A 72,089-nucleotide genomic window follows, 5' to 3' on the forward strand; every position below is an offset into this window, starting at 1 on the left:
GTCAGATTGCATACTCTGCAGAGTTAGAAATACAGAGAGAAACAGTGAGAGACAGTAAGAGAAAGAAATACTATGAGAATACACAGAGACACATGCACATCTGCATTCACACTGTCTGTTTGCATGTCTGTTTTCCAGTAATTCTGTAATGATTGGTCCCATAAAAACTGAAAATGACACTTACAGTCGCAGCATCACATTCTGAGGATCTGGCTCTGAGATTTAGATTGGCATATGTGTTTTCAGCAGGGTCAGACTGGACATTCTGTAGAATCTGAGAGAGAGACAGAGAGGAGAGAGAGAGAAATAGGGAGAGAGAGAGAGAGAGAGAGAGAGAGAAACAGGGAGAGAGAGAGAGAGAAAGAGAAAGAGAGAGACTTTTGACTTTTATTTTCTCCCTTATTCAACAATACCCCCCCAAAAAAAACCCCAAAACGAAACTGTTTCTGACTCTAGCACCTAACCACAGACAAACCACCCAAACTCCACTGTCAGTTTAGTAGGCTCACCTGTGTATCGTTCTGTGTACACACCATGGGCTTAGTTTTCTTGCTGTTGTGAAAATAATGGAAGAGAGCTAAGAGTATATTGCAATTTTAATGTAAAGTGAATAAAGAACATAATATGTAAAAAATTATATTGGCCTGTACTTTAAAAGTGTTACAAGCGAATGAAAATAATCATAATCACAATAATAACCATAAGTAATATTATCAATAAATGAAGCAAAAATGAAAAAAAAAAGAATTCACCTCCTCCACACAATGACAGCGACTATCAATGCCAAAAGCAAAGACAACATGACTCCTAGAGCAATGAACAGAGCAGTTCTGTGTTTCCCTGTAACAGTGTTCAAGAAAATGATCAGTAATATAAACAAACAAAGTGTTTAACAGGTTTCTATGGTTATACAGTTAATAAAGCTCATGGATGAGGGTAAATTTTAGACTTTTGAATTTGCTGTTTGAGGGAGGCTGTTGTAATTCAGGATACACTATACCAGGGGTCACCGACCTTTTTGAAACTGAGAGCTACTTCAAGGGTACTGGGTAATGCAAAGGGCTACCAGTTTGATAATTCACTTCTGAAAGAACAAAGTCGCACGTTGACCTTTAATTTTATATTATTATTAATGATATTCTACGTGAAGACACTGATCACGTTAATGATTCATCATAATAATTATTCAGAGTGATTCAACAAGGTAGGAAACAGACTTAAATAAACACAACACAATTAAATAAAATTTTAGACTGAGCTCGTTGGTGATAAGTGCTATTTGTAGAACTGGCCTGCGGGCGACTGATGTGGTCCCTGTGGGCGACCTGGTGCCCGCGGGCACCATCTTGGTGACCCCTGCACTATACTGTACTGTACTATCCTACACTGCCCTCATTTGTTGGACCCAAAGAATTGATGGAAGTCCTCAACTACTTTAGCTCTTCAGATAAGCGATACAAAACATTTTTTCAAATTTTTGGTCGAAGATGAGGCCAGAATGAATGGATCTCATTAGCATTATAAGCTAAATGAAAATATGCCTTTGTGAATGCCACATAAATTTCAGATTGTTAACGTTATGGTTTTTGCTTTGTGTTTTCTGTAATGTCCAGCAGCACACTGGGAGACAGAGGAACACAATAATAATTTCAATGAGTATTTGTTTGATCTGCCTGATGTTGTACCGAAGCAAATACACTTGTGTACTCACATTTCACCTCCAGGAGTAAGTCACTGGAGTTTCTGTGTCCAATCTCATTCTCAGCTCTACAGAAGTACTGTCCATTGTCCTCAGAGCTGATATTAGTGATGCTGTAATTCTGTCCTGATCCCATCAGAGAAGTTTCAGCTCCATTCTTCTTATACCAGGTGTATGTGTGAACTGATGGGTTGGCATCACTGCTGCAGGTCAGACTCACTGAACTGCCCTCCACTATTTCACCAGAGGAACTGACTGATACTCTCACATTCTTTGGAGAATCTGTGAAAGAAAATGGGTGATCAGGGGATAGGGAAGCAAATTAAATTGTATATATTATGTAAATTTTATACATTTTACACACACGCACACACACACACACACGTATATGTGTGTGTATACGTGTGCATGTACATATATACACTATTACCGGTATATATTACAATTATAAGAAATAACACAGAGGAAATTTAATTAGACAAAAGTCTTAGTTTTCTTATATTTGTCCTTAAAAAAATAATAATAAGAGCGCACAGTTTACTTACATGCAACTGAAAATAAGAATACTGTGTTACTTAGCAGTTTAAGATACATTTGAAGTGAGTGGAATGTGAAGTGTAGTTTACTGAAATCAGAATTACTATCATCTGCATGTTGCTACACTGATCAGTGCATCATTTATATCTGACCAAATCCTGACTATGCATAGAAAAACGTAGATTCCTCATTTACCATGTGAACAGATGCGTATGTGGTAAAAGCAGGGTCTTGATAATTATCTACTGAATGTGGCAACGCAGCAAATAGTCATGAATTCTGGGATGGACATTATGTGTGATGTACTCTAATTAAATGTCCGTTAGCCACTGACGTTTTTTTTTTTTTTTTTAATACTTTGCAGCATTTTACTGGGAACAGATGTGTATGTGGTAAAAGCACAATCTAGATAAGTTCCAGGATAGAAGTTATGTGTTGGAAAGTTGGAAAGTGTTTAAAAATGTAATGAAAGAGAGTGGAATGTGAAGTTCATATGCACTGTAATCAGAACTGATATCATTTGCATGATGCTGAATTGATCATTGTATCAATATGTTTGACCAAGTTATGACTATGCATAGAAAAAAATTCCTATGTACGGGACAAAATCATAGTCCAGATAGTTATTTAACGCTTAAAATCGTCACAAGTTCCAGGATAGAAGCTTTGTGTGATATGTCGTAATTAAATGTCAGTTAGCCACTTACATTTGATTGTCAGAGTCGATGCAGGTGAAGGTAGATCTTCATGACCTGTGACAGCACAGGAGTAGTTGCCTGCAGCCTCAGTGCTGACTGAGTCCAGGTGTAGAATGTTGCTTGCTGTACGGTTGATAGGCTGTCTGTTTCTGTACCAGATGTATATAGGGTTGTTACTCAGAGTGCAGGTGGTGCTACATGTCAGTGTTACTCTCTCTCCCTCTGTCACTGTCTGAGGTGTAATCTTCATTTCCAGATCTGAAAAGGATAACAACACCCAGAGTCTAATGTTCTGACTTTGTGAAGTAGTATAAAGATGAAACTTTTATTTAAGGTAATATTTATTACCTGTGACGTTGAGGATAAATGGAGTCTTGCTGTGAAACTTCTTTCCAGGAATATCTGTCATAATTCTAAAGGAGTACTTTACTTTAGAATCACTCTTCTTCACGTTTGTTATCCTCAGAGTGTGGACATTCTTCTCTTTACTGATATATTTCACACGATCCTTATACTTGCTTTTCTCCAACAGATCATCAGGATCTGGACTCTTCCATTCATTAAACCAGAATATTTTAATGATCTGACCATGACCATCATACATGTAAGAGCAGGCTATGTCAACTGACGATCCCTCTAAGGCACAGATGCTGTCTTGTGCATAAGTTGTAGTCAATTGCGATGCATTGACAGTATCTGAAACAAAACATTTACCTCGTTTATCTGTAGTCTTATAGTAATTCAAAGAACACAATGAATTCCAAGCAATGTTAGAAGACTGAAACAAGTCTTGAGATTAATAGTGGAATTGTTTGGACAACAATTCTAACTTTATTCAGCAGATTCAAAGCTTTTAACCAGAAAACTCTGGCATAAATTAGGACATCACCAACCCCATCCTCAAAAAAGGACTAGCAAAATATAAAGAAGAGTTTTAAAAAAGTCATACCTTTAGTTGCACGCAGCAACATGATTAATAACACACTTCTCAGGCACATTGTCATGCTCTATCTGTAAGCCATTTTGAAATATGTTGATGTCATTTTCACTATAAAAATAACCTCACTTTTCAAGTTCAGGTTGGTGTCAAAGACAGATGAGTCAAGAACAGCCTTTTACTCTGTCTGTAAAGTATAATCAGCAGCTTAATAAGAGCCAGTTTAAATAATTATTGCCGTTTCATTTCAGTCAGAAGATAAGAACAGAAGTGCTTGTATGTACCTGGAACTGAATTAAGTACACTTCAGTTAAACACATTTTCCTCCGGTTATATCAGGAATATTTTCATTTATTTATCTTAACTGTTCCGCTAAATGTACTCATTTTCATTGATAAAATCAATTTGAATTGTATCATAAATGAAATATATTGCACTTTTCCTGGAAATACACCTATATGTTTTAATAGAATAAATTCTTTAAGATTGCTATAAAACTTACGTTATGAAGGTCAGAGTTTTTAGATGAACTGATGAACTCAATGTGAAGATTCAGAGGCTGTGGTTACAGCCTAAATCTAGCACAGGAAGCGATAACTTCCCTTCTCAAAGCACTGAGTGTTTGAATTAATTTTTCTGCTCCCGTGTCTAACAATTATTTTTTTCTTAATTTTTTTTGTTACACTGGTTTTTGCATGAGCTCATTTGATTAAAATGTATATATATATATATATCTTTAAATATTGTAGACATTTTTATTTTGTTGAATAACGACATGACTGGAAATGTTACTAAAAAGTTGACTTTCTTTTATGGACTGAGTCATGGATTTGTTATAATATGTGAAATGGTTCTGCTTTTGTACTACTCTGGGCTCTTTTCTCTGGTGGTATTAAAGTGATAGTTCCTCCAGTTTTCAATTTTCCGTGACTCTTTATTCAACTTCAGTTGTGTTCTGTCCTTCCTTGTTGCAATGAGGCTTTTTAAAGGTTATATCACAATACCATTGTGAGGCTGTGGCAGACAAAGACCCAATCGCAGACCCACAGGGTAGAATTAGGTTAAAATTTCTTTATTCAAAAATCAGGTGGCAATCTCAAAACAGTGTCCAGGCCAAGGTCTTAATCCAAAAAATCCAGAGGGCAAACAAATCCAAATCGTAAGGCAAAAGAGTGGTAAGAAACAGGGTACAAACACGGTCAAAGCCAGAGACCCACAGGGCAACCAAATCCAAAACTTTAGGCAAAAAACAGGTCCAGGCAACACGGTCAAACTCTTATAATTCACAGAACGCAAAGCACACAGACTGGCAGAAAGAACTAAAGGTCACAACCTGACAAGGAACAGGTACAAACACAGGACTTAAATACACAGAACAGTTGACAGAAAAGACAGGCTATTGGTGGAAACAAACTAGGTAATAATAGGGATCAGGTGGGGGGCGGGAACAGGAGTACACAGGGGCAAACAGAAGCACATGGCAAAATCAAAACAAACAAAAGCACAAGGCATAACAATGCACAGAGTGACCAGCAGGGCGGCCAAACTCCCCAATCCTGACAACCATGTTGACAAATTGATAATGCTTTTACATAATTGAAATGCAATAGGCTTATGGCAGTTTACATACAAGTCATTTAACATCTTCCGATATACAGAGGGCTTTAGAACATGGATTCTAAGACCTCAACACCAAGAGGCAACACACAAAAGTCGATAAAAAATCAAGTTCAGTTGAATTATGCTCTCCAGTGCTATTTGACAAAACAGGAGCCACTATTCTTGACAAATAGCAGCCTATGTTGTCCCATAAGGACATTTCTATGGTTATATTAACGAAAAACTAACTTTTAACAATTACTTTTAACCATTACTTTTGTTGTGATTATGTCTGAAGTAGCTGTGTTTTTCTCCCTTCATCCTCTGTAACATGTCCATCTGGGAAGTGTCAGGACCTTGGACAGCTCCTTTAGCTCCATTAGGGAAGCACATCAGCATACTGGGGAAGTCACACTAGTCACACACATCATTGTGTCATTCTGAGACTCTTAAGATCTTAAAGCTCTGTAGCATTCACTGTATTTCCACCATGGCTGATCTATTTCTCTCATGTATTGAGATGATTCATCAGATGTCTTGTATGGGTTCATTCTGGAAAACATGCATAGTGCGCCCCACAGACGATTACTGTAACTCCTCTGAATGGCCTGAATACACAGGTTTTTCCAACACACACACACACACACACACACACACACACACACACACATTTACACATGAAAATATAGCAAAAGATGCACAATTTAAGGCACCTATGATCTAAAGTTTAAAAGTTACACCCAGTCCATTTGACTGAGAATGTAACATGAATAAAACTTTTATTTCGTATGATTCTTACCTCATAGAAAAACTCTGAGCACAAGTGAATTCCGTACACAAATGATTTCTGTGAGAACACTGAATTTAAGTTTAAGATGAATAGAAAATGGGGAAGTACTCTTATCTAATTTCTTTTATCTGTAGTGCAGTATGCAGAGAAAGAGGAAGGTGAAGTTTAAATTTCAAATTTCAGATGAACCACAAAATGAATAATTAAAGAAGTCATTCCAGTGGCACAAAAAAGCAATGTTACAAACAGTATATCTTTGTACCAAATATATACCCATAATATATATACCAAATAGTACATATTTTGGAATTCAATCTGCAAGACAATCTTTTTCAAGTGTCTTATTTATTTTCAACAAGTTAGTGAGGAAAACTACCCTAGATTTGAAAAATTAAAAATCTGTTGCATAACGCAAAACAAGTCTGAAGCAGTCTTTAGCTGCTGAAAGCACTGAAAATATCATAGCATTTTAAGATATAGTTGTTTCTGCCTCAATGTAATCATGAAACACCAGTAACCAGAGACTTTGTCTGAGGTTGCTGTTAGTATGATAATCACCTGAATAATCTTTAACGCATGAATGACACTGTCAGCCACTCTCTAACTCATTAACTAAGCCGCTTATCCTAATTAGGTGCTGGAGCCCATCCCAGTGCTCATAGGGCTGAAGGCAGGGAAAGACACTGGACCGGTCTCCAGTCCATCGCAGGGCAGACACACAGACAAACACACATTCATACCCAGGGGCGATTCTCCAGTTCACCTAACCTGCATGTCTTTGGACTGTGGGAGGAAACCCACGCAGACACGGGGAGAACATGCAAACTCCACGCAGAAAGGACCCTGGCCGCCCAGCTGGGAAATGAACCTGAGACCTTCTTGCTGTGAGGCGACAGCGCTACCCACTGTGCCACCGTGCCGCCCCACCGTCATCCATCTTATGATAATTTTTTTTTTTTTTAAATGATGTGAGATGCCTTCTTATCTTCAAATACTACTCGATACAACTTGCACTATGGTTGCATATGTGTGACTGTGATGTTTGCAACAGTATATGATGGCTACTGATTAGAGATCTGTGAAATGAGTTACTCAATGCTTATAAGATGTGTGGATCCTTTCATTAGAGAAAAATGTGTAAAGTCCAGTTTGATCTGCATTAAGCAGTATTAGAGTAAGGGTTCATCTGGTTTTCATATTGTTTTATTTAATTTTTTAGCTTGAATACTCCTTATTGATGTCTGGATGTAAAATATTTCATTTCTTTTTCTTATTTTTAGTGGAGATTCTTATGGTGGAAAATGTGTCTGCCAATTAAATGTCCATCCTCTGGTGTTTTACAGCATAATGCAAATAATGCAGAATCCACTTCTACGAATTTGAATTGAACACTAATGTGGCTTCAGTTACAAAAGCAACTGAGTTCAGATGCATTTTGTTGAAAATGTTACACAGGGCCTCCACTTAACCATTTAGATAGAAATGTTCAAAGTTCATAGAAAGTCCGCCCAATCACACTGCACCAAAATGCTGCTGTTTATGTACTTTAAGTGTTTTCAGATAGTTTTGGTGTTGTACTCTGCAATATCAATACTTGATATATAGCACGTGTAACGGTCTTGATTCTTCAGTTATCTCTAACTCTGCGTTGTGTATTTTTTTCCTTTTAATAATCTCTCCAAGCCGATAATTTGTGATCATTGATGTTTATTCGTAGTCTCCCCTGACTGACAACAATAATAACACTTTCAGTATCTTCACTCTCCAGCAACACCGAAACCACACGAAAACACCCTCTGTTATCGGTTAAAAGACTGGGAAAACACAGTATACAGAAACTAATAATACTATATGTACACTATATAATCTTATATATGTATAAAAATAAAAACGTATGCAACAAATAAAATGTACCTGACAACAATAATAACACTTTCAGTATCTTCACTCTCCAGCAACACCGAAACCACACGAAAACACTATAAGAAAAGAAATGTTAGCTGCGTTGCCCAGCGACAGCCGGTCAAACAGCTGATATGAATCTGCTAATCGCTATAAACAACTATATAAAAACGTTATATTTCCAGAACGTGTTCTTCAGTAGTACATAAAATATTATTAATAATAAATAAAATAACTTAGATATGATTTTGGAACATAAGATTGAATAAATTAATGAGTGATTAAACTTTTCAACCTACCCCTCTGTTATCGGTTAAAAGACTGGGAAGAAGGGGCGGAGTTTTACTTCCCAAGTCTGTATAGGCACGAGGGGCGGGGTCTCAGGCTCAAATAGATAAACAGTACATGGCAATTGGAATACTACATTGATCTGCTACACACGTTTGTGATTTGTCTCTGTAATTCACGGATTCAGTTGCAGCCAAGCAGTTGTGATTGTAGTACTCTCTTGTTTTGATACAAAGCATTGTTCACACTGATGCTAAAGACTCCAGTGCAGTGACATTAGATAGTAACAGATGAGCTTGTAAATGATCAGTTCTGCTGTAGCAAAGATCTTGTTCACTTTTTAATAAATCAACTTCAAAACCGCCCCCCCATACATACATACATACATACATACATACGTGCGTACATACATATATAGACAAATACACCTTATGGTTGTAATGAGCGTTCAATCATCTGCTGCATGCCATCCGGTCTGATTAGAACAGTGCATTGCTATATCTAAGGAATTCAAAGCATGTACTGTAACATCATCACTCCTTTATCCATTGGCATACAGTGTCAGCATAGATTAGTTGTTTGGTATATGATCAGTTTAAATAGGCTATTGCAATGCAATGTGAAAAAACACACTCACAATGAAAGCTTTCCTGTAAAAAGTTAATAAACTGTATTTTGCAACATTTTTTTGTTCGTTCTGCACACACAGGATACAGGGTGTTGTTCATCTGTGTTGAGCATCAATTATCAGTAATTTACTTGTTGGCTGGATAGCGCAATCTTCTCGCGCTTAACATTTCTAAATTTTGAAGAACCACACACGGCGGGGACTTCAGCGCGGGCGCCCCAGTCACACCACACGCAGCACTCTATGCAAAAAAGTGTGGCAAGCGCACAGACACTCACTCCCTTCCAGGCTGTTGTGCTGCTTGGCTGTCTGTCTGCTCAATGGTTTCCTCCAGACAGTAAGCTGCTAAAACTTCCAAATAAATAAAGTAGCTAAACTTGTTGCTAGATGCTTTCTGAAAACAAAAAATAAGTTGCCTGGGTAGTCTAAAAAGTTGCTAAATCTAGCAACAAAATTGCTAAATCGGCATCTCTGATGCGCTAGGCCACAAATGTCTATAAGCTGCAGCAACGACACCGTTGCTATGGCGAGCACACCTACAGCCACTGTGCCATTTGTGAGTACCTTTGGCTCCAATACCTTCACACTCGGCCCAAACAAAAGAAGGTATCAAAATAAAGGATGCTTGATCGACCACATCAAATTTTATCAAGCACCTTTAAACGCACCCTGATAACCCAGTGAGTCACTTGGTAAAGTGAAAGACGTGAAAGTAAACGTTAGCGCCTATGGACGATTAGCAAACATGTTATCTCAGCATCATCTATCTAACATTAGCTTGTTACTAGCTTTCTAGCTAAGGGAGGTTAACTTGATTAGATTAGCGTTCGCTGAATATTTTGAAAATGTTCTGAAGAGGGGTGCCTGTCTGGTAGAAACCATTGAGCAGCTAGCCAGCCAAGCAGCACAACAGCCTAATTAAGTTGCTGGCTGCAATTGTTTAGTAAACTGGCATATACGACATACCTTGTTATTAGCTTGTACATACAATTGCTCATCAGTTAGGTAGCATGTTAACTAACTAGCACTGCTCATTGTTCAGAATGTTTAGTTTTAGTAACAAGAAAATAAAGAAAATGTAATTGTTCAGTGGTGTGTAATTGTTCAATAATTCAAAGTGTTGTGTTTAAAATAAAATGTATCATAAATGCGTTGTGTTTATATTTCTTTTACAAATAACATGAGATAACAAACAAACAAATCTAAACTAACAAATTTCAAATGATATTCTTCGCCGAGATGGCCAGGCAATGTGAGTAATGTCATTGCGTATTCTCAACGATGTCCCAACATCACAACGTCATCGTTTAGTAACTTTTAGCAACAAATCAACCTGCCTTTAGCAACTTCCCTGGCAACACTGGCGTGTATGTATAAAGTTATGCACGATAATAAGAAAAAAAAGGGGGGGGGGGGGGGGCAGACAGTTCCTTACTGTTAATGCGCCAAAAAATAAATACATAAATAAAATAATAATAAAAATTAATCAAAAAAAGATTGTTCACGACCCCCAAATCTCGAGTCCGCGTCGAGTCTAAAGTCTTTTGAGGACGAGTCCCAAGTAAAGTCACTGTGTGTGACACATTAGTGCGACTCGAGGCGCAGGTCGCAAAGTCTGACACACACACACTGTGTTGGTCGGACCACAATTAAAAGTCAGTCTTTGAAATTAGTTGCCAAGAAAGGAGTAGATGATGGTGTGCAATGACTTCAGATCAGTTTTTGCTTTACTGACATGACTAATAATTTTCACAGTTTTCACGAGAGCGATGAAGTTATAGGCTACAAGCGAACTCAAAGACGTAAAGAAAATAGGTTTCCCTCCACCCCGGCAGGCGGCACACACGAGAAATTGTACGATACCTATTATGATGTGAATTCAGTGACGAAGAAGTCAAAGTAAACAGGAAATAACCTCATCCGAATCAGTAAGTACTGAAACAGATTGTTTATGGGCTGTATATCGAAGCGATATATTCTGTATCATATTAGTAAATCTTGTCAGCTCAAAGTGCAATATTCTGTTCATCATATTCATTCTTCGTTATTCTTAACGGTGAGGCCACAAGAGTTGTCGAGATGTGTGGTTACCCAAACCTGAGCTTGTTAAACCATAGCTAAAGCTACGGTAATAATGAACTACTCGAAGTTGGCAGGTTGTAGAGATAATTTATATTTATCTATTATCAAATTTAAGAGTACAGTGTGACAGTTCAGTGGTACATATTTTGCGACATGCTAATGAAATGGTTCATTAGAATATGTTTAAATGACTTACTTGATGATACTTTCTTCGTTACAGAACTAATACCAGGTTCATCTACGAGAACTCTTTTGTATGTCAAGAGAGGCACACTGAAATCACAGCTCAATGTTTGACAATAAAGCTCCACATGGACACGTCAATGGTAAATGGCTCTATATCGTTTAAGACCAATTAAAATCCGACGTGACGTACCTTTGGTGTCAGTCTCCCCCGATATCTTGTGAAGTATACACTGAGTGTATGAGGATACTACAAAGCAAAAGAATGCCAAACACAAATGCTAATTGCTGGATTATTGATTTTGAGGAAATACATAAGAATACCTCTGTTTCTTTATTGTAGAGGATGGATCTGTGACGGTGACATTTCCACTTAAATCAGTATTTCTTTTTGATATGTGTAGTGCTTTTCTGTGTTAAAAACCCACTGTATCATGAAGATTGTAGTACTTCTTGAGAATTATTGACTGTATGTCAGCATGCGGTTTCATTATTTCGTCATTTCATTTTCAGATGGGTAGTCCATTTAAAATCCCTAAGAAGAAACAGTCATCAGATCACACCAGTGCTGAAATGCTGTCACCTCTCTTGTGCCTTCAGAATAGCAGTTCCTATAAGGTATAAGGTCATTTTGGCTGAGGTGTCAATCAAAAGTACAACACACGACTAAATGTGACCTTTACTCAGTATCTCTTGTTATTGTTGCTTTGCTTAGTCTCTGTGAAAGGAATGTTAGGTATATTGACGTAGCATTCTATGAGAATGTACTGAAACTAAACAATGCCTCACATTTTGCCTGCTCTATATCTGTCTTAAAGTACTTTAAGATCATTTCAGGAATATTTTTAAAATGAAAATTTTCCACCACACAGGCACAGTGGAACCAAGGCAGTTTCAGCAGGAAAAACTCCAAAGACTCCAGTTCTCTGAATGGAAAAGCACTATCGAGTCAGGGACAGAAATCTGATACAAAAGCTGAAGGAGAATCGTAAGTGTTGGGTCTGTGGGAAATTCAGTTACGTTCAGGGCCTTTTAAAGAGACAATTTTAGATGTGGTTCCTGAAAAAAATTGCCTACATCTATGCTCTGGTACCTATGTGAACACTTAAGTGCATCAGTGGGGGTGCTAGTGTGTTTTAGTGTTTGATACTTGTTCACTTACAGTTTACTCTTAGTAATTCCATAACCATTTAGCAGACTGATTGCCTTCATAATCCATCTGGCAATGAAAAGAGACCTTGATTAGTATCTGACTGATGTTTCAGATAGATCTGGCCAACCATGTTCTAGTGCTGTTAAGGTGCAGTATTTCACAACAGCCAGCAGATGGTGCACTTCCAGTACTTTTCATATTGTAAATCACGATAGGATTGTTCCATGAGACGTTCGTTCATTTGCTCGGAGTAGACAAGATAATGACTTAAATGTGCTTTAATGTTACCTCTGATCATGGTAAGGCCAAGCAGAGCTGCAAGCTTTTGTTTTTTTTTTCTTCTTTATAATCATTGGTACAAAATTGGTACACATTTTAGCTTCAGTGTAGTCTATTCAGGAGATCACTGAATCCTTGACTCATACAGGTCATGGTGGTTAGTGTTACATACTTTGCAGTTTCTCACAGCAGTAGCAAAGCATCATATTTGAATTTTGTCACCTTAAATGCCCAAGTGATTTCCAAAGATTAGTGCAGCATCATGTCAGATTAGTACATTAATATGAGCTCAAATGACTCCTTGTTATGATGCTGTTCATTTGTATCATATTTGTATCACTGTCCACTTTGTGGCACTGTAAACCCTCTGACATGGAACGTGACACTAATATGTTTTCAGGAAGATATGTGCCGACGATTATTGGCATGTTCTTATCACGGAACACGCTTGAAAGTATTTGGTGGGTCCTCTATTGTTGATGCTATATGTTTGTAATGCCTCTCTTGCATAGGTTGGTCCTGACAAACTCAGTGAGGACAGATAGAGGGCAGAGCTCTGGGACTAATGGGAACCTTGACATCTCAAAGGGAAGCCGGACTTCAGCCAAGCACGCGCCGGCCACAGCAGACGGGCTCAGGGTCACAGAGGACCAGCGTAGAGGTAGAGGATCACGTGACGACAAATCGCTCAGTCCGAGAACATGGCTCGCCCAAAGTTCACCAAAATTAAACAGGACTCCAAGCAAGAACCAGCAAGTTCACAACAGTCAAGCTCCCTCTTCAGAGACAAGATTCTCCAACACACAGAACAGGTAGGACTGAAAGGTCCATAAACGAAGACATTAATGCCTGGAGAAAATGAACGTGAACATTCCTTCCGTTTGAAAAAGATAATTAGATCTGCGAGAGGTTAACCTCTCATTGGCCTTTGTGAGGTATCGATATTCTCAGTGCTAAGGTCAAGAGGTGGAACACATGGTCTTGTGATTGATATGAATTTGTCTCTCAGATGGAGGCCCAAAAGAGCATCAGATACCCTCTGCCAGGCTGAGGCGGAAGAGGACAGTTGTGCCCCTCCCTCTATGAAAAGCAGTCAAGGTGGGTTCAAACTGACCTCCAGATAGAGGTCAGATTCAGCTGTGTAGATTTTTGCAGCGGATTCACGCCCGACTAAGGATGACGAAGAAAACCTGATTTATCGAAAACTTTTTCATGTGTTTTAACTTGTGGAAAAACAGTAACAGCATAATTGACTGGACAATGTATTGATAACGCGACAGTCAACGGTTACATTATTGGTTTTGAGTGTGCAAATAATTTAAAAATTTGTAAAATCTGTAAATGTGTCCCTGTGAGTTCTCTAGGTCAAGAGGAAAGTGTGAGTAGCTGATGTTTGTTGCTGTTATCTTTCTTCCATGTTTTCTTGTGCCCTGTTAAAATGTATCTGTAACAAAATGCAAGTTGCACATTTGTTACTAATAATACTTTGGAGGCACTAAAGAGGCATTGTCTATTCCCAAGTGAAGTTAATAGTCAGAGTGAACTAGCAGTTAAAGCAAAGTGAAATAAACATTGGCCTGAATGCCTGATCTAGATTATCTGAGAGCTAATGAAGGAAAAGTCTGCCCTACTTGGGGCTGAAACTTTTTCCTCTGTGCTGTAATGACTAGTTTTTCCTCTTAAACTTCTCTCACTCTCTCTCTCTCTCTCTCTCACTCTCTCTCTCTCTCTCTCTCTCTCTCTCTCTCTCTCTCTCCTGTGCCATACGCCTTTCGCCCAAAGCGCTGCGTTTTACACTCAGCAGCTGCTTCCATGTGTGATCCTCCCTAGCCATGTTCTGCATTGTGTTGGAAAACCACCACCATTTTCCTGGCCCAATTTTTTGAGATAAATAAACAAATGCTTAACTTTATGAACCTGTTAAAAATGCCCTGCTGTTCCATTTCTTTCTTAACTTTCTCTCTCTCTCTCTCTCTCTTTCTCTCTCTCCCTCTCTGTGTCAGTGCCTCAGGATACTTGAATAACGTTTCTAGGGCTTTAAACCAAATTTAGCCTGTTTTATGGGTAAAGTCACTTCAAAATTGGGTGAAAGGTCAAACTCTAAGAGGACTTCCAGAAAGAAAGGAATATATAGGGTTAATAAACTATACCCTTTTTTTGTGGACAACTTCTATTGTTCTTTAGATTCTGATTGCATGGAGATGCATGGGCCTTGTCTAATGGAGAAGAACAAGACTAGACAGCACCATTGTCCAGAGAGGAGTTCCTTGAAGCCTGGGTCTATTGTACAGGTAAGACATCACTGGTTACACTGAACAGTGACATGCTCTCCTTGTAAGACATTTGGCCTATCATGTGAATACATGTTACAGATCTTTCAGAACTCTCCAGTCTGCATGGGTAGTGGCTGCCTGTTGAACTTAACTTCTTTTTAAATATAGTGATGTCTTAGATAAAGCCTTGAATAAAGTCTGTCCTAAGGAAGAGTTGTCTAGTATTGTTTTGATCCACTCCTGTTTGTTCTGCGAATAGAGAACATTTGGGAACGGGAGAAACGCGGAAGGCCGCGACGAAAAACTCAGAGATAGCGAGGATGACCCGTCCGAACGGAGCGCGGAGGGGGACGTGCCACGCAAGAAACAGAAAAGTCTGGCCGAAAACCCGCAGGCTGCACCCTCTGGAGCCGTGAAAAACGACTCTCAAGCCTCAGCGTCAGCCCCCAAAGAAAAAAGCAAAGAGGGTGAAGCTCTTGGGACGAAGGCACTCCGAAGCCCCAGTGCCTCTGACTGCAGGGACATCGAAAGGATGAGGTCTCTGAGATCCCGGGGCCTCTGCAGTGCAAACAAAAGGCCCAGGCCAAGCTCCTCTGAACCTAGTATGTGCTCGCTCTTTATTTCTCTCTCTCTCTCTCTCTCTCTCTCTCTCTCTCTCTCTCTCTGTCTCTGTCTCTGTCTCTTTTTCTGTATCTCTCTCTCTTTTTCTCTCACTCTTTCTCTCTCTCTCTGTCTCTCTCCAGTCTCACACATTTTTCCATTTGTATGCAACAGAACCTTAAGTTCTTAAACAGATATATGGAGTGAAACATTTGCTAAATAAGCATGACTACAGCCTCACCCAAAATGTCAAATTTAGCGCCTGGTTCTCTCATAAACGCAATAATAAACAACATAAAGTGTGTATTTTTGCAGTAGGGAACCACTCATTACGTAACTGCTTCGTTTTGTTTTTTTTTTTGGTGGAGAAGTAACGGTGCTCTGGTGCAGGGCCTTTGGCTGGGTTTAATGGTTGGCGCTGGAAACTTGGAGCCGTTCACACTGGAACACAGAATCCCATGACTCTGTTCGCTGATGGGTCAGTACCGACTCTAAAGCCTTACTTTGGCATCTGGGTATCCACTGTGAACTCCAGTTTCAAAGCCTGACTGGCGTCTGGGTGCTAACTGTAAAGTGGCCTGCTGGCCCAGTTGAAGTCTGTTGGACAGGACAAAAAGTGCATAGGGTACTTTTACTTAGTGAGTGATGGGGCGATGACAAAAGAGGCCCACATTTGGAATTTTAGGACCTGATAGTGTGTGGGTATTTTCTTTTTTTTCTTGTTTTTTTCTAGTCTCAGAACAGTTAAGATATTTATAACGCCCCAACAGTAGTTGATGCTGTTTTTTTTTTTCTCTCTCTCTCTCTCTTATTTTGCGTAGGTCATTTATGGCTTTTAAATTGCGTAGACTTGTTCCAGTAACATTAAAAAAAAAAAAACAAATTGGCCGGGAGTTTTATGTTTTACGTTTTTCAATGGCTTTGCCCGTTTCGGCATCTGCCTGCGTATGGCCCCTGGTCTGACGACAAAGCGCGTGGGATAATGGTGAATTAAGATGACCCACCCAACACTGATTCCCGTCTGTGCCAAATCTCCCATTAAAGCCCATTAGACCAGTGTCTGTTGGATCTGGGACTGAGTAATTGTCTACCAGGCTCCCCCCTTGAGCTCGGACAGCAGCTCACTGGTGCCTCTTCAGCAGCCAGATAGCTAACTTTCTCTTCTTTACTAGACCATTAGTCATATAAGCACCTCGTAATAGTTTGTGGGACGTGAAACTTTGTTGTAACGTAAGTGCAGAGATTAGAGAAAAGCCTTTACTGAAGAGGGTGAAATGATTGGACAGTGTTCAGTAAGATTTAGGCCATCCTCCTTGGGCCTCGTGCAAGAACCGCTCTAACGAACAGATTTGGTCTTAAATGGCTTGTATGAACAATTTAGGACAATGAACCGCATTCACCAATTTTCTTGTATCTAGAATTTTCTCTTAGGTACAAATGAAATTTTACGAGTGTTTCAGACCGGCTCTATGAGTCATGCACAATTAATATGCTGTTTTACAAAGTTAAAAAAAAAAAGTAGTTGTGTTTTTTGCTAATGGATTTTATGTATTTGTTACTTTGAGAGAATTTTCATTTTGTACATATTTATTGGAACAGGTAGATAATCATGTTAAGTTTATCCTATTTGACCGTGATATTTGACTGTTTTACTCCAGTCTTCGATTTTTGACATGTTTTAAATATTATTATTATGACGGCATTATTAACTTTAAATGAACTATTTAGACTATTGTACATTCCTACAAGACCAACAACTCAAGCTGACAGTGTAACATAATCTATCCTGACCTGTGTTCCGTCTCTGTAACGGAGACTCCCCCCTGCCTTGAGTCCTCCTGTTCCAGTCATGGGCCATCTTGATTTTTTTGTGTGTGTGTGTGTGTGTGCGTGTGTGTACTTTTCTTTTTTTTTTTTTTTTTGTCCAGTTTCACATCAAACCATTTCTTCTTCAGTCCAGTGACAGTACAGACCTCAAGTGACAGCACTGGTCTTTTTTTTTCCCCGTTCCTTGGCTTTAACAGGTTCCATTAATTCCACTATTCACGTTGTTAAAAAATAACATGTCTTCTTTTTCTGATCTTTGAGACCAGGGGGGCTTTCCAAACTAATAAAGTTCTTCTTTTTATTCTTGGATGCCTTTTTTGAATGACACTTCTGCAAAAAATGGGACGAGTTTTGCTTCATATGGTCATTTTTGGGATATCAGTTATGCTATTTCACAGTTCTCAAGAACCTGTTTATTTACAGAAAAGGAGACATTCATTTTGCTTACCTAGGTTGTTTACAACAGTTTCGTGAAATTTTGAGCATTTGGTGAATTCGGTGACAAACTCGTACAAGACCACCTCATAATAAACAGCGTGAGAAAGTTAAGATAAAAATGACAAAAAGGTTTTTGCCTGAGGTCCATGGTGTATGTTGAATTGTAAGAGAGCTATTTTGGCTTGAAAGTGACAGCACAGGCCATTAGTCCAGGACGAAAGGAATATCCTCCTTAAAGTTGTCCTCATGGACACGAGAGACAGAGAGAGAGAGAGAGAGAGGGAGAGAAAATCAAGATTATCTGTGTCCCTGAATTCCCCTGAAAGCGCATTAGAGTAGCAACCTTACCCAGAACCACCCACTGGCACAAGCGTGTCTGTCCTAAACTGGGCGTGGCAGTAAGGAGGCACCTGCCATTGCATGCAAGTCTCTCACCAATGGGCATTCAGCGTGACGATGTTTCAATAATTAACACAGTGCACCTGCGTCACTTTGATTTCATTGGTTACCGAGATGGTTATACCAGCAGCACCCAGTATGCTCACGTAACAGTTTTAATATTGTGAATCAGTGGTCAGAACTACTTTATATTTTTGGACAGTATGATTACATGTTAGCATTTGAAAACACACACACGCACATGCACACACACACACACACACACACACACATACACACACACGCGGACATTCGGACAGTCAGAGCAAGCATTTCGCTGCACGTTGTACTGTGTATATCTATGTGTGTGACAAATAAATTTTGAATTTGACATACAAACACATATGCATGGTGTGATGTGAAAGTGAATCAATATTGGGTCAAAAATCTCAGTCTCGAATTTCCAGATTGGCAGTGTATCACAATAGCAGAGAATACTTTTTTTTTTTTTTTTTTAAAAAAACAGTTTAAATTCACCCTCTACTGACCAGAGTGTTAATAGCACATACATGTAAATTCAACATAAATTTCCTCTGACTTTCAGTTGTGCTGTCCAGTGATGATGAGATGGATGAGGGAAGAGGCAGTGTCAGTACACCTGCCCGTCCAAGCACTCAACAGGATCCTGAGAGAAGCAAAGCACAGAAACAGCTGGAGACAGATGGACAGATGGACTCTGAGGCCGCACAGGTAGGGCAGGCTCTGACCTGGATAGAAGGTCGGCAGGTGACATGACTTTTAAGCTCTGTTCTGATCAGTTTCCTCGGATGAACAAGAGTCTGTGTTGGAACACTGAAGAATCTCCATGAGTACTTGAGACTCTACGCCTATGTCCGCGTCACAATAGCGGAATGTTCTGGAATGGAGCTGAAAAAGTTATAGCTGGACCGTTAAAATAGCTGCTCTCTTAGCTTACATTTCCACCGCTTAAGCTGAATAAGACAAGACATTTTATAGGGATTAAAAGGTAAGCGATGGACAGGTGATTTAATCAACTTAGTAATCATGACTCAGCAGTACTTTGCCATAGCCTGCTTTAGGCGTCAGGTGGTTTTGAGTAAAATGAGAGGCAAGTTGGCCTCACACACACGCACACACACACACACACACACACACGCACACGCACACGTACAGTGCAGCTTAGGTGGAGGTGTATTTGCACTCACAGTGTAAAGGTAGAGTCTGATTCCTTTTCAGTGTTTTATAATCATTAGTTACCTCACAGCCATTGTCTGAGCAGAGCCTCATTTCTACTTGTGGTGAGAAATTTTTGAAATGCCAAGACGTATTAATGTATTTCAGCTCGCCAACAGCATAGTGCTTTTCACAGGGGTGTATTTTAGCGAATGACGATTCAATTTAGGCGAATCATGTCAAATTAAATTCAGTTTAGATTTGATTCAATGAAACGTATTGCTTATTTCAACAAGTCTCATATTTTTTAAATGGAGATTTTTTTTTTAGGAGATGCACTGTGAACTTTTTTGTGAGCTACCCTAACCCTAACCTTAACCCTCTTTCCCTGGCGTCCAATGTAAGCACTGAAATGTGCATTCAAGGTCAAAGATTTTCATGTTCTCAGGTCACACTGTGACTAATATGCTGAGGCCGAATGACATGACCTCTCCATGCATTCAAGCAGGGGGACCTTGAGGAGGAAAGTCAAGACTCCAGAGCTGGAGAGAGAAGATCAGACAACGCATACATGCCGCCCTCCATAATGGAACTGTTGTTCTCTGAGCTGCACGTAGGCCAGATAAAAGCACGGGCCAATGGAACCATTGTGGTAAGTCTGTGCAGACGTGTGTGTGTGTGTGTGTGTGTGTGTGTGCGCATGTGTGTGTTTCCAATCAGATTGCAAGATGCGATAGAGCTTAAATTGTGTCCTATATGACTGGAGGACGCATTGAACCAGTTTTCTGAAGCAGCAAACCTGTTTTTTTTTGGAGACCTCTGCCCTGACTTACTTTTGTTTCCATGCTCCGTTCCAAATCCCCCCCACCCCATTTCTTTTCGTTCGTTGGCGCGCGTTCTCTTGTTTCTGTGTCTGTTAATGAAGGACATGTGTTTTTCCAGGATTTAATTGGCCACTCTCAATATAAAACCCCAAAGCTAAACTCACACATATCAGTCTACAGATGTGATAGAAGCAATGGTTGTTAAAAGAGAGAGCAGGAGGAAGAAAGAAAAAACAAAACATTTCTCTCCCTTTGATTGTGGATTGCCAGAACATTTAAACAGCTAATCCCAAACACTTTCAGAGTGTGAGGAGTGGACGTGCTCTTTGCCTATCATAGCAATAACATCAATGCTTTGTGACCTTGAACTGGCAGGGAATCCCCCCGGCGTTCCACAATAGAACATAAATATGAGTCTCGTAAAAGTTTAAAAAGCAAGAACAAGATGTCAGGGAACTTTTTTTTTTTTTTTTTGTATTCTTCTTTAATGAGCAATTAAGAAATAGTGTAGCACAAATGAAAGTTGTCTGTATTAAATCAGGCCGAATTTAATGAGAAATAGAGGAGAACATGTGGTTAGTAGGTTAGTGTGTCACGGTTGTTTATTGTCCCGCTCTGGCAGCATCTCGGCGGGAGATTCCCGCATTTGTGTCTGTGCAAGCGCATCTGCGAGGACATGATGTTTATCAACATTTCAGACATCGGGATGAATTTATGAAATCCTTATGAGCGAAAGTCGAACTTTTCGGCGTTTTGCGACTGTGTTTTTGGAGCCTCTCCTCATTTTGTCTGAGGTAATGCCAGACGGGTTTTCATACCAGTAAAATCTGTACGTTCTAGCAGAACGACCCTGTAATCAGGAACTTTTATTTACTGTCGCCCTGTGCTATTTACGTGCCGTAATTGTGTCTTATAGTTGAGTTGTTTTTTTTTTTCGGTTTTGTTTTCTAATATAAATTTCTCTGTTCTTTTTCATTGTTCTTTTATAGATCACAGATGAAGGCATCTCCATACCATTGAAAGGTATGTTTTTCTCAGAAATGTTGTCCAGAGAAAAGAGAGCGAGAGAGAGAGAGAGAGAGAGAGAGAGAGATGGAGGTTGGATGGGAGGAAGGGAGAGAGAGGGAGAACGAGGGCACTCATTCTGTTACAGTGCTCAGTGGGATTTTGGAAGTGAAGTCACCGTGTTTCATTTTTACCGCCTCCACCATGAAAACATTTTCCTCAGGGGAATCATCTGGGCGCCGCTCTGCCCCACTGACCCCCACATACAACGTCTTCGTACATTAAATAATCAAGGCTGCTGCATGTGCTCAGTCTTAACGTGGCCTGGCCGACCTTCATCTTTAACTAGTTTTGCGGGGCCTTGTGAATTGTAAAAGGCCTTTTCTTTACAAGGCCGGTGTATGTAATATAGTATTAATGTGCTTTAAAAATCACATCGTTTGAAAATACTTCCATTACGTTGATGTAAACCAAGATACAGATTCAAACTGCTAAGTCCACCAAGCAATCAGTGCACCAAAGTGAACCCCTCTGTTTTCACAGTGAATGTTTGGTCCAATACTAATCCCCCAACTTTATTATTCCCCAGTCAAATTTTCATTGACGTAATATCAATCCGACTCCAAGCCTGTGAGTTTTTTTTTCGCCCCCTGCTGTTTTGGAGTGGGACTGCATCTTGGTTTATCACGCTCAGCCTCGATTGGGTTAGAGCTGTGAAGGGTCCTGCTGAGTCCTCAGATCCGTGGCCCCTCTGTCTCCTCGGCGATGACTCTTTTCAACTGTCTGTGACCCTGAGTGAATGAGCGTTAGTCCCCTGTTCCACCCTCTCTCCATCTCTCCAGCGCACAGCTAAGCAGCTCAGCTTAAGACTCTATTTACAGCGCAAGACGGAGGTGGAGCACATTTGTTCTGCGTGCCTCCTACACCTCCGCCTGACTGGATGTGTTTGATATCAGCTCTGCTGTGTGTGTGTGTGTGTGTGTGTGTGTGAGAAATGCGCTTAGGAGGGCAATGACTGGCCGCTCAGCTATTTCTAACCTCTGACAGCCATTGTTCTATTCACAGTCACTTAATTGAAAATAAAGTGCAGTTGTTCTCAGTGTTTAACAAGACAATGTGAACAGGGATTACATCAGCAGGCTAGCTTCCCAGCGACAGACCGCATGGCTTACGCACCGAGTTAAATGTCTTAGAGTACTATTCTCAAATTCACACAAGAACACATACTTCTCAAGCTTGTGAATCACTTTTTTGAGCTTTGTCTTATTATTGCATTGACTGAAACCAATAAATCGTTGAATCAGTCAAAAGCGATTGTACGCCATGTGAACTAATGTGCAAGAGAGCAACACTACAGCGCAGATACTGTCCAGTGGATTACAGTAATGATAATGCCCACTAGTTTTCTTTTCTGCTATGTACCAAAATGCGAATGGACAGCACTCTAGATGGTTTGGCATACGACGGCCTATAGCAATGTTGAGCTGTCATGGAAGGATTAAAAAGATAACAAGTGCGCTATACATATCATGGAGAACTTAAGTAAGATCCTGATTTAGAACCAGAGAGGTCACAGCCAGATCTCTCTCGCTCTACTTTCTATATCTCACTTTCTCTCTTCTCTCTCTCCTCTCTCTCTCTCTCTCTCTCTCTCGCTCTCTCTCTCTCTCTCTCTGCCCAGATGAACGGAGTGCGACGGAAGTGCCCGTTACGATAGTGCCCTCTCAGCTCCATTGGTATGGTATTTGGGACGGAGGCCTGGCCAAGGCCGGCGCTCTGTTAAGTGCCTGTGATGAGCCTCTACCTTCCCTCCTTTTCCTCAGCGTGTCTGAATCTCAGGCCAAGCTACTACAGACAGAACTCTCACAGATCTGCACCGTAAACCATCCAGGTGAGAGCACAGCTAGAGATGGTCTGAATTTCGACCTCTGGTGTCGGTCTTCTCCAATCCAGTGCTGTTGTCTGACTGGTTTTTATTGGTGTGTACAGCTGTGCCCACTCTTCCATGGCCAGTCAGAGACCACAGCGTTTGGTTAATGTGAAATCCAACAGGACTCTGAGCCTCCAAGAGCAGGTCTGAGGGCTATTGTCGTGCTGACATATTGGTTTTCGTGCAGGGTTTTCCAAATCCAGGCCTGGACTTTATAGCAGTCAACCACGGTGGTCTGCGATGGGCTAAAGATTGCACAAACATATTTCCCATGTAAAAACAGCCTCCATTTTTCATGTTAGAGCAAAAAACAGCCAGACTTTGGCTACCCTGTAGCCCGCAGGAACTCCAGTCTAGCGCTAAATCTTTAACTCTAAGTCCAGCGGTTAGAGTACAGTATGTAAAAGAGATTTGAAGATTAAGACATTTGGATTTTCTGTAAAGCAACCACTTTAACGGGGGCCAAAATATTAAGTTACTGAGGTTCCAGGACTTCCTCTATGATATCACCATCCTTGTTTTTGCTTTATTTTCCAACGCCATTGTGTGCCTTAAGTGACCAATTGAAACTCTGACATCATAGGCCTCTCCACTTGGATTCGGCTGCTCTTTTCAATGTGGTGCTGTGATCCTTTTACCCATAAGACTTTCATATTGTCAAAGGATTCCATTCGCTTTCTGGACAGAAAACTGATTTACAATCAAATGGTTTACGATCAAAGGCAGAAAAGAGTCGGTCAATCATTATTGATTTTAATGATTCTGGAAATGTTTTATCATAATGCTCAGTGTAATATTCAATCTTTTTATTGAACATATCCTGCTTGCTCTCTCTCTCTCTCTCTCTCTCTCTGTCTTTGTCTTTAGTGTAGTGTTATAGGCTGACAGTATCAGTAGGCCGTAAGAAATGAACAGGGATGCCGTTTTTTTTTTTTTTTTTTAATTCCCCCTCACTCCGACAGCTGAATGTTATTGAAAGGGACTGACAACAGGCATTATGTTAGATTGCTGGGAAAAGACGATGAGTCTGTGGATCGCTCCTCGATCCAGTTGAGGATTAATTGAATTAGAGCTTCAGTCACGCTGTGAAGGGCAATGGAAAGAAGAACCATCTGATGCAGACTTTTTGGCTCGATCGAGGCAGAGAAAAAGAACAGGGTTGCCTTCATTTTGGCCATTCTCTCAGTGTTTATACACAGACTTCCCGACTCAGAAGACCGAACTCTAAAAATAAAACCCACAAGATTGAAAGAAAAAAACCTCAGTGTAAATATATAGCTGCCTGAGCTTACTCTCATATCTTCTGTGTGTATTTAGGTCAGGCTTGTCCCTTCCTACTCCTGGTCCTAACCGAACGTTTAGAGGACTCGCAGGCCGCTCGCCTGGTGTCTCTAATGGACCTCATAGGCCTCTGTACTGGAAACTCGGGCCTGGAAAGCCCCCTCTCATGGGCAGAGGGTCTAAATCTAATCCGTCGCCATGGCCGCAGTGCCCATTTGCTCTCTCTCCTGGGTCAGGAACCCTCCAAAACCACCAGTAACCTCCGGCCACACGCTGAAGCCAGGCCGAACCACTCAGGCCTTGTTCCGACAGAGGTAAGACTCAAATCGGGGCAAAAAACCATATCCCTCTCTCTCTCTCTCTCTCTCTCTATCCATCTGTCTCTCCCAGTCTCTTTACAGGAATCTGTTCCTTTCGGAGAGGTCAGGGCACTGGCTCAAGCAGAAAGAATATGGAATCGCTGTAGTAGAAAGGGGGGGCTGTGTGTGTGTCTGTGTGTGTGTGCACTGGAAGAGTGATGGGGTATTAACACAGTTCTCTGATGAAGTGTGACTCCCTGGTGCAGTTTTGATATAGGGCTCTCTTGGTCTCCACTCTTTCCACTCAGTGTAAGTGATACCCTCTGCAGGAGCTTTAGAGATGCCAGAGTTTTACTGCAGATGATTTGGGGTGGTGAGGGTGGGTGCGTGTGGGGGGGGTGGGGGTTGGTGATGGGGTAATTTGCTCTGTGTGTGGGGGTAATTTGTGTGTGGTGGATAGGAGAGCATGGGCAGATGTGTGCATGTTGGATGGAAGTTTGTGCGTGGATGTGTGTGTGCACAGTGTGTGTGTGTGTTTCAGAGGGTTCACCGTCGTGGTGTATTTTGGGGCCAGCTGGCTTGAGCTAAAGTAGGCCGCTTCGTCAGACTTTTTAAGACTAGGCAGACAGGCGACACACTGTTCTTCCTCCTACTGCCTCTTCATTATCTTCATCTCCTGAATCAGAATCTTCTTTATATTTATATGCTCCTGTCTATTTGTTCGGCTTCGTGTTTGACTGCTTTTTTCCTTTCCACGCTCGAAACCAACAGTTTTAATGCGCTTTCTCATTCCGTGTCTCATAACCTTTGGCATGTGGTCAAAGACCCTGCGACAGAAAAAAAAGAAAAGAAAAAAAGTGGTACAGTCAGTGTGGGATGGTGTGATTTAGGTCAAATACCTGATGGTTCTGGTCCAAATCTGATCCCAAACAGGGTAGCCCAGCCAGATTCAGTGCCAGAGGAGCTCAGAGTAAAAATGCAGCTGGAGGCTTCGGCACCAGGTCCAAACCCAGCAGGTCTGGTTCTGCCCAGAGTCTCTGCAAACAGCAGAGTTTGCCACGCAGGTAAACAGCAGATAAATTTTCTGTCAATGTTGAGAGCTGCCTCTGGAACATTCTACCTAGAGATTAAAAATTGAGTTTAGTATGAATATTAGAGGTAGAATTCTATTTTTAAAAAAAAAAAAAAAAAAGGATTTATTGAAATGGTTACCAGATTAATATAAAATTGCAGGGAATGAATAAGAATTTATTAACAGTGTTTTTTTTTTCTTCTGGGGGGGGCGGCAGGTTGATACAGTTCCCTCCACCCCCCGCCAAAGGTGGCATCACTGTGACGACAGAAGACCTCGAGTGTCTCAACAGCGGCGAATTCCTTAACGATGTCATCATTGACTTCTACCTCAAGTGAGTTCTGTGGTCCACCGTCGGAATGACTGGTCCCAGTGTCCGCGTGTCGGGACACCTAAACGAAACCTGCCTCCTTCAAATCAGCTCACATTTTTTCCTGGAAAGTCCAACCGCAAGTTCTAAGTAGAGTGTTCGCTTTCTCCTCAGATATCTGCTCTTGGAAAAAGCAGACAGGAAGATTGCGGAGAGATCCCATGTCTTCAGCAGCTTCTTCTATAAGCAACTTACGCGCAAGGACAACAGCGAGGAGGCGTCCGGCGCTGAGGGCTCGTAAGAGGCTCTTTTCTCTGCTTATGGAGGCTTAATGTCACATGCTGTACGATAGGGTCTCACGTCTGATGAGCGGGGTCACGCACTCCACCTGTTAGACAGACCTAATTTGTTGTCTGGAGTATTTCGAAATGACTGTCTCGACTATATATGTGCGTGTGTGTATGTGTGTATATTTTTTTTAAAATTTGGTTGCCATTACCTGTTGTTAACGGTCTAGATCTTTGGCCAAAAATGACAGTACTTTAAATGGAGCGTAGGTTCATGCATGGTATGCAGTGGAGTCTTTCCATGCAAAGTGGAACTAATTTGCGGTTGCATGGTCATGATCTTGGCCATCGTGTTCTTTTTTAGTGCAGAGGTGAGTGTGTGTGTCTGTCTGTCTGACTGTCATTCTGTCTGTCTGCGTCTCCTTTTCTTCAGAGCTCAGTACAGACGTCACCTGAGAGTGAGAACGTGGACCCGTCATGTGGACATCTTCAGCAAGGACTATGTATTTGTGCCTGTTAATCAAGAGTGAGTAAACAAGACCTCTCCAAACATAAGTACACACACACACACACACACACACAGACCCACACTCAGAACCATGCAGGAACTTGAATAAGAAACAGCGGTTGCGGTTTCCGTTTGCTCTGTAAAACAGAACGAATACCTACATGTGAGAATTCTGCACCCAATTAAGAAAGCAAGATTTATTCTCCCTTTGGAAACTGCAACTCCTTTCGTCGTATTCCAGTTTTTCCTCACTGAGAAAATGAGGGATGAGAAGACTAGAATTAAAGCTCATGGGAGTCTGGACCGCAAGGTTGATGCAGGTTCACTGTTGAGTTTTGTACCTGCGTGATATGTTGCGTCCTCCCAGTTGGTGGTATGTTTTTCGTTTCTGGGCAGCAGCAAGAATGCCGAAGGGACACACATTTGTTTGCACTCATCACGTGACAGGATGGGTTGTTTTTTCACTACTGTTGCATTGTTGTGGACGTAGAGCACTGACCTGAATGTGTGATTAACCCTTGTGAATAAGTTCACGTAGGGAGTTTTAAAATCTAATCTGGGTTGAATAATACATTAGGCCTTTAAGTGTGTAGTACACTTGTTCTTGATGGGGTTGCAATCACAAGCTGTCTGCAATAATAGGAGGCCGGATAGTTTTATTTTAGTCCTCCGCCCCAGTGTGTTATTGGCTGTACCTGTTGTCAGTTTATTGCTGACACACATGCAAACAGCACTCCCTTAAAAGGGCATTCCTTACAAGCCAGCAAAGAGTGAGAAACGTTAATAGTGTTCCAGTATTCCAGAAATCTACGCACGGAGAGACTGAATGTAACAGGGAAAAGTACATTGGATCTCGAGTGTTAAGTGTGACACGGAGCTTTGTGTTCTTATAAAAATAAATGAGGCCACTCCAGGACACACACCGAGAACACAACCCAGCTGCTCCTGGGCCTCATGAACGTTAGTTTTCCAGAACAGTCTGTATTCTCCAGGTCTATGGTACTAAACATTACCCGGTCTAGATTGACTTGCCAGCTGTATACTAAAAAAAATGTATGCCTTTGGCAGTCAGACAGCGTGTATACGAACAAGATCATAAATAACGTGTCGTTACTGTTTATGTACTTTACCCCTCAGGTTCTATTTTATATGTGGCATATTTGGAGTGTGTGTGTGTGTGTGTGTGTGTGTGTGTATGTACGTGACCGCGTATCCACAACCTGACTTCTGGTCATTCTCTTTTGCTCTCTCTCTCTCTCTTTCTCCTCCTCCTCTTCCTCTTTCCTTCCTCCCCAAAGGGCTCATTGGTACCTGGTGGTCATCTGTTTTCCCGGCCTGGAGCAGCCTCAGACCGTTGAGTTAAGAAACCCGCTCTCGGTGGAGGATACTGGGGTCAAGAGAAAACTCCAGCCCCAGGCTAAGTGCCAAGGTATGGAAGCTGCAGGGCCACAGGATCCTGCCAGAAAAGTCTTTGCAGGGGAACAGGAAGCAGGTGTGCTGGACTGACAGTTACACGTGCGATTGCTCAGTAATTACTTTTTTGTTCGAGCGTCTCTCGCATATACCGGGGTTTTCATGGCTCCCGCAGAGTTGCAAATACCTCAAGTCATTTCAGGGCTCCTCGCTGAGGAAGAGGTATTAGCTAAGCTTGACGGTGTCAAAATATTCTTTTGAGCGACGTGGATGTTCCATGTAACTTAGCCAACAGCTAATGCGTTTTTTTTGGGGGTTTTTTTGGCGGGGGAATTTTAACAATGAAATAAGTTTGCTCCACAACAATGCATGTTGTTACAGCAACATCTACATAGCTCCAAAGTTTGTTTCTGGCAAGATGCTTTTTACTGTGGAGACAAATGAAAGAGAGGCCAGAGACTAGCCAGTTAGTAATTGGGAAATCCTGTTGCGTACCTCAGATATTTGTTATTGTTTGTAGATACAAATATCTATGATGCATAATAGGCTTAGTAAACTTTGTATAAATTTCAAAGCAATTATGTATGGATTTAATTAAAAATTAATATAGAACTTATTTTAAATTATTTGCTCATTGTTTTTAATTATGTCTGTCTCAGAAATAGTCTTGGCACAAACTAAAGGGCAAATTATTTCAGATTAACTGCATAAATGTGCAGAGTGTGTCTCTGCTGAAATATTTACAGGCCTGGTTGATAATGTAATGTAGTGTAATCTGAATTAGAATATGATGTGTTGTCTAAGGACGGCGTGTAATGTGTCCACTACACAAAACTTAAAGTGATTTCCGTCCCTTTGACTCACAGGGAGTGCTGATGGATCTAGGTCAAAGGTCAGACACCATGCCCTGGGGTCATACAGTCCTCCGGTAAACACAAACACACTCCTCCACCTACACACACACACACACACACACACACCTTCATTTTATTGCATGCTTATGTGTGAAATGACTGTCAAGAAAATTGGAAAAATCGTGATCTGTTGATTATGGAGTTTGCTAAGTGGATACAACTACATGGCATTTCTTTCCATTAGCGATATTAAAATTTGAAATGGGTCTTGAACTGTTATTAGCTCTGTAACTGTGTAAATCATTTGTGGGTTCTGAAAGCCACAAGTCAAAGTTGATTTTTGTAACTTTTTTTTTATAGTTCAGAAGTAATTTTAGTATTCCAAAAGAGCCCGCTGGCCATAGATCCAGTGTGTGTATAAGGCATGAAAAGACTGGAACAGTGAAGAGAAGACTGGAAGCATAATCTTAAGATTGATTCTAAACGTTTTCTCTTTCTTGATTGGTTGTCAGGACTGCACTCTGCAGGGTTGCCAAAGACAGACAGTGTGCAGAAGGTGAGTATGTGTCACAGTCACCCAATAATTCAGCACTACTGCAAATCAGTTTCATCTTCAAGTGACTGGCAGAGACATCAAAGTGTATCAAGGCATGGTTTGTCCCAAGACAAATGAGACACTAAGGGCTACTCTTAAAGAACAAATACTTCAACAATGTTTTGTATATAAAACTTTTCAGTGAAATTGATGGTCGTTCTGCACACATGGTGGATATCCTCTCTCGCAAAGCTTTTCTTCTCTTGAGGCATTTAGTAAATCCAGTTTAAAATCTGAACTCAAAGCAGCCCTATCCAGGCTGTCATATTGGGACAAGGGGATGAGTGCTGATTTGTTTACAGTTTCTTTTCTATCCTTTCTCTCTCTCTCCATCTTTCTCCCCCCACCCACCCACCCACCCACCAGACCCTGTATTCTTGTCATGGACTCTTTGAAGCTGTCCTACCATGAGCGTATGTACAAGCTGTTACGGGAGTGAGTATCTTCTTTCCTTATTGTAATTGTGTGTATCCGGTTTCTGTGTGTGTGTGTGTGAGAGAGAGAGAGAGAGAGAGAGAGACATAAAGAAAGAGATTGAGAGAGAATCTTTTAATTTTGTATGTGTATAAGACTTAGTCTTGGATGTGTTTACATGCATGTATCTGTGTGTTTGTAGACTCGTGCATGTATGTGGAGAAATATGTCAACTCCACCGTTACTTTGTAGATACCTGCAGGTCGAGTGGGAGGTTCGAAAATCGACTCCCCGCCACTTCACCACAGACAGTATAAAGGGAAGCCTATGCCGTGTTCCACTTCAGGACAACAGCAGTGACTGTGGTCTATACCTACTGCAATATGTGGAGAGCTTTCTACAGGTAAACACACACAAACACATGTACTCACAGTTACAAAAATGTACACACTATAGCCACTTGCAGTTCTACCTACTCTGGAATAGCAGGGAAAAATACATAAATGAATAAATAAAAACAAACAAACAAAAAACAGTGGACTGCAATCATTCAGTCATTCAAGTATTGCTATTGCATCAGTTCATCATTCTGATCCTACATCCTCAGAACCCAGTGGTGCACTTCGACCTCCCCATTCGGCTGGAACACTGGTTTCCACGACAACAAGTCAGACGGAAACGGGAAGAGATTAGGAAGCTGGTCTTACAGCTGTACACAATCCAGGAGGGTGGAGCTGAGACCAGCGGTAGGTAACACCATAGCAACGCAGCATGCACTGTCAAGTTGCTTACCATGGCAATCGAGCTGCTCACCAACAAACTGCTATTAAAAAAAAGAAGAAAAAAGCAATGGCCTTGTTTTTCATGAAAATGAATAAATCTGATATTAATAACAAGCTTTTAATTTATTTTTTGTTCCCAAAATATTACTTTTAAGGTGATGTATATTGTTTTGCAAAACTGTGAATACACGAAAGTGTATGTTTACTTGAATAAAGGTTTGTATTTTGTAGTTGCTGATTTAATTGAGACTGATGTGTACAGCTGATGTATGGGTGTATTTTTACTTACCATTGTTCTTAAATTTTACAGTGAAGAAAATCTCTCTGGAGCCTCTGTCAAAAATGATGTTTGCCTTTGATATACTACCTTAATATAGCAATGAGTATATTCTCCACATTCATTCACTTTTCATTCTAGTAAAACTATTTGCTGGTCAGATGTAACTAACTGAATGTGCTCTGGATTGCTTTCAGCTGCAAACAATAGTGGCATTAGTACAAACAAGAATGTGATGGACTTTTTTTCCTTTTTTTTTTTTTTGCTATAATAATTATTGGCTTCACAAAATGTAGCTGTTTGCTTCATATGAAAAACAAGCCCGTTTTCCAGTGACGACTGAGTAAGCTTACAAAATGACCATTTGTGATTATTAAAACAAAACAGCTCTCTTCTGCTGTTTATGTGTGTTGGCTGGGTCCCAAGTAGGTCTTGCATTTTGTGTTCAAATCCAAGATCTCTCATCCTTGAACATTCAAACTGTGTTCTGTATACCACAGTCGTGACCAGAACAAAATGTTTTTCACTTGTTGACTTCATTAGCATGGTGTCTTTAATGTGACTTAGGAATGTGTAGCTAGCTGTGTGGACAGGGAGTAGTCTAATCTATTGAGAGTGTGTCTGTAATTTTGCGCTTTAAGTCGTAACCACCCAAAATCCCACCCCAAACCCTCCTCTCTTGACTGAAAGAGACCCCTACCTCAAAAGCTTTGTGGGGTGCTAACCCCACGCGCATACTACTCCGGACTCTCTGAGGTTGTGTTTGTGTTGGTTGTTCTTGAGTGTCTTTGTGTCGGTCGCATTTGTTCTGTTTTTGTAAGAATTTCCAATGAAATGTTTGTGTTTTGGGAGAATTTGATCACAGACACCAGAGGGAAGCTTTGGAGATTCGCTTAGAAAGCAGAGGCTACAGAATGATCAGTGCTTCATTTAGAAAAGTGAACTTCCAATTTGTTATCCAAAATGTTCAATGAGGAGGAAAAAAAACCCCAGAACGAGCGATATTCATTTTTTACATGTAAAGAAACAATCCGTTGTCTTTATGCTGCTGCTTACGGTCCATTTCAGTCCAAAATCACAACTTAGCCACCAACGACAGACCCAACAACATTCCAAATAAAAATTCTCCATTTTTACCTTTTACGTGTGTGTCTTTTATTATTATTATTATTTTTTTATTTATTTATTTTTTCATATTAATAACAGTATTTGAGTAGAGCAGATCCAAGACTCGTGACTTGAGGAAAACGCACAAATCCTTACAAGTTTCAAGTGATTTTATTGGTTAATTTGAAAACTAGTAATCTTATTTTTTCAATAGAGAATGTGAGCATGTGGGCAGGCAGCTGGGAATGATTATACTGTGTAAACAAGGACGATGTTGTGTGGGCCTGGAGCGTATGGGAGCCTATGTGGACGTGGACAGGATTTAGAATGGGACTGTCTGCCGTCTACTCGACTCTCATGCTTTAATGTAAATGTGTTGACTGTGGGATTAATCCCAGAGGATATTTAGGGATTCCTCTAGTGGCTTTAAGGGATTAAAACTCATTACCTGTATAAGAATGCCTTCAGTCTCTCTCAATGAGCAGTGTCACAAAGGTCATAGAAAGCGCCGGAAGTTCAATCAGCGATTGAGAACAAACAAGGACGTCGGAGAAAACTTGTCTATGTTTGGCACCGTCTGGTAACTCTGAAGATTGAGACGCTCAGTATCACTGAAAAAATGTCTGCGTCCAAAACATTCCCAGTAACGTTGTCTACGAAGTAAAAACAAAAAATTAAGATAAGGGAAAAGAGTTCTTTACATGTGATTCTGCTGTACTACCTGCTTTTACAGAGAATGAACAGGAAAGGAACCAGAACACTTAATGCTAGTGCTTCTCATATGCTTTTTTTTGAGGACCCATTGAACTACATATTCTAGTTTTGCAGTAACTCTTTACCAAAGTCCAGATAGTTACCTGAGTAGTGGATTTGGGCATGTCACTGTAGACTGAATTCATACAAGAAAGTGTTGGCATCTGAAGACTGGATTTTTTATCAAACTCTGTCTATACTATTGAGGAGGATCTGCACAGCCACCCTTGCGGCAGAGACTGTAATTTGTCCTGTGTGGTCTCCCCTGCAGAGAGCAGAGAGAGAGAGAGTATTGGGGGGCAAAGAGCATAGTGCTAGGATTGCAGTGGGATTTGGGTGCTTTGTTAGGCTTTCCTCTAATCACTGCTGACACTGGGGGTAGTCTAGCTTGGGTGTCTTTGACTGGTGGAGGTGAGGTAACTTTGTGCTATATGGCCATGGATTGGCCTATGGATGGACTAATCTGGGCTAGACGGCAAGATTAAGGCCTAATTATCTCTTCTGACAAAGATGGGATCTGATCATCCTCCTGTTTTCCTATAACCATCACTCACTTTTCCACTGAGAATTATTCTTGGCCTTGCTCCAAATACTGTAGCGAGTGCTGTCTCTTTTCAGACTGGCTTTATGATTTGCTTCATATTGTAAACATGAATTGGACTGAGCTGACTTGTAACTCTAATTAGCTTTTACATTGAATCTTTTAACAAAAAGAAATGCACAATTTAGCTGAATGGAATTGGCCTTGGAAGTTAAATGGTGATTAGTGCTTTAAGACAAAGGCAGTGCTGCTTTATCTGAGTTTCTGGATGAAAGCCTAAACTAAAACAACAGGACTACCCATCTGTTGACCACCTTATCCAATAAATGATGTCTAATGTCCTCTGTTAACTACACTTTATCACGTCAGCCATTCTTCTGAATTGCAGGCTGTTTTCTGGTAAGCGAACGTCATTGGTCTGGAAGACTGATCAGTGTATGTAACAAACTGTTGTTGTTTGGCTGTCAGGTAAGCTGTCTGTCTCAACCGTAAGGCTAAACTAAAACCATGGGATTGTTTATTAGTATACAGTGTACTGTAGACACAGTAATCTGTTACTTGGTGTGGTGATTTGAAGGCCATTGTGTGGTAACTGGACTAAGGCCCATGACTGACTTAAGCATTCATTCTAACCTTAACCTTATCCCATTGATTCCGAACAACATCCTTACCACAAGGTGAAGCACACAACGCTAGAATGATTAAAAGCTTACACAACTCTGCCTTAAAAAGGCCAAGCATACAGGAAATTATTTTATTATCAAGTGTTATATAACAGTTTTTGTTAATTAATCTTAATTAGTAATAATGATAACAGGAGCTGGTCGGTGTCTTTATCGAGACAAAGAAAGCTCTCAGTGCCAACTGTACTTTTATGAAAATAATTTGTCAGTTGGTGCTGTTTGATGACTGTGTATGTTTAAGAGAAAGAACCCATACATATCTCATGTTTATCTTTTACTTATAATTTTCTCATGCTTCATAGAACGCACAAAACATCAGGTTCTAGAAAAGTCTTCAAAGAATTGGGAATGTCACATATGAATATTCTGGAAACAATATTCTCTCCACCTTTTTTTAAAAAACATCTTGGCATATTAAGACTTCAAATTTTAAGGGAAAAATGTATTGCTGTATCTTGGTTGCATGTTCTTCTACCTGACCAGGTGACCTTTATTGCAAAAAAAAAGTTATCAGATTGAGGCTACCTCAGTAAGAGTGAGCCCCACAAACATAAGTGAAGAATGAGTGAAAGCATGAAAAGATGGAGTGAGTGAAACGACAGAAAGAGAAGTGCGACAGATTTGGCAGATGCCAGGATTTGACCTGTCGCATAAACACAGAGCTCCCCCATCCCTTGACAGATCCCCTTTCCCGTCAAGTGAAGGGGATTTCAGCCAAAGTCAGCCGGGTCAAAGTACAGACCACCTGCCACCCACAGACCTGATGCGCCGGGATAGACGAATATCCCCTTTCAATCCCTGTTAGGGAGTCACGCAAAAAAAAAAAAAAAAACAGACAGATACCTGGTAGTGTCAACACGAGCACACTCGCAAACCAGGGAATCAAGTGTGGACATATAGTTTAACCAGTTAAATGCCTTTCATTAGTATCAAGGATGAACCCTTAACACACCCTCTCCCATGAAGGAAAGGATGCCCAGATAATTAGACTAAATCTATTATTTACACAGACACCTTAAATCAACACACTCATATACACCCCAACCATACAAAACAGAAACTGTTTAACCAATCAAATCTCTTCATTTTTGCAGCATTCAGGTATCTAGGATGAACCCTATTACAAATTCCCTCTTATGTCATAAAATCAATGGGTAGATTTACCTGGTTAAATATCTAGTAGGGTGGATTGATGCTATGTAACTGAATTACAGGTCATTACATCTGGCCAAACAGTTCAAATTAATGTTAATTTAGCTGACACTCTTTTTCCAGAGCAACTCTGTTATTAATGTCTATATCAGGTCTCTCACCTCTGAAACACCTGCAGGATGAAGTGTCTTCCTCGAGGACCCATCAACACTGGGCTATCATACTCTGTCTTTGAACCCACAATCTTCTAGTTACTAGCCCAGTTCCTTACCATAACACCACTACTGTATAAACATACATTACTCTCATCCAATCAAATCAAGCTCTGAGCAGGCGCATAGGTTAACAGAACAAACCCTCTCATGGATCCATCTGCCAGACCCTATAGTAGTGGGATGCAGTCAACTGGAATGAACCCGGTGATTGAGGAAGATGGTTTACCAACGTGGCTCGGTAATCCTTCCTACTGTGGCACGCAACTGTCTGGGATGAACTTCCATATGGAGTCGTACCTACAGGCTGAAACCAATACAGACCACACAGACTAGGCTCTGGGGAAGCTTCATCTTCTCAAATGATCACATTACTCACACTTGCTTCGGTTTAGTAATGTGATACTGAACACCCATACTGTATATTTTGGAGTGTGTTATCCTAGCAAGTTACATACAAGCATACTGAGTTTCCCAGTAAGAGATACTGAGTGCTGAAATTTGAGTGACATAAAGTAAGATATCTTAGAGAAGTCATCTGTTACAGACCTCAAAAAATGAAACTCTCCATAATATGGATTATAAGACTCTGGCCAAACGTGATCAGTTACATATGAACAAGGCTCATATCCCGACATTGTTCTGGAGCAGGTGCAACATGGCACCCCTGTCTTTCCCGACCCTTAATCCACCATGTTTGACTTGAAAAAGTGCAACCCTCTTCAAAGGCCATGGTGTGATCAAATAAAAGATAGAAAGTGCACTGAAACCTGAAGAAAAATTGATGTACTGAAGAAAAGATGAGTGTGTGCATATACATAGGTGTAAATCAGGATAAAATACCTGAGCAGGTGTAGTTTTAGTTAATGATCTCCGCAATTGTACCTTACCTTCAATCATATCATTTGCATGCATTAGTGATGGATTTAAATGCACTCAGACTAGATGGGAAACGCCGAGGTGTTCCTTACTGAGCTACAAGGACAAGAGAATTCAATGCCTCGCAGCATCGATCATCCATTATCAGAATCTGGTTGTTGGCATATCCAGACACTTAGTCCAGGTGGACTTGCAATAGGTATCACTGACTTCTGGACTAGCTGCTTCAGGAGGCTTAACAAATAGGATTAGTGCGCTGAAAAAATCTCACAAAGTCCCATCTGCTTACCCCCGCTTGAAATCGTCTTCAATGCTACATGAGTACTTGCCTGTACCAGCAACGCTTCAATGATGAAGTGGAATCAACAAACTTATAATTAGTATAATTCCTTTTTCTTTTTGTTTTTGGAACCATGCAAAACCTTGGCTTGGAAATGCTCGTACATCACGTATTGATGAACTGAAGATAGTTAAAAGATACGAAATTCAAACTTTCTGAGAGTGTGGCAGGGCAAGGATCCACAATGTCAGATCTACCATGGAAATGTATTTTTTGGTTTCTTGTCATTTTGCTTTTGACTGGCCAGTTTCACATAGACACAGGTAAGCACTGTATCTGGAGTCTGAAATGGTCATTTTTTTCAACAGCTGTGTTTATACTTTCATCACCATGCTGTGCTCTCCTCTAGATGCAAGTCAAGGGGTACACAAGGAGGGACTGTCGCAAAGACACAAACATGCAAATTCTCCAGAGAAGACTGGGATTCTGTTGAGTCAGTCAGTTTCCCCTAAAAATTTTAAGGACTTGGACCATAGTTTACAGGTGGGAAAAGGTGCAATTCCTAGAAGAAAACGGGACATACTTTTCCCTAATGGAGTTAAGCTCTGCTCTCAAGAGAATGTGCAACAAGCCATACAAAACCATCTACAATACTTTCACTTGCGAGGTAAGCAGTTGTGAATGATTTTAGAGAGTGGGGTGTTTAAAAATGATGTATGTGTTAAGTGCTGTTTAATAAAATGCAGTTTAGCCTGAGCGAACTGTGCCCATGTGTTTAAGTCGGAGCTCATCTAATGTATTTAAGCGGGAGCCAAGCAGTTCAGACTTAATTACACTTACGGAGTGTGGTATAGAATGTAGAATAGTCAGAGACAGCCATTTCAGTTATAATGCATATGTGAACATATGAATGCCCATTAAATGTGTAGTTTTATGTTTCAGAGCTTTCACCAGAACTGTTATTAAAATAACGCCATGAACCTAAAGTCATGAATTGACAAACAACTTTGCTGGAGGGCTGTCAATGAGACATAGAGGTCTTATTCCTCTGTGCTTAACCTTCCAGCAATTATCATAAACACAGCAAACACGGTAAACATTTTTATCCGGTCTTTCCGAACATTATTTATAATGATGTATAATCCAAATGGTACTGTGTAAGCCCATCAAAGTCCTTCAGTACCTGAAAAAAGTGTTATTGTTCTCATAAGAATTATTCATAAATGAGGAAGAATCCTTTCAGGCCAGTTGTACTCCTATTCAAACCAAACCACAATACGAACTATTACAGTGTCCACACATCAAACTTAGTGGCTTTGGCCAGCTGTCAAGAGTAACTAGCCTGTCATTATGGTTTTCAGTGTACCATAACTTTGTGTCTGCGATCTCTATTTTTTGACAGGTTGATTGATATCAGCATCATAAAGCAGGTTTGAGGTGATTGTAGAGAGCTCGCAAAAGCATGTCAATCAAAAAACACAGATGTTTGAAGTCAAACAGTGACTGCACATATTTCTCCACCTCAGATCTGACGCATTGTGCCGTATTCCAGTCCTTGACAAGAACTAGGCATTCTGCTGAAATAGCTGATCACCAGACATTTATCAGATCAGCCAGGAAAAAATCAGACCCCTATTCATTTTCAAAGTGGGGCCTCTCTTCATCTCCAGGCCTCCAGAGACTATCATGCAGATTTAATCACGGTGAATGGGAACATCGAGCTCTGATGTTGAAAAGTTTTTAAGATTTTGTCACAGAGTTATTTACTTTTCCCATGATGGGGTACACTGAGAAATTCCCCGGGAAAACACATCCACAGCCGTTTGGTCGCAAACAGAAAGAGGGACTGAGTCTGTCTGGAATTACTGACGTGTGTGTGTCAGAAATCTTTCCATTTTGTTAGTTAAAGCTGTTTTTCTTTTTTTCTTTTTTTCTTCTACAGCCATCAGAGGGGAGATTTCTGTATGTCAGTTTCCAGCATAGCATTGACTCATGATTGGGGTTCTGACAGAGTAAATAACTGCTGCTACCTGTCACATTTTCTTAATTCAGTTTCTTAACTCAAAATAAGGATGGAGTTTGGCTATATTGAGGGCTTTTTTTGTGAACATGCCATTCTTGTCAATGCCACTGATCACTGATCTAATGACCAGAGGATTAGTGACATACCAGTTGCAGTTTATGAAATTGACACTTGAGAATACAAGTCAAGAAAGAAAATGGAAAAAAAAGAAAAAAAGAAAAAAGCTATTGAGGAAAATCATAATAATAATGTATAAATTAAAAAAAAATTGTCACTAATATATGATCTACAGTTTTGTGTGTAAGTGAACGTAATGTGAACAACACCTCTGTATTTTTGTCAATCTGTGTGTGTCACTCCAGTGTGTCAAGAGACAGTTTGGGAGGCCTTTAAAATTTTTTGGGATCGTCTGCCTGAGAAGGATGAATACCAGTTCTGGATGAATAAATGCCAAGACGGCAGTGTGGACGTGTTTGACATTGGGACCAACTTCAGCCAGTCAGAGGAGCACATGGCTCTAGTTACAAGGGTGAGTAGGAGAGGTTATTGTGGTTTTTTTTTATCATTTATAAAAAATGTTACCTGTTATGTTTTAAAACTGCACTTGAGAATTCCTATCTTCATTGATTTCAGAGAGTATCTTTGGCTGCATCATCGAGGTGAGTATGCACTAGAATATACTCAAGTGCGCATGCACACACACACACACATACACACAAACACACACACAAACACACACACACACACAGACATACACAGACACAACCGTGTGGTGGAATTACCAGTTCTTTATAACATATAATATGCACTATTTATGCAACTAAAAAAGTCACACATAAAGAAACTCAAACATTATTTTTACAAAATAAGTACCACTGTATTTACACAACTTCCATTTTCTCCTGTACCCTCTGCACCAGTGAGCCCACCAGTACATGGCTGCACTCGTGCAGGTAGGCATGTCCACCTACAACTGGCCAGAGGCTGATGTGCACACACACACACACACACACACACGCGCGCGCGCGCGCGCCTACACACGCAGACGCAGACGCACACGCACACGCACACACGCAGACGCAGACACACACGCACACACATGTACACACACACACACACACACACACACACACACACAACAAAATGTATGTGCATATTTACTACATGCAGCCTAACAGCTTTCAAAGAACTGCAATAGGACTGTTATGCTCTATGTTAGTTTCAGCTTTCACTTGCTTCCAGATACTCAACTGCATGAGCTATGCCTTCTTTTATGCATTGCTAGATTTAGGTTTTGTCTACTTTTACTTACCGTGCATCACATACAGAAGTAGTTGGGCTTTGTTCCAGTTTCTTTGAGAAAAAGATGAGAAAAGAAACTGAACAAATCTTAGATGGCCATTGCTTGCTAACAACAAATGAATTAATCTTTATGTATCATTGTGAATGATGACTGGGATCACTTTTTGGGGACTGACTGTGTTAAAGTGACAGTTTTTTCTCATGCAGAAACGACACCACAGAAACTCCATTAGAAACAGATGTCACCACAACACAGACAGGTTAGTTCTTTTTTTCCTTTCTTAATTTATAGCATTAGTTCAGAATTTTAGCCCAATTTCATCTTTATTTATTACATTTTCATCTTTATTTATTACCTCCAAAATAGGACAGCACTTGTTTTTTCCCCCAAAATATAAATACGTATATGTCATTTACAAAAAGCAAACGTAGTGACATAGGACTAGCTTATTCATACTACTCTCACAATATGTGCTAATCTACCTTACAGACTCTTTGACTGTTAAAGTTGGCACCAATGATTTTGTCTATACATGTGTTTCAAGTGTCAAGGTTGCTTTTAGTTCAGGTTGTTTTTTTTGTTTGTTTTTTTTGCTGTTATCACAAAAATATGCTTGCAATATTAGTGGTCCTGGGGGTTCTTACCATGACTTAAGAATCAAGAGGATTAAGCTAACTTTAGTTTGGACATATAACAAAACCCTCAGACAATATCACCAGGACCATCTTAATCTAACTGGTGAGCTCAGAACATTTACTCTGCCAAAGATGCTGTCTTTACTGATTGCAGATAAGGTAGATTTCAAGGATTTGTCATGGTGAAAATGTAAATTGAAATAGTAGGGCAATAGAGGCTGTCTCGCTGAATGTTTATACAGGATCATAATGCAAGGCCACTGAGGAAGCATGAAATTGAATTAAATTTTGAATCTCTCTTTCACTCCCTGTCTCTTTGTCTCTTTCTCTCTCTCTCTCTCTCTCTCCCTCTCTCTCTCGCTCTCCCTCTGTCTCTGTCTCACCCTCTCTCTTTCTTCTCTTTCTCTCTCTTGCTTTTTCTCTCTCTCTCTCTCGCTCTCTCTCTTCTCTCTATCTCTCTCTCTCCCTCACTCTCTCTCCAGTACGGGTTGTTGATTCATCATTGCCTGAGACTATAACAGACACACGTGTGGACTACTCAACATCAGAGATCACACCAGAGTCTCCAACAGACTTAACCTCACTTACCAGTGTAGGTGCTGAGCTCAAGGTCACAGCAGAGGTCATCTCTGAGCCAGACCTTATTGTGACCTCTGAGAGCTTGTTGGAGATAAGCTCAGGCACACTGGCAGAAGTCACCCCTGAGGTCAAAGAGGAGGTCAATACTCAGAGTACATTGAAGTGGACTGAGGAAACAACTGTAGCAATTGCCAAGGAGATCACAGTCGAGGTCACCCAGGAACCAACTGTTGCCAGGGAGCTGGTAGATGAGATTGTTGTGGATGTAGATCTTGACATAATCTCTGAACCTACCTTGAGTGCCACAACAGAAACCACTGTGAGTCCAACATTGCCATTGGCAGAAGCTCCAGAAGATATTGATGTTGTCAGACCAGTAGAACTTGAAGTTGATGTTGATCAAGAGACTGTTCTTATACAGACTGAACAAACTCCCACAGAAGCTACCATGTTTTATACAACTGTGAGCAATGTAGAGGAATTACCAACGGCAGCTCCAGATGCCAATAAACAAGAAGACACATCTGAAATTCCTGTGCATGTGGAGCTAACTGAAGAGGACACACCTGAAGCAGACACACCTGAAGAGGATACACCTGAAGATGATGACAGCACTCCAGAGTCTGCCATTGCAGGTGACGTAACTGAGACTGCTGAAGAGGAGGACATACCCCAGCTTCCTGTAGATGAACACTCGGTAGATGAGACACCTGAGATAGTCGCACAAGAGGAGACAGGTGAGAAAGCCGGTGAAACAACTCAGGTTATTGAGGTCATACCAGATGCTGTAACAGGCTTACCTGAAGGTAAAGGGAAAGATGAAGAGGAAGCTACTGTAGAGGTTGGTCAAAGTGAGGTTGAAGAAATCATATCTGAAGTTACTACTGTGGAGGACACACCTGAAGTTTCTGATGTGGTTATAGAGGAATCACCTACAGCTCCACAAGATGAGATACTTGAAGTAACAGATGAAATGGGAACAACTGATGGTGGTGTGGAACACACAACATCTCAGAGCAGCACAATAATATCTGGTCTTGAAATAGTAAGTGTCTCTGAAGCCACCGTCGTGGCAATAACAACTACTGTTCATGATTACACCAGATTTACACCAGAAGTTGCCGGTGTTGAGGAAATACCTGAACCTTCTGAGGTCATACCAGTAGACACTATTGAAACCACACCAGTTACGCTTTTTGAGGAGGACATCCATGAGGACACTACAATGAAGATACCTGAAAGCACAGTCCAGGAAGAAACAGCTGCGGGTGTTGTGGAGGATGTAACTGTGGTTACTCACGTGACACCTGAAACTACTGTGAAAGAAGAGATCCCTGATATTACAGTCATTGTGGAGACACCTGAGGTCACTGAGGACACGCCTCAAACTGAGACACCTGAAACTGAAGAGGACACTCCTACTATAGAAGATTTAACTGAAGTCTTGGTAGAACAAAACACCCCTGAGCCTACAGCAGAGATCCCTGATGTTGTAGATATGACTGAGGAACCAACAACTTTTTGGATCATACCTGAAGCAACTAAAGTTGTTGTAGTGGAACCTGCAGGAGAGCAGACATCTAAAGTAACCATAGTTGAAAACATCTCTGTTACTCCTGGAGTCATACCCATAGAGGTGGGAGAAGGCACATCAGAAGGTACAAGGGAGTTAGAAACTACTGCAGCTACTGCAACTGCTGCAGCTACTGCAACCAGTGCAGCCACTGCAACCACTACAGCTGCTGCAGAGGATATATCTGACAATTTATCTGTTGGGGAGGAAGATACGTCTCAGCCCTCTATAGAGTTTGAGGAAGATACTGTGATGCAGACTGAACAGACAACTCCTGCCCCCACACCTTGGCACACAGAGAGAACCACTCTACAATCAACAATAGAAACAATTTCCAGTAACTTGGAGCTTGAGGAAGAAAATAATATTGTAAGCAATTCAATTTTGCATCCAATTTTGCCTAAATCTAAACTGAGTGAGTCTAAAATGTGTCAGATGTTTATAATTGGCAAGTTAGTTCTACCTAATATAAATCATTGTCTCTCGTCAACTAACTAACTAACTAACTAACTATTATACAAAACTAATTCATGTTTAGTGAGCTCACTACAAAATCAAAGGATTTCATGTATGTTCTTGCTGGTAGAATAAATTGGCAATCAGGCAGATGATTCAAGTTATGATGAATCTCCCTCCACTCTTCAGATAGGGAATGAAATCGATGATATCTTGGTGCGGCCAGTGCGACCAGTGGGGGAGCATGTGGTGGAGCTAAGCATTAAGCTGAGGGGAGAGAGTTACCACGATTCCCTGAGGGATCCCTCAAGTTTCTACTATCAACATTTAGCGAAGCAGTTTACTCAGAAGGTGAGAAATTATGTCAATTTCATTTAACTCCATTACTTACAAAATTTCAAACATTTAAAAGAACTGCTACCGAATACTGACTTAAAATAAGCCACTTCTATGCAGTGTAGAATGCTGGAAGCTATGGAATAATGATATATTTGCTTGGAAATGCATCGTATATTTCTGGGATTATTCTACGTTGGCATGGTTACCAAGTAGCATGTGCTGTAGTGACACAATTTGCAAAACACTGAAAGAGAAATAGAACAAAGTAATAACCTTTCCATGAAGAAAGATGGAAATGCATTGCCGAAATGAATCTAGCTGGAATGGGATGAAAGATTTTGACAGGGATTATAACTGAACTTTGTTTTAAAAAATGATGACATTCTTGATAAGTTGTGAGAGCAGTGAAACCAGACTTTGTGCAACTATTATTTACACTCCACCAAAGGTCAGATTCCATTCAAAGAGCCATGGCCTGATTTAACTGTATATTCATTGATTCTCTTTGAAAATAAGGGCACCACCTCACAGTGGCCTGTCCTCCCATTGAATGTGGAAATTTTCTCTCACTCTAATTTCTAGCTAATGACATTTCATGGATCACAGGAAGGTACATGGAGTTACATTGCTGATGTTGTTATTGCTGCTGGGTGTTTAAAGTGACTTTCTTCTTAGGGGTATCATTAATTATGTTTTTGCCTATTTTTCCTTTCTGTGAAGATTGAAGATGCCTTTGAGCGACTGCCTGGTTTTAAGAGTGTATTTGTGCTTGAATTCAGGTAAGATTAGCTGGTAAATCTCTATTGTTGCAATTCTGTATGTGAAGATGAAGTAACTACTAATTGTTATTTTCAAAGATGTGACAATGGATTCTATTCTTTATTTTGTACCTCAAATTCAGGCCACAGAAGGACATCAAAGGGTGAGTTTGCAACTATTTTCCAACTAGACTGAAACTCTGACCTACATAAGTGGACCTCACTGTATGTCTACATCTGAACGCAGGCATTTATGAGCCATTCACAATTCTCCCGATCCCAACGTAAAGAGCATAGAAACACTCTGTATCCAATGCCGACCTAGAGAATGCTGAACTAGCAATACAGATACCTGGGTGAAGTCACACGAGAGTCTGATAAATCTGTCCCTTTGCCGCAGCATTGCTCCCAGTCTACCACTATCACACAGCTGCAGAAAAAAAGAAAGAAAAAATCCAGCTCATCTCTACTTTCCAACAACTAATGAGAAATTCATCTGCCTGATTTTGGCAGGGTGAACTTCAGAACCAAGCTCTTTGCCTTTCTCTTCATACAAACTGTTCTACTTAGCAGAGTGCTTTCACGTGTTGCTGTACTTTTCCTCTTTAAATCTTATAAATTAGTGATTAGAGGTCCCCGATTTCCACTTTTTCCACTTTACTATTGATAGCAGTAGAATTATTGTAGGTCAGAACAGTTAAATTAGCTTATTAATCATGTTCTGAAGTTGACTGTGTGGTGTACTCATTGAATTTGCACTAAAGTTATATTATTCAGGGATTGTGGGCCATATATCAGGATAGAGTTTTGTCTAGGAGCAGTGAAAAAACATACAGACTATGAGTTTAGGGTGTGGAGGCATGATCCAATCAAAGCATTTATATTGGCCACTGGTTTGGTTCTCAATGGACTTTGCTCTAATTTCCCATTAATGGCTTACAATGGTCAATCGCCGCCTTAAGTGGGATAAGTCGCCCTGCTGAGTGAAGCACCCAGCTGCCGAGCATGATGGGATTAAACAGAGAGCTTTATGACTGGCTCAATTTTCTTCGCTGTCAACCAACATCAACGTCAGATTCTCCTGTGGTTTATCACCCGGTTCCCGGCAAAACCGCATCATGGATAAATGCACATTGTGAGCTCCATGAGGCCCTTAAACCACCTGAGCACTCAGCAGTTTGTTCTTGAGGTCATATAAAGCCTATTAGTATGCAGCCTCTCCTTGCTAGCGCCAATGAATGAAACCTGAGGGAGATTTCGGCTGTCAAGGGGGAGAAAATTGATCTGGTCATAAACTCAGCAGGTTTTCACACACTACTCAAAAAATATGAGGCAAAATAGAAGGATAAAAATATAGGTCAGCACTCACTCCTTGAAAAAGTTAACTTTTTTATTTTTCCAAATTTTTATGATTTAGATCTGCAATTACTTGAACTATTTAGGTCCTGGATCACCCATCAGGTTAAATCCTCACTCCTTTCTTTGGTGATAAACTTTTGCAACAACAGTATACAGACAAACTCTGCCATGTTCCATATAAACTGTGTGATCATTTCAGGCATTGAAATGCTGTGGTTTCCAGAAATATTACCTCCATACTTGGTATGTCACTTTATTCTAAGTGGGAAGTAATTTAAGGGGATTTATTTCAATGTTATCGGTTTTACAGAGGACTGGCAGTGGTGGTCCATTATGCTATCACTCTTGAAGGAGATGGCACAGGGATTAGCAATGAGACCATGGACTACATTAACCTCCAGTCTAACATGGTTGAGAACTCATACCAAGATCCTGAAGAGCTGCCCACTGTATTGTACACCATCACCGATTTCCGCAACTACATCAACGAAGCCCTGCACAAGGAGAATTTACTCGGGAACACCACACTGGAGGTGGACCCTGACTCTTTGCAAGTAGAAAATGGTACAAAGATCTTTTTGAGCGCTAGATCATAACCTTTTTGAAATTTTAAAAAAAAAAAAGCACCTTGGTTCTGATGGAAAAAATCCACGTAGAATTTGTGCAGTTTGCCTGTTTTTTTTTTCTGCAAAGGTATGGTATTAGCACATACTTTTGAAATGCTGACAGTGGTACGTGATCTCTAAACCCTATTAAGATATGATCCTAAGAAGCACTGACTACATCAATGTATTTTTCTTCTCCTGTGTCTCCTTGAAAAGGGGACCAAAATGTATTAGCTGGCAACAGGATGTTTCATTGAAAATGATACAATCTAGTTCCTTTTTCTTTTTTTGGCTTTCCAGTGGAGACGTTGCTGCTTTCCAAACCAACAAGCAAACCACTTGACTCCAATGATTTGATGGTGAGTAAATGGGCATTGGCAGAACCACATAGCCATGGGGAAACCACATACCCTGGATCCTGCCTTCCCACCCAGTCCTGCGCAGTTCACATTCCTTATCTGCATTTTTAGTTTTATTTTTTACAGCAGTGCAATGTTTACCTTATGAATTTCAGTATTTCTAGGTCACAGTTTATGACGTGGCTCAGAAACAGTAATATAAAATATATTCTCAGTATCGAGAAACCGAGATAGGTTTGTTGTGACCAGACAAATGTCTCTGTACTGTCACAGGTTTTTAGGACATGCTGGGGAAATGGCACAATTACAGCTGTTGAATTGTGCTCCAGTCTGTAAAAATATTCAGGTCCATTTTTCCACAAAACTATTCTCAAGATGCAACTAAGAATGACATATTAAGCAAATTGTTTAGTTCGATCAGCATGAAATATAGAGAGGAGTCTGTTTTCAGATTTAATACGACACAAATTTATTGCTGAGAGTAATCCACTTTCCTCTCGAAATGTAATGTAATTAGAAAGACACATTTGAATACCAGCAGAGCTGGAAACACCGCAATAATCTTTGAATTTACTCACTCTGTTTTTCCCCTCAAAGTTTTTGACAAAACTGGCATTTTTTCACATCCCTTGTTAAACTGATTTACAGTCTTGTTTTGGCTGACTTGCCCTGTCCAAATTCGTCTTGTGGAACACATGTTCTCTCTCACTCTCAGGTAATGGCATGGTTCCCTCCACAGACACATGGCTGTTACTGCTAGTTATGGAGGAGAACATCTGAATTTGATTCATTATTGAATTTGTCCCGTCTGACAAAACAGATTTTTATTGTTATCCTTTGGGTGCACTGGAGTGTTTTTGTTTATCTGCTGTTGACATGCACACTGAAAGACAACAGAAACCTGAGTAAATTAAGTGTTTAAAGTGAGGTTGAACTGAATGAATTTGATTTCATGTGGTTTGCCCTTTAACAAAAGGTAAAAAGGACTCCTTTTCATTCTCAGTAACACATATCCTGCTTGCTCTCACATGTCATCAAAACTTAATATGGAATATCATGAATGACAACAAATACAACCAGTGGTTTAGTTCAAAGGCCTTAACATTGGTTAAGGTGTAAAGGATTAATTTGTGATCAATTATACACAGAGATCTTACGTGCAAAGGTTGAATTTTATCACAAACTGTATATCAAGGATCAAGAGAGCTGATTTTGGGTCATTGCCAGGTAGGAATGATGGTGTACAACATTCTTTGCTCTGTGCTCACGTGAGCCCCCGGTCTGAATGGCGGTGCAATTTTTCCGCGGCTGTTACTTTGGAAAAAGGACAATATATTTCCACTGCTGCTCTCTGCGGACTCTAAGGAAAATTTGTTCCACTTAGACCATACATGCGTTATTTTGACTCTGCGTTGTGCTTATGTCTGGGACATTTTCTTGTGTGTTTGCTTTTTTAAACAGTTAATATGTACAAAAATATTAATGTATCAGTATTTAGTGTTTTCACATAAAGTCCATGTGCATGACCACATATGTGTTCTCTTAGAACTGTATTTGGCTATGCACCATATAATGTGTGGGGGTGTGTGTTCCTTGGGAAACTGCCATGACTGTCATCCTGTAAATTCCAAAGCTAAGGAAGACAGAGCTGGATTAACCTGCCACTCACTGCAATAATCTGGGTGTATTCTTAGACATATCACTTTGAATTCATGCCAGCTTCCCTTTGAATCTGAGTATGGTTAATAATGACATGTAGTAAGATAGTGCTGTACACCTTTTTGCAGGTGTAAATCTCTACCTAAAAAATACACCTTTTATGTCATCTATGTTTATATGCATACCGTTCATATGCATATTAATTAAAACATGACTTTTTTGTCAGTTACTGTACACCTTAGTAATACACATAGGCAGTGCAGTGAGTGTTTTTTAATAACCACCACATTGTCATTTTAATCAATTTTATTTGATTTGTTCCATTACAGGACAATGTTCTTGCAGCAGAAAAACCACCAGACATTCCTGGGCAAGAACTCACTAATAATGACATCTTCATTAAAAAAGATGATTTTCTGTTTGACCCTCTCCACCCCTATGATCCATGGATGGGCTCTCAGAGTGAGGGAACAAGTGAAAATGATGTCATTATCCTTGAGGAAAGTCCCACTACACCTCCTATACTGCCTGACAAGACTTTGGTCATTGAATATGTTCCAAAAACAGGAACCTCTGAGACTCCACTTGTGCCAGGTGCAGAGAGTAAGTTTAGGATACCAGCTGTGTTATTGCATTAAATGGAAAATATACACATGCAGTAAAACATTCATGAAAATATATTGAAGATACACTATGAAAATAGTAAATGCTTATTCTACCTCAATCGCATTTTTCCTGTTGTTCCATCCTGTTAATATTCCATACGTGGAGTTTAGTTTTTCTAGGCCATGAGCCTTCTTTTCTTGAAGTATAAAGATTTCACACACTCAGTCTGACATATGATGCTTGATCTTGAGTATTTAAGTTGATTCAACCTGTTTTAGGTGGTGTAATCATTGAGGACGAACAGCTCCTTCAGACTACTACTATGACTACTACATCGTTCTTGGACAGTGGGGTTGATGAAGCCCTTACTACCCCTTCTGTGGAAGAGACATCTGAACTCCCAGTTCCAGTACCACCAAATGAAGATGATGCACCTGAAGGTGACTCTGTTGACTTAGGCTCAGGATCAGGTTTCTCTGGAGATGATCAAAGTCTTGACTTTTGGCCCTGGATGCCTGAGAAAGCTTCACAAGGTCCAGAGATTGAACACGAAGATCAGGAAAAACCCATACCTACCATGGATCAAGTGCCAGAAGAGCAAGAGTCAGAAGAGCCTGAAAAGGATCTGACTGTAGAGGAGCCATTTTTAGATAGAATGCTTGTAACTCAAGACATCCGCACTCACCCTCAATATACAACCACTGATCAGGCCCCAGTCTTCTGGACTATGGAGACATTGACAGTTGAGCTCTCAATGCACACCCTCGTGGCCTCAGATATATATGATGACTACTACCCAAGTGAGCCATCCACCACTGTAGCAACACTCACCAGCCAACTGTATGACCAAACCACAACTGAGACCCCCATTTTAGAAGTTTCTGAAGTCACTGACAGCATAACAATAACTGAGAGCATCAGTGATGGGAATGAAACTGTTGTAGAGTTAACCACACCTACTGTGAAAATCCTACCTGAACACACTGGAACAGATATGCCTGCTGTGTCAGCTGTGACAGATGTGCCTATTGCCGGGCAGGCTATCACACCAGAAGAACAAACCATTAGTGTGATAAAAAATGAGATGCCAGTTGTTGAAGACGTAACCTATGTGCCAGTTTTTGAGTCTGAGGTGGAAGACAGTGATGGCCAAGATGTACAGATTTTGGAAGAGGCCGGGGACCTGGAATTCCTGGCTACAGACATTCCAACTGTCAGTGTCTCAGATGAGGACTTAGCTGAGGATGAAATCATGGTTGTGACAATGGTGTCACCAGTTGCCACCGAATTGATAACCACAGCTCAGTCAACTCCTCTCTCGCCTGAGAAGGAATCTCCTTTTACTCGAATATTAGATTCAGCATCAGAGGTAGAGGTAACCTCATCATCCTCCCCTACAGAAGCCATGCCTACTACCTCATCTACTCCATTCACGCCCAAAGCGACAACCCAAGAAATTCTGGCTGGTGCTGTTGACCCAGAGGTTGGAACTGAATTTACATCTCTTCCAAAAGAAATGGACGAAGAAGAATCCTCCTCAGTTTCACACCCTACCACTACCACGATCATCATCAATGCCTCAGATAGCTCAGAGGCAGATAATTTATCCACCATTAAACCTCCATTTTTCCAATCAACGCTCAGACCCACAGAGAAAATTGTCTTCACACTTGAATCCTCAGAAGATACATCTCATGACAATGAGATCATATTAGACCCGGGCTCAACAGATCTTGCTCTATCCAATGAAGAATTCGACAGTGCAACAGTAAAACCCCATGCTCCAGATAGCCCAAGCATAACAGAGCTAGATCTTTCTTTTGATGTTTTCCAATATGATGGTTCAAGCCTATCAGAGGAAGATGGCAGCGGTTTTCCTGTTAGCATTGCTCATGGAACTGACTTGGCTAGTGTTGCATTGCCAAATAGCCCAGGTCGAGCACTGATAGTCTTCTTTAGTCTTAGGGTGACAAACATGATATTCTCTGAGGATCTGTTCAACAAGAGTTCCACGGAATACAAAGCCTTGGAGCAGCGGTTTCTGGAGCTGGTAAGGAATGACTGTCTCACTCCATGGAGATGTACTTAGAATTTAGTGAACTTAGTGATAGCCAATTAACTGTAAATTAGTTGTTGTTAAGCAGCTACTTGAAAGCACATATACTCATTAGGCTCTAATTAGTGGTTAATGTTCAGCTTTTATCCCAGAGGCGGTTGACATATCTTATAATATCTCATTAGCCTGTTAGCTTTTCGAAATAACAAAGTCCAAGATCAAATTGGATTTTCTGTTTCTTGGTAACAACTTTTGATGCATTTAAACATGCTTAAGATATACACAGCTGAATTGTTCTCTCAGTAGAACCTCTATTTCTTTCCTCTCTCAGCTGGTGCCATATCTACAGTCCAATCTCAGCAACTTCCAGAACCTTGAAATCCTGAACTTCAGGAATGGTAGCATTGTGGTGAACAGTAGGATGAAGTTTGGCAAGCCTGTCCATCATGGTGTTACCAATGTAGTCTATCTTATTCTGGAGGACTTCTGTAACACAGCCTATCAGACCATGAACCTTGCCATCGATAAATATTCATTGGATGTTGAGTCAGGTAAACCATGAGACATTTTCCCTAATTACTCTAAATTATTCCCTTTTAACCTTTTAGAATTTGGATCTTTTGGAGAGCACAAGTTTGTGGACAGCATAATAGGAAGCTGGCTGATATGAAGCAATAACATTACTTGGTGTGCAATTACTGTATAAAATATAATGTACCAAGGAGTAGCTGAGGATTTTCTGGAATCATCCTATTTTCCATTCATCAAGGATTTGATTTTGGGTCACAAAAGATGAGGTAATTCAGATGACCATAAATTAACATCCTCTCCAAAGCTCATGTCACATTTGTGCCTGAAGTGATGATTTAGAGCAGCTGCAGGATTTAGAAGATTAATTTCACTGTTTTTGGCTAATTGTTCGGAGTAATTCATTGGAAGATTAAGTTTACGTGCTTTGAAGTGCCAGAGTTTTATTAGTAGCAGACTCACGTGAAAATCCTAGTGATGATGACCATGATCCTATTGTTTGTTGTATTAATGCATAGGAATGAATAAACAGTGACAATCTGGTGGCTTAGACGTGACAGTCTCAGGTACGGCTTGAGGGACCGCACGTCTAGGGGCTTATGATTCATGCGCCGATTTGTGTTCATGGCTAGTTCTTGCTGAGCTAGGACCATATAATCTGTCTAAGCCCTGCCACTAGTCACAACATGACACTTCCCCAGGTCCAAGAGCTGAGTCATTCCAGATTGTGAAGGCTCAGTTTAGGGATGCAATAGAATCCATATGTTTTGATGCCACACATTAAATGGTTGCTGATGTACTGAGACGATCAAATGCTGAACTGGAAAACCTGAGAATACCAAAACTAATCTTGCGAAATTCTCTTGACACAACTGTCAACTAAGCCTCAGCATTAAAAAGGAATAATGATTCTTTCAAATTTCTTTTTAAACGTCCTCCATATCTGTCACGGTAGTTTTGTGCACAGTGTTATTATATTTAATGAGCTAATCTGTTAAAACATTGTATTTAACATGTAACTAAGTTTTAACGACAGCTAACATGGCACTTCAACTTTTAATCAGACTTAATGTATATTATTGGCATTTGATATAATGCTTCGCCCTTATTTGTCCCTTTAGAGTCTTTGACCAAAATTGTAATTCATCTTGTACTCCCTTGTCATGGAATCTCTTTCAATAGGGGTCTTACCACTGTTGATTGATTACATTTTCTCTTCATGGACTTTAGGTGACAAGGCTGATCCCTGTAAGTTCCAGGCATGTAATGAGTTTTCTCAGTGTTTGGTGAACCGGTGGTCAGGTGAGGCAGAATGTGTGTGTAATGCCGGCTACTTCAGTGTTGATGGACTGCCCTGCCAGAGCATCTGTGACATACAGAAAGACTTCTGCCTGAATGACGGGAAGTGTGACATCATACCTGGCAAGGGGGCTATCTGCAGGTTGGTTGGCATATGTCAACAATTTCCTATTCAGTCTTGATGCACGGAAATGAATTAACATACAAATGTTTGTCATGGATGCGCAGTAATGTGCTGTTCAGTTTCCCTGTTTTGTACGATTTTGAGAGGCCATACAATAACCACAGTTGGATTTATTCTTTTTGAAATACTGTCTAACTGGTTGACTTTGAAACATCTAAATTGGACTATATTTTCTTTGCTTTATCTGCAGTGCTGAAGTAGAGTAGACATCAGTGTGACTCTCCATGTAATTGTGCAGATACATGTTGTTGTAACATACCTCTTACTTTTTGCAGTGGGTTTTAATGAGAACTGTTTACAAAAGGGATAGACTGTGTACTGTATATCCCTGTTGTTGTAGTTGTAAAAATGTATCTGTTTACTTCCTACATGTGAAAAGTCTTTTGTTATTTTATAGGTGTCGTGTTGGTGAGAACTGGTGGTATCGGGGTGAACACTGTGAAGAGTATGTTTCTGAGCCACTGGTGGTTGGAATTGCCATTGCTTCCGTAGCAGGTTTCCTTCTTGTAGCATCGGGCGTGATATTTTTCCTGGCTCGTACTCTCCGTGACCAGTATGACAGAGATGATTCTGAAGATCCTTTGCGGTAAGATCACTGCTACAGCCTGTATTTATAAAATAGTTTCTGGGAAATGACAGATTACAGATTATGCAGATTATAAAAGGATTTACCCTGGGTGAATCAGACAGTTCAGTCTTACAGTCTGAACTGTATGTATCCTTTGTTTTTGAAACAGTGAGTGCTTGAATTGGCTACTTTTTTTCACTAGACCACATGTCCGATTTTATCCATACCTTCTACTTACAGCGACTTTTTCTAAAGAACTTTATGACTTTCAGGACATCAAATGCTGTGGACTCACTGTTTCAAGTATCACTAATATTAATCATTGCATGATTTCATCTGATGTTGTTTTGTACCCTTAATGACCATTTGGTGCCTGTATCCAAAGTAACAAAGGCCTAGTCTCTTGATTCCATTTAGTGCAAAATATTTTGTTTTCAGTAGGTTGTTTGGTCACATTTCATCTTAATATCTCAAAGAAAAGCTCTTATCCAACAGAGGGTAATTCTGATGAACTAAAAACTAAAGCTCTCCCTAAAGCTGTTTTTTTAGACAACACATATCAGATTAAGGGGTCAAGGCATATATAAATACTTTTGCGGTGGTAAACACAGACTGGATTCAAATCAGCATGCTAAATTATTTAGTTTTCAAAGACAAGTCTTGCGCAAGACCAGGGATGCAGTAAATTTTCTTTCTGCTTTTCAATAAACCCATCAGGAAATCTTTGGGTAGCATTGGCAGTCATTATGCATTTGATTAACAAATCAAGACATGTTTATTGAAAACTATCAAAACAGTCCTGATTATGTTTAAACCCCTGAGTTTCGATGGACCAGCAGGGGTTCCAAAAGCAGCTCAGTGTTTCCTGCTGCATTGTTTCTGAAGGTTTAGACTGTGAGACCAGATAAAGATCTCCGCCAGCTGTCTGCTCTTTGCTTCTCTAAAAGAAACATCCATATTCGAATCAGCAACCTCCTTTTCCAATCACTCAATGTCGACTTTTTTTTTTATGAGGGGGAAATGTTCCTCCCTGAGGCTTAAAATTTCTATTCCAGATCCAAAAGATGAAATTACAAAATGTTTTTTGCGCCAACTGAAAACACTGAGATATGTTGTGGTCTGTGTGACATTGTTTGTAAAGGCCTTTAAAAAGAACTTTCATCTGTATCATCGTGTAAATCTACAAGTTGAACTGGTTTCCACACACTAAAGGTGATTAAGTAAACAGGGAAATACTGGCAGACATAGGATGATGTAATGTCTTAACGGGGATCTCATGATGATCCTGATCTCCAGGTCATTACTGTTTGTGTGCTCTGCACAGTGGACAGCACAACCCCTCTAATGCACATCTCACCTGTGTGAAAGGATCAGATCTAATCGTGTCAATCTTTCCATGGCTGTGATGTTGATGTCAAGCCACTGACGTAAATAGATGTAACCTAATCTTGGACAAGAGAAACTGTGTGCCTACAGATCCTCCACCCGAATTGAGTTTTCATTACATTTCATGTTGAATGAACTTGACATATTTAACTGGATTTAATGTAGTTATTTAATCTATTCAGACAAATTCCATGCTGTTCTATTTGAGTTTTTTTCACGATGGCTCAGTGGTTAGCACTGTTGCCTCACAGCAAGAAGGCCCTAGGTTCGAATCCCGGCCATCCCAGGTCCTTTTTTTTGTGTGGAGTTTGCATGTTCTCCCCGTCTTTACGTGGGTTTCCTCTGAGTGCTCCGATTTCCTCCCACCACAAAGACATGCATGCTAGGATTAGCACTCCTGCCAGTGACCTTGACCAAGGCACTGGCAGAAAGACCAGTGAGTTGATCCCTGGGCACTGGCAGTGGCAGCTGGCCACTGCTCCTAGCTCATAGTGTGTGTGGCTCCTAGCTCAGTGTGTGTGTGGCAAATAAAGTACTTCTTCTTTTTCTTCCTTTTGAACTTGTTTTGACATCTCAGAGCATGAAATACCCATTAATGAATGGTTTCTCTCTCTCTCCCTTGCCTCACAGACGTGTGGATAGTGTGCCTTCTCTAGAGAGGGCGACTAAATACAACCCCATGTTTGAGAGTGATGCCACAACTGGCTACAGTCATTACTACCGCCGTTACCCAGACGCTCCTGTGCACAGTACTGGCAGTGCAGAGGCCTCTACTGACTTTAGTACTGAGGAGATTCGACACATTTATGAGCACAGTGAACTTACTAAAGAGGTAAGGGACACTCAGATTGTGTGTGTGTGTGTGTGTGTGTGTGTGTTTGTGCTTGTGCGTTATTCAAGATGCAAGATGTCAGTTACGTAATGTTTCCAAAGCTCTTCCATCAGCAGAATTGTAAACTATCCCTGACATGTTTCTGAAAATTCCTCCTGAAAATATTCCAGTTTTTTTTGTTTTTGTTTGTTTTTTTTTTTTGTTTTTTTTTCAAATAAAAGCATGGATAGCAACTCAACGAAGCTACCACTGCTACCACAACTGATTTATAGTGTAGGTCACTTTTGATACCATGACCAAAAAAATACAGACAAATACTGAAAATCGTAGCATGTGAAAACACTAAAAATGACCAAGTTATATATCATCACTCTTATGTAATAACTGCAACTGTTATTGCTGCCAGACAGAAGCATTGTTCCATGTGTGCCTAAAATCTGAAGTTATTATTTGAGTCCTAAGGGAAAGGCTATTGGAACATGATGGCCCATTAATTCTCAGTTGTGGTGTGAACATTGAGATAGATTTTCCTCGTCTGTTTTTAAATGCCAAGCTCTTAACAAATCCCAAGATTTTACTAACTGTTTTTAAGAGTTTATTTATTAATAGTGGTCTTGTTAAATTGTTCTCAAAAGTAATGTATTTACTAAGTTAGTTATGTAAAGTGTGTGTGTGTGTGTGTGTGTGTGTGTGTGTCTGTTTTAATCCATGTGTCACCTTACATGCTTAAGGTTGTTGACTGAACTTAGGCGTCTGTATTTGGGATGTCTGGATTCAGGAGCGAAATCATCTCAGTTGGCTCAAACGTCAGGCCTTGTTACGTAACTGTCTTTCTGTCTCCTATATCATTTTCTCTCTCTTTTTTCGTGTAGGAAATTCAGGACCGCATACGAATCATTGAACTATACGCCAAAGATCGACAGTTTGCAGAGTTCATTCGACAGCACCAAGAGTAAGTCACTGCCATCAGCAAGTGCAGTGTACTGTGTCAGTTCATCCAACTCACTATACTCGTTTTTAGATTATAGTACACAGTCTGAGTGCATGGAGACAGAATTTGACACCAGCTCTCAGTTCACTATATATATCGTCCTCATTAATCTAAAGAACAGTATGTTCACATCAGCCCTGCTGATTACTACATTCGCAAACATGGGAGTTCAGAGATTTTTTGAACACATTCTAGAACCTTTCTCCTGGTACATGAACCTCCTGACCACTCAAATTCCACTTAAATTGTTCTCTGATTTAATGCAGAACTAGTTACACAGTTCATTAGTATTCAAAAACATAACATGAGACAGTAAGATTAGAGAGACAGGACCAGTTTGACACTGTAATTATCATCAGCCATGAAGCATCAGACGACTTCAAACACTTTGTTACATCATGAAAAAGACTAAATCTTTTTCATTTAAAGCTTTGCATTCTTTTAAAGCTTCACGAATGAGTGATCTGTTTAACAGTGTCGTATTGGCATGGTCTTAAACACAATGCCTCTCTGTTTCTGAAACACAGACTGGAGACTAGTGTTTTTTTTTTAAGTCCAGTGGGCTGGCAAAGACACCCAGACACAGGTTACTGCTGCAGAGGCAGTGCCTTGTCCAGGTGTAGTCTTCCAGATAGTAATATTGCATAATGTCAGACCAGAGGTTAACATCCTCTACAGCTGAACATACAAGTACAAACAGATCTCTCATTGTACTGTGGTCTGCAGAAAACGCATACACACACACACACGCACGCACACATACACATAAATCCAGACTGAGTACATACCATGGACGTCACAGGAAATCAGCACTTCTCTGGCCAGGATTTGGCTTTGAACGTCGGGAAAGTTAAATAAAACATAGTCAGAGAAGGTCCATTTTCCCCCTAGTCTTTTCATAATATGGACAAGGCAGATTACATGCCCTGTTTGATTAAGTCTTTGTCTGGCATACACTATTTTGTGTATGTGTGTCTGTATGTGTTTGTGTGTGTGTTTGCCTGCATGCGTGTGTGTGTGTATTTATAAGTTTGGTTCAAACCACCTTTCTCTGTATGAAGTGATAAAGTGAGTCGGTTTGGCTTGTGTTTGAATGCAGAGTACTGGACAAGCGACGAGAGAGTTCATCTACACAGAGCTAAGTTCACTGGGGAACATGAGGTAGATTTTCTTCTTCTGTATTTAATACTAGGTAGTCACCGAACTCGTGAGCTAGATTTATCTACCCCTAGTCTTCATTTAATGAGAACAAAGTCCATCATTCAGTCAGCCAGTGATTCTGGTAGACACATGTTATAACAGATCCCCTCAATTTCTTACCAGTACTTGGATTTAAGATATATTTAGAATACCAATATCAACTTTCAGTTGATTACAGTGAAATTATTGAAGGCACTTAAACGACACGTATGTACTGTTGCTATTACAAAGTAATTGTTGAGCACTGTAATGTGAATTGATCATTTATACATTGTTATACAGTTTATCATGGCATTAATATTTAGTCCATCTTTAATTTGTTGTATCTCTTTCATTTCTTTCAGAAAATTTGCCTTTGTATGGAAGACAAGAATAATTGAAAGAAAAAAGTCTTCTGTTGCCATCGTAATCACGATAGACTGGCAGAATGACAGTGAAGTTGAAGCCGAAAATAAGTTCATTTCATGTCAGAGTTTCCTCTCCATGGGTACAGTTCTTACAACATTCTCACAGAGAAATGTGGATAAAATCAAAGTTTGATTTAGTTCAGAAATGATTTTTTAAAACGATTTTATGAATGATTTGTTGGTTTGTTAATGATTTGTTGTGATGAAGTCTGCGTTTTTATTGTTATTGTTGTTTTGTTGTTGTTGTTGTTGTTGGATCTATTGACACAGCCATAACTTTTCTGCTAACAGCACATTAGTCAGCCTGCTACCTAGTCAGCCAGGTTGTTCTAGCAATTTCTTATTGACAGGCTAAACTGCTATGGTCACTCATAGATTCATTTTACACAAGACAGACATCAATCTTTCCTCTACCTGGTCTTTGCTTTGTCAGTGCCTTCACTTGGTTCAGTTAGCTGTGTCTATTTGCATGTTGTGGGACATTGTATAAAAACGTTGTGTGGAATTTTTAAAGATTTTGTTGAGGAAAACTGTGTTGAACATTGTACAAAAGTGAGTTCTGGTGACATGTTTAGAGCATTTTGTAAAGACTTGTGTTTGTGCTATGAATGGATGAATTTGCTGAATGGATGATGGAGCCTGTTATAGTCATGTTCCAAAGTTGCATCAGCCCTTTAAATGCTATTAATACTATTAAATGCTATTATTAATGCTGCATCACATACACCATTAACCAGGCATTTTTATTTGGCATACAGTTTCAGTAGATGTATTTAAAAGTTTACTTTATAGTTAGTATCTTCATAATGGCATAAATTCTTTTTACACTTATCTAACACAGTTTATAGAAGAAAAGCAACTTCAGATAAACTCACATTCTCTTTTAAGCTTATTTGCGATTTACACAATTGTATTTCTCACAAAAACTAGATACCACATGCATGCCTATTATAAAAGGCATTTTACTTTCAAAATGGAATCAGACAACTTTAGAACCGTAGAACTTAAAATGTTTAGCATTAGTGTCTTACAAAATGGAAAGTGAAGATATTGAAGTGAGACTGATTTTATGTTACCTCTTTGTCCTGTTGTTTTGTCTTATCTCTTTTTAAAAACATTTTATTGCAGGTCTTCTTAAGAGGAAAAAAGTTACATTTTCAAAGTTAAATACAATGTCATGTCAAAACTTGTTTTACAGTAAGAACTTATAGCATTTCACTGTGACATGACACACATTGCTTTTTTTTTTTTTTAATTAATAAAGCCAAGTTTCGATATTTTTTACCAACATAATTTATGTGTTCTTTCTTGTTGCACACTTAGACTGTCATTGCTTCCTTATCAAATAATAGAGTGCATTCCAAAAGGCCATAATTAGAAAATCTGCGTAAATACTTTATTGATACTTTTTATTCAGTTTAGGCTTTGACACTCCTTGATGGAAATCTGTAACGGAAAGGAGGTCCTGACTTGTGCAGAGTCTGAATAGGCCTTGTTGAAAGTGAATGCTCCATCAAATGTAGTGTGAAAAGAGTGTTCATATTAACTTTGAATAAGCGTTCCTGTTGGATTCTCACCAAATCTGGGCTTCCGCCAACACCTCACCTAAGGACAACGTGACAAGTTAACTTGGTAGATACTGAGCTGCATTGAAGGTGGTAGTTATTTTAAGAATATCTCTTTGACCTTTCAGCTTTTCTGAAAATACATTGTGCAATATATTGGATAGCAGCCTTTAGCAATGCCACGGTGTCAGCAGACGGGATTTTTTTCATTGTGTATCTGTGTGGTTTCTCCATTAAACAACTTCAAGGCTCTCAGATACATCAACTGTCATTTACTGCATGCGGTGAGAGTTCTTCCCTCAACAGGAACATCTTTGTCACAGCATCTCAGTAAATGTTTTGACTTACCGTTCCAATAACGCTCAACAAAATGAAACAAAGTTGTTTTTTAGTGATCATCCAAAATTGCCACCCAGGTAGTGGAGTCTGAAGCCAGGCCCACCCTGGTCCTGTCATGTTATGTAATTCTGACTGAGCAGAAGCGGATGAGGGGTGTGATTTTAGCTTACTGCTTCGATGATAGATGTGCTCCGGCTGGCGGAGGTGAATGGAAAGTTACAGTTTTGTGTGATATGTTCCTTTCAGTATGTGGATATATTTGTTAATCATGGAGTGACTGATAACCCCCTCCCTGGCGCAATCCCATACACACACGCACACGCACACGCACACGCACACGCACACTCACACACACACACACACACACACTCACAGCAAAAGACTTGTAAGGTTAGAATGAATAGTAGTGTGTGAGCTCCCACATTTAACTTTCTTATAGCAAGTTTTACACTTTACATTCCCGACATTATTGCACATACACAGCGTTGCACTGAGTTATACATATCTGTGCAGCAGTATCACGCTGTTTGTGTTTACGCTTGTCAAATACATAACTGAATATGTCATCTACAATACTCCTGAAACACATTTTCAAAAATCAAATTCAGATAATGAACATGCCAGGAGTCATTCTTTTCCTGCTGGCACTTAGGCCTACTATGTTTTGGTTGGGGTTTTTTGTTTGTTTTGTTTTGTTTTCACGGATCTAACCTTCCTCGGCATGTGAGACTATGAATGTGACATGGTCAAGCATCACTGAGTACAGTCAGCTGAGGGGGTCACACGAAGGTGCCCAGATGGAAGAAGAGTTGGTCAACACCAAGCGCATCTGACGCTGTGCCAACAATTTAATTCGAACATAGAACAACAAAAATAATTTTTTGCTTCCTGATAAAATACAAACTTCAACTCACTGATGATGTCAGAGAATATGTAAGCATGTGTATATCCCATATTTTTTTTTCCCATTTGCAGTGTTTCACGGTTTAATTAAATAAAAACACAAGAAGTTTCTCAATGGTCACTGCATCAAACTCTAAAGAGAATTAAAGTGCTCTTTACGTCTGAAGTGGGGATTATCAAGCTGCAAAGTCGATTACACGTTGACTTTCCCGTCACTGTTCTCCAGTTGTGGTAAGAGGAGAAGGGGACGTCTCCTGTTACTGACGCAGAGATGGTCCTTCAAGGCACTTAACATGACTGGAAACAGTGAGGCACTTGTCCTCTGATAACTGCTGTGTTATGCACTGCAGCTCTCACAGGCTACAGCCAACTTGCTGTCCCTATAATTTATTGGAACTCCAGACAACTGAGCCCATTGCAAATACAGGAAAATAGAAAGCATTACGACATCTCACTTTTGAGGCCTCGCCCGGTTTTTGGCGACGCCGACCGTTGCCTCCTGTGGATGAAATGCTAGCTATGCCACATCTACCTCCAAACCACAATGAGTTTACAGCACGAGCAGGTCGAGAAACGATTACCCCATTGTGCAGAGCTACGACGTATCCATGGCAACGGTCAAAAACAAAACCTTGGGCTTTTTTTAGAAAGATGTATAAGACCTCGTAACCAAAGCCTCACCATAACATTTAATTCTTGGGAGGCAATGTGTGATACATTAGGCATTAGATGTAAAAATTGGTGCGGTGAGTAACTGGCAGAATTTGTGCTGGAAATTCCCTTTGAAACTCTTGAATGCTGATGTTGTAATATTCAGGGACATTATGGTCATTTCTGTCTTTCTGAATGACAGTGAGGGTATGAGCTAATTTCAGTTGTAAGGTTTTTTTCTTCTTCTAATTCTTCCTCTTCTTCTTCTTCTTCTTCTTCTTCTTCTTCTTCTTCTTCTTCTTCTTCTTCTTCGAAATACTAAGTTGTATTTAAACTGTTTATAGTAATGTAGTACAGTTTGCAAAAGGCAGCAACACAACATTAAGCAGTCTGACAGAAATTGTGTTGAACTTGAATATTCACTCTAGTAAACAGGTTACATTACATTCTTCATGTCAGCACTTTGGCTAATACAAGCATCTCAGCTTTGTACACACCTGCACACACACGCACACACACACACACACGCATACACATATTTCACAGCTACTGACAGGAATACTCATCGGCCGCCGTCAATCCGTTTGCATATCCTTACGTGTCGTACATCTCCTCTCTGTCCAGCTGGATGAAAGATCTGTTCGCTCTGCTGCTCCTTTACACTGTACAACAAACATACTCCATGTCATTCTCCTTTCAGCGATGTGGTCATCATACATCACACAGCATCACTCAGTGCTGAGAGAAGGGAGCAGTGACAGTCACATGTAGGCAGGTATTCCCTCTGAGATCTGGGCAGAGTAAAGACATGCTGGGTGCTGAAATATGTATCATGGACAGGTGTGTTATGTAACGCTTTTTGACTCTGTGCGTTTTTTTTTTTTTTTTTTTTTTTTTTATGGATCACTGCTATAGGTATGAATGGATTGACGAGCTAAATAGAGTAGTTTTCACCAATTCTGGTAGGAACAGTATAATTTTAGGCCTGCCTTGAGACAAAACAAAACAAAACAAAACAAAACAAAACAAAACAAAACAAACAAAAAAAGCAATGTGTCTCTCGTGACTGGAGTTCTCTTATGAACAGATTCCCTGTGATGCTACGTCTACCAAAAACTTTTTGTTCTATCTTACTTCGTCCAGATCCAGTATTCAAAGGCTCCTCTGGACTTTGATCTGCTCTAACAGGTGAGGCCAGAAGTCTAGTTCTCTAAATACCTGTGGTTGCGGAGCAGAGTTGACCGAGGCGCAGCTGTTTGTGAGGACTAAGTCGTGACTGCCAAACGATTTAATTTACTTCAGTTACTTTTAATTTACTTCAAAGTTAACGAAATAGTTTATTTTCCTTTTAACGATTAATCAGTCTGAATAACAATGATAGAGATTAGCATTTATACCAAACAGTCTAGGAGGATCCTTTAGCAGTTGAGGGTAAGTGCCAAACTTCATTGCATTACTTTATATGTGTGTTATGTGGCGTGATTTGTCATGGTTGTAAGCAAAACAGTCCAGAATGTCAGTAAAAATATTGAAACTCAGGAAGTGCCCTCAGTAAAATCCAAAATTTAAGTTTGGCAGCCTGGTCATTACTGCTCGTGAACCAGTGGAGTCAACAGTCTAATGAAATCAGATTTATTTATGTGGGACATGCACAAAGCTCACAGGCCCTAGGGCTGTCCCTGACAGCCCGTGCATGACGAATGTACTATGGTAGACCATACTGTAAGTGTTCTACACACTGCCAGTAGGAGGCTCTGTATCTTAAGCTTTCTATCATGACCGGTTTCCTGAGCGCTTGGAATAAGTTTGGAGAGAGAGTGTGATCTTGGTGATAAGTTATGCATATGATGGCGTTTTGTATGCTCACACACCACACACACACACACACACACACACACACACACACACACACACACGCACACACACACGTGCACACACACACACACGTGCACACACACACACGTGCACACGAACACACACACACAGACACACACACAGACACACATACTTAATTCAACTGTCAGCCTACAATGTGTGTGAGCGCGTGTATGTATGTGTGAGTGTGTGTGTGTGTGTGTGTGTGTCTGTGTCTGTCTCTTTGTGAGCATGTTCGGATGGACAGCCGCTGCGCTCTCTGTAAGCCTGATAAATCCAGAACAGTTCTGTTTTACTGCTATCAATCCCAGCCTCCCTGGGCCTGGTCTTTGTGTTTTTTTTTCTTGAGTGTTTTCATTGTAAGGAATGAATTAGGAGTACCTTAAAGTGCTTAGCGTTTTGGCAGATACTGTTGAGTGGGTGAGAGGGCCCTCAGAGCTCTGTGCAGCTCCAACTGAAGACTTTGCAAAAATCTGTATTTCTTTCTTTTTTTTTTTTTTTTTTCTTTTCTTTTTCTTTTTTTTCATTTGCCTTTCTGGTTGTGATACTGAGCAGTGTGGAGGAGCGAGAGGGGGAGAGGAGCACGTGGCTGGACTACTGCTCTCTTTTCCTGTTCACGTGTGCCGTGAAGAATCAAGAGGGTTGCGGGCCAGTTTATTGGCCAAAAATGTGCCTCCAGCAGCAAATAACATACAGACTTACTCTACTCTGGGCCTCCCTCCTCATGTGGGTCTGTGTTTTTATCTTGATAACTTAATATATTTTTGTACAAGTCTGTATGTCAATACATATATATACATACATATATACACATATATATATACATACATACATACATACATATATATATACACACACACACACACACACACACACACACACACACACACACACACATATATATATATATATATATATATATATATATATATATATATATATATTCCTCTGTGTGAGTGTGTGTGTGTGTGTGTTAGGTTGTGTTCCTCTGCATTAATGTATACTTGTGTGTGTATGTTTTTGTGTGTAGGTGCAAAGGTGTGAACATTAATGAACTTGTGACTCATCTTTGTATATTTGCATGTTCCGTATGAGGTTTATTATTTTTTTTCATGTGCCTGGTGTGTGCATGTGTGTCTGTATGTAAGGATGGTACCCTGAGTAAAGACATGGTTGACGCGTTTGTCATTCAACAGTATAAGCTCTCACCACTCACTACTTTGGGTGTGACAACAACACTCTTGACATCCCCCATGCTGACAGCCCTGCTACAAAAAAAAAAAAAAAAAAAAGTTTCTACAGGTCAAGCCAAAGTACACGCTGACAAATTTTCCCTCAATAGAAAAAAAGAGAAGAAATTTATCTTAGGATATTTTACCTGGAGGTTTGATTGATTCTTACCTGAGAAGTGACTGTACTAATGAGCCGTATTGTTCCATTTTCCGGCATAACGTACCCCCACAAATCTACTACCCCCTCATCATTACAGATTCATTGACTTCTCTTTATCTCCAGAGGGCCCCTCTGGCGTGAGTCAGAATAACAAACATGACAAATACAAGGTAGAATCAACCATGGTGGCCTTTTAAAATGTGGAGGATTGCTCAACAAAGTTTGTGGTTAGCAATGCCCAATGGGATTGCCCTAATTACTGACACAGAACAAAGAGGCAGAGCAGTTAAATTCTGACATCATCGCTCTCAGGGAGGGACTGTGGTGGGGTTTGATGATCCTCAGGGACACTGACATCAAAGATGCGGAAGACCTCTCTCTCTGACTTCCCATACGGGAAACCAAACACCCCAGAAAACACACAAAAAAAAATCATGTCACCATATGGATGAAATGTGCCCATTACATAATAATGACATCGTTTTGTGAAGGTAGGAGCAAAACACTTATTATTTTATTTATTTTTTTATTGATGTACATTACAATTGGTACCAGCTGAGAGTAGATGTTTGCTAAAGCCTGAGAAGATGAGAGCGTTATGTTCTGGTTTACGAAATGGCCTCCTACTAGGTGCATTAACTGACAGCAGATACAGCGGGGGCCTTGAAGTCGTTTCAGTGGGAAACCACACAAATATATGCCAGTGATCTTTTTTCCCTCCTGAAATTATGGTAACGATGGTGGCTGGCATCCAAAGAGGGAACTCTGTGTAGTGTGTGTGTGTGTGTGTGTGTGTGTGTGTGTGTGTGTGTGTGTGTGTGCTCTCAATGAATTACGTTCCAGTTTTCCACTCCTCTGCTCATTAGATGGAAACTGGGTCTACGCAGCTTCTGAAGAAAAGCAGAATTGATTAAAATGGACCAGCTCAGGAACCATGCCTTGTCTCACACATACATGTAGACACACACAGACAGACACACACACATACACACACACACACAGAGAGAGAGAGAGAGAGAGAGAGAGAGGGAGAAAGAAATGGCACTTCTTAACCTCAGTATTTCACAATAAGTTGTGAAAACATATACAATACGCATACAAAGATGTAAACTAAAGATGATGGCTGGAATTTATCACTGCAGGGCAATCTTGACTAATGAGAGGCAGACACCAGCCAGGTTAAGTCTAAGAAACACAAGGCAACATTTGAAAGACTAGAAGATGATGGAGAGAGAAAAAAGAAGGTGGGAATTACTTTTGAAAGGAAGAACATAAATTATCTGGAAGCAAGCGAACTCGTCTGGTATGAGGTGAAAACAGCAGTTGCCAAGAAGTACCACTGTTTTAAAATATGACGGTAAATTTATGAGAGTGTAAATGAATGACTGGCCTTAAATATTTCCCCAGGGAATGGAGGGATGGCACGGATACATTCCAGAGAAATCAGTCAAAACCATGACATCACTACAACATAATCAGTCCCTCCAAATCTCTCCTGTGCTTTTTTTTTCTTCTCTCTTTCTTCTGATCCCAGTTGCCTCTTGGTGTCTATGTGGCGATAAACTATTCATCACTTTATCAATGCAGAAACGTCTGTTGTCACTGGAGAGAGAAAGAGCTGGTTTTGTTCTTTGTGACTTTGATTTATTCTTTTTTTTTTTCTTTTTTTTTTTTTTTTCTTCGTCTATTCACGTCACTTTATCTTGGTGTGAGGTTTCCCTCCTGGCAGTGAGCATTACCTCGGCCTCCCAAAGGTCTTGGTGTCATAGTTTGACATTTTAAGTTTTTTCTTTAGGGCGGCACAGCTTCCTCCACATTCGGCCTGGCTTCAAAGGGTAACAGCAAGCTTCAGATCCCATCCAGAACAGACAGGCGTTCGATAAGGATGGCTCTTAATGGAAACCACATTGAGTCAATGGTGAGTTACATGGTACTGTGTACTGGAGAGTGTGGCGACGTTTGCGGAGTTGGCAGTGTCGCTACTTGTAATGCGGACATTTACCCAGATAAGGTAACAGTGCAGCCACTGTAACTGCCTCCCAGAGTAAATGTTTATTTCCATAGTGATTACATTTCCATACACAGATGGATGGAAAGTTTTTTTTTTTTTCACCGTTCTTTTTTTTTTTTTTTTTTTAACCAACCCTCAGCTGGGTTGTATCAAATGTGTGAAAAACTAGATCCCGACAGTCATACCGAGTGCAAAGAAATTGCTGTTTTGGTTTTCCAGCATGATCCGGCTGATTGTTTTTGGGAGAAAGTACAGATGGTTCAATCTTTGCTCTTTTTTCATTAAAAAAAAATGTATTCATTTCATGGAGGCTAACAGTGCCAGCAGTGGATGGAATAATTAATGGCCTGATGCAGAAAGTTACTGGAAAGTCACACGTGAAGGAATGTACCCCTTTAACTTAATGTTAATGTCTTACTGTGTTTTCATGTGCATATGTGGATCCAAAATATTAGTTAATTAATTAATGTTAACCTTTTTGTAAACAAATTGTAATGACAATTCCTCGCTAATAACATTCAGAGCCTGTCTAAACAAGCTGACCCAAGGCATCATAAATAATGGGGCTGGATTAATGACGGTGGTGTTTCGCCAAATTTGAATCTGTGGAGAAAAACTCTTGAGAGCTCTTCAGGGGACTAAGAACTACTCCAGAGTCATACAGTAAAGCCCTGCGCTCAGTTTCAAGTGTGGAGTTAAGACTCATATAATAGACTCTTGCTCTGAAACTGCTGTGAGTAAAATTTTGGCAATGAATCCTTCGCCCCTCCATTTGATTTGTGCTCTGCAGTATATACCGAATTTCCCTAATCACCTTTGGTATGAGCCCTGTTCTGAGGCCTAACCACAGGCTCCAGGAAAGCGAAAGATCGCTAACTGAGTGAGTAAACACATGACAGGAACTCATGACAGTAATGTAAATGTGAGTGCCCTGCCAACTCTGAGTTATTTTCTGTATGTGTTCATTGTATATAGTATTCATCCCTCTCTTTCTCTTTCTCTTTCTCTTTCTCTTTCTCTTTCTCTTTGTCTTTCTTGGTCTGTCTGTCTCTTGCTATCCTGCTCTCTTGCCTTCTCTCTGTCTCCCTCTCTGTTTTTCTATGTATCTCTCCATCTATTTTTTGCAGTGTTGACTTGTTCAGGTCTCTGGAGCTGTGACTAACGCATGAAGCTTTGTTTTTAGCTTATCCTGTTGCAAACGCATGTGAACCAGACACACCTAACTAATAGAGGCTTTTCGTTCACGCTCTCTCACTTTCTCCACTCCACACCTCTCTTCCATTGTCAAATGATCCTGCTGCTAGCCACGTGAGGAAACTGTATTTACAAACTGCAATGACAGACACAGAGAAAAAGAAAACTCTCCATGGAAAAGTGAAACACCCAAAGATGAAACTCCAGCTGCAGAACAATGTCCCAGGAAGCTTGTCACACTTGACTGCAACCTGGATATGCAATGAGTCCAGTGAGTACAACCCCTCTTCTCTTCCAACCCACCCCCACCTGACCAGACTATCCACTAATTGTGTCTACCATTGAACTGGGTCCGACTATAAACACATTTTTATTTCACTGTGGGTAGTATTCAAATCTGCAAAGTGTTGGATTTACTTTGAGTGAATTGGTTCTAATTTCAAATACTAGAAGATTCTGAGACAGGAACGACAGTAAAATTTCAACATTGTGTTGCTGAAGTCCAGAAAAGAAACGTGATGTGTCTTAAAAAAAAAAAAAAAGAAAAAAATGAAAATTACCCTGTTAGCTGTGCTTATTCTGGCGTGGGTTTTGGATGTTGGAGTTTGGAAAACATACAAAACAATATAACAACATAACCCAAACATTTTAACAAGATAATAGCCACACTGCCAGTTCCATCAGCTTACTGCAGTTTATCAAAGCCTCCACCTGAGTGTCTAGTTCTCTAACCACAAACCTGACCAGAAATCAATGTCTTCCCTCAGACAGATAAAAAAAAAAAAAGATTCAATCACAGATGTTATTAGCTAGCTGCCGGATTATGCAAGAAGTAACATAAGGCCAAATGGAATCAAAGAGACTCCCAGATAGAGAATAAAAACAGAATCTTCATCATGATCAGAGACAAGAAAATAGGGTGCTTCCTGGATTTTCCACGGGTTATGAGACGAGATGTCATTGTTTGGATGTGTCTTGCTATGGAAACGAAAGATTTATGTAATCCACAGTTTTTGGAGCGCTGACAAGTTTGTAATATTAGATTATGGGGATATTTTAATTCAACATAAACCTTATGGCAGGATATAGGATAAGCTTGCATTCATCTCTAACCCCCCTCCCCTAGTCTTTGCCTTTCTGGCTCCCCACAAACCAACGGCAGAGAGGGAACTCATATGAAATAAAATCTTTTTGCGAAAGGCTAGTATTAATAGCGGTGTCCCAGGATGGTTTGTGAATGACCTCAGTGTGTACTGTGAGCATATGGAGAACGTTGAGAGGATGTCCCTACTCTGTGGTATTGCCACATCAACTGGGTGCTTTATTCTTTTAGAGGACTGGTTCACTCCTGAACCTGGACAAGGCTTAAGACAGCCGCTCAGATAAGTTTGATGCGAATACCTTTATTTTTCTGAAAGTAAAAAAAAAAAAGAAAGAAAAAGAAAAGAATTTTTTGAAAAGTACCGAACTACAATCGTTGCATAACAGCCTTTGAACCACAGAACACTGCAGTTGGGTCTGGTCCAAGACCGTTGGGTCGTGATGACTCTTACAGACCTCTCTATAAACTGGAAGGCAGAACACATCAGTGCTCTGGAGCTTCTGCTCTTCATAAAACTCGCCCGTTCTGGCGGCACATCGGCCCGTCAGTAAAAGAGAATAAAAGACTGGGAAGAAAGGGAGAGATGGATGGAGGGAGCTTGAAGAGGACAAGATTGAAGAGAAGGTTCTGTTTGGTTCATCAAAACACGTGTCCAGCCAACCAACTTCTTGGTTTGCCAATATCAAATTGATTGATTGTCTGATTATGGAAATGATGTTGTCCCCTTGGCTTGAGGGGAAAAAAAAGAGGCTCCATTTTTATCTCCATTTTATTTCCGTTGGTTGTAATTTTGAAATGTAATTAAATGCCTGCAAACACGAAACCTGTAACAGGCTCCGGTATAACTTACTTTGTGGCTGGAAACCTCAAAGGAGGCATTAGATGAAACACTCTATCCTTCAACATGACCAAAGGACTCACTAAGTTCCAGTTTAGCTTATGTCATTTGATCACTGCTTCATAAAATAGAAGTATTTGTGAACGGTGCCCCTGACAGATACCATTAAGAATAACTTAGCTCATCATAAGATATGCAAGTGTCATCATCTTGTTGAGGAAACAAAATAATACAAACACAAATCAACTGTGTAAGTACCACAAGGATAACCAAAGTCTCCTGGGCACAGAGAACATCTGCTATATATACATATTTCTCTCTCTCTCTCTCTCTCTCTCTCTCTCTCTCTCTCTATATATATATATATATATATATATATATAAGTAGTGTACATATTATAAAGAGGAAGAAACTTAACTCTACAAATGCTTTTGAGAGGCTTGGTTTAGCTTTACAGCAACATGTTATTGTTGGCCTTTGTACTAAGTAATGTTATATTTTGTGGTTTGCCTGACTACAAGAGAACAGTGGTGATGCTGAGTGTGTTTACTTTTAGAAAACTGTAGACCCGCACACTGCCTTGTAAGAATTTTAGCCTGGTGTGACATCCCACTCCAGGGCTTTTAAAGCACAATTTAAACACTGTTTTGAATTATTGCTAATCTTAATAAATCACACATTCAATAAAGCATTTTCACACTTTAGTAACAGGTCTGCTGATCTTAAATTCAGTTAAAACAGGTAAATCAGCTGAAGCTGGAGAGAACAAACACACACAGAGCCCCTGGTTTAAGAAAAACAAAACCCTTAAGGATGTAAACTGTTAATTGACAACTTTATGGAGAAAACTAAATATTTACAATGAAGGACTCTGAAACAACAAGGGTCACAGGACAGAAAAACAGGAAACACTAATTTACAGATGCTGTAAAGTTCCTCTGTGACTTCTTGTAAGTCTCCCATTACCAAAAAGATGTCATGAGAGAATTGTGGCAAGGAGGAGAAGGTAAAATGTTAGACTCAGAAGCTGCTTTAATTCTTTTTAGTGTTGGTTTTACTGGGAACTCTGCATAGCAAAGGAGAAATGGCCCTTAACATTACCTGTGCATCAAAGGAGACATTACATTCATGAATGTATTTTAGTTATTTACCCCCAGGGATCTGAAGTACCCCTTCTATTTTACCTTGCTGCAGATATTCACCTTGTCATACACGGTCTTGGGTATTTCTTGCTCAGCTTAAGAAAGAGGTCTCCTCAAATGTAGTTTTACCCATTTGGTTTTGTTGAATAATGAGGAGGATATTTTACTACTGACATGAGGTTTCCTGGGGCTCTGTCGGTGGATTAGAATGTCAAGAGTTCTATGGGGTTTTTTATCCTTACAATCCTTCAGTTTTGTCCCATAAGATATTGAATATCATTTCTGTTTGATGGCAGTAATAAAAAAAATTCTGAATCATGGGAGTTTTAGTGGCGGTTTTGGAGAGTTTGTATTGTCCAATATTTAGCAAATACTATAATAACACTATACATTTAGTTACACAATTAAATGTTAATACACTTCATTTAC

At 40.2% G+C, this 72,089-nt stretch overlaps 2 protein-coding genes across 2 annotated transcripts in view; both read left to right on the forward strand.

The window, feature by feature from the left end:
• The first annotated feature begins 11,453 nt into the window (after positions 1 to 11,453).
• Positions 11,454 to 31,061, forward strand: senp7b (SUMO specific peptidase 7b). The gene is made up of 23 exons (XM_030782866.1): positions 11,454 to 11,486; positions 11,857 to 11,961; positions 12,216 to 12,331; positions 13,288 to 13,587; positions 13,785 to 13,873; positions 14,140 to 14,151; positions 14,960 to 15,066; positions 15,308 to 15,650; positions 18,896 to 19,077; positions 19,994 to 20,137; positions 21,299 to 21,332; positions 22,996 to 23,205; positions 24,562 to 24,839; positions 25,758 to 25,888; positions 26,114 to 26,230; positions 26,381 to 26,499; positions 26,929 to 27,019; positions 28,300 to 28,430; positions 29,281 to 29,342; positions 29,781 to 29,824; positions 30,230 to 30,298; positions 30,530 to 30,680; positions 30,885 to 31,061. Exons 1-23 carry the CDS (start codon positions 11,472 to 11,474, stop codon positions 31,029 to 31,031), a joined length of 2,997 nt encoding a protein of 998 aa, XP_030638726.1. The 5' UTR covers positions 11,454 to 11,471; the 3' UTR covers positions 31,032 to 31,061.
• Positions 31,062 to 70,120: 39,059 nt separating this feature from the next.
• Positions 70,121 to 72,089, forward strand: part of abi3bpb (ABI family, member 3 (NESH) binding protein b) — a 35,265-nt gene continuing 33,296 nt past the window's right edge. The window contains exon 1 of the mRNA XM_030782867.1: positions 70,121 to 70,227. Coding sequence (XP_030638727.1) covers positions 70,121 to 70,227 — 107 coding nt within the window. The remainder of the gene's footprint in view (positions 70,228 to 72,089) is intronic.

The sequence above is a fragment of the Chanos chanos genome, chromosome 8 (assembly GCF_902362185.1).
Source record: "Chanos chanos chromosome 8, fChaCha1.1, whole genome shotgun sequence".
In the NCBI taxonomy this organism is placed as follows: domain Eukaryota; kingdom Metazoa; phylum Chordata; class Actinopteri; order Gonorynchiformes; family Chanidae; genus Chanos; species Chanos chanos.

What these genes read in the sequence shown, in the direction of transcription:
- senp7b (XM_030782866.1), top strand. An exon ending in ACAAAAGCTGAAGGAGAATC is followed by an intron (nt 12,332 to 13,287) that starts GTAAGTGTTGGG and finishes TCTCTTGCATAG; the next exon opens with GTTGGTCCTGACAAACTCAG. An exon ending in TTCTCCAACACACAGAACAG is followed by an intron (nt 13,588 to 13,784) that starts GTAGGACTGAAA and finishes TTTGTCTCTCAG; the next exon opens with ATGGAGGCCCAAAAGAGCAT.